Raw genomic sequence first — 66,438 nt, 5'->3', positions numbered from 1 at the left:
CATTTATTGATCCAGCTGTTACTTATGCTATGTGCTCAGGCTCAGTACTGGGCACTGTAATTCAAAGGTGAGCAAGAAAGTCAACTCCTGAGAGCATAGTGAGGATATAGACAAGCAACAGATAGTTGTAATCCAGTGGGATGCTTGCTTGGACAGGTGGTGAAATGTGCTGTGGGAGCACACTGGAGGGGCACCTGGTCCTGAAGTGGAGTGTCTGGGAAGGATGCATAGATGTGAGCCAGAAGAAGTAGGCAAAAGAGTGTCAGTCTGGGAGAGCAGCATATGCAGAGAGTGGGGAGAACTGCAAATTTAGGAAACTGAAAATACATAGTTCATGGAAGGAGCCTATCTTGGGAAGGGGAGAGATCAGAAAATGGTTTTTGAAATCACTCTAAGGAACTTGGAGTGTTATGAGCAGTGAGGAATCATTGAGGGGGAGGGAAGCTGGAGAGTGACATGATCAGATTTACATTTAAAAAGATCACTAGCACTGTCATGGAGGAAGGTGGACAGTTCAGAGCCAGGGTTCTTGACCTGGAATCCTAGGGGGTCATGCCATCTGCAGCAGAGAATTATCCACATTTTATAAAGCAGCTCCTGGTGTGCTTCTGGGCTCTGGTAGAGATGGAGCACCTGACTGGGAACACCAAGTGACCAGCAGCCAGAACTGCCCAAGATGAGGTGGGTGCTGTCAGATGCACCAATTCAGAGAGCCAGGCAGGCCTGGTGGCAATCCCTCATAAGATGAAAGTAGTATATCCAGGATGAAGCACAGGCAGGCGGTGTGACCAGACAGCTTAGACCCCCATGACATTCACGTGCACCAGCACCTCCTCCTGAGCCCCCCTCTGACCCATTCATGGAGAAGCTTCATTCACGGATGGCTCCACTGGGTGCCTGGGGTCAAGCTGAAAATGGCTGGCAGCTCTACTATAGCCCCACTCAGGCTGCTCTAACTACTGTTGCTGACAGAATGTTCAACCAGTCAGCCACAGAGGCCAAAGTCGGGCCCCAGATAAGGCCCCATCCCCCAAGGAGACCAAATAGCCACTTGGCAGTAAGTTGGCTACATTGGACCCTTTCCACCCTGGAAGGGACAGTAAATCAGCAGGAATCGATAACAGGAAAGGTTTTCCTTTACTGTCTGCAAGGCCTCATCCAGCACCATTATTCCAAGGGTTTACAGTGCATTTGATCCACCAGAATGGCATCCCACAGAACAGCACTGCTTCAAAGCAAGGGACCCATTTTACAGCAAAAGAAAAGAGGAGGTCCCTCAGGAAGAGAAGGTCACTGGACTTCTGGAAGGACTTCTCCCCAAACTTATGTGAAGCAGTAGGTCTGAATGGTGTAAGGTGGATGGTGGTGGATACTGTGATGTGTACCACTCAGATTCCCTTTTGGGAATAAAGGACTTACTCCCTCAGCTGTGGAGAGACCCGCTACAGACAGCCTTCAGCTGTTAGCCCTTTTCAGGGATTGCCTGGGCCCAAAGCCACACCCCCTTCCTGGGGTGACCCACAGCCCATGAATGATTGATGTGAGGGCATAAAAGTCCAGGCCTCTCACCCCTACTCAGGACTCCGAATTATCATCCCGGCTCCAGAGCTGAGTTGGTTAAGGCATTTATTGGGTCTGCATCGCACCTCACAGTCTGTGTAGTGGAAGGGGCTGGTTAGTCTCCTTGATGTGCATAGGTTAGGATATTTTACCCAAATTCTAGTTTCCACTAGTAACCCATTATCAGTTTTTCATTTATGAATTTATCTTAACCATTTAAAAAACATGCCTTTCCAGCATGTACTACCTCTTGCAAAAATAGTTCTATGAACTCCCCACTGTTTGAGGTAGTGCCTTATGGAGTAATATGCAATCACCTCAAAATGTCCTGGGCATACGAAGAGGAACAACATCGACCTTGACAGCTAAACTGCCCCACCCCACCCTAGCCCCTCTGGGTCAAAGAAAGGCATGGCCTTCCTCTCCTGCAGTCCCTGCAGTCATGGCCAGTGTGGGGAATAGGAATTACAAACCATACCTTGTCTTTCGGTTGTTGGCAGTGTCAAAAGAATTTATTTCAAATCTTTTTTAGACTGTGGTAAAACTCAGGTTTTCCAAAAGGTGATACACAAAGTTCAACCAACCCCAAAAGACCAGAAAACACAGTGTTTCCAATTCAAAACATACAAACGCTTGTGGATACCAATACAAAAATTAGAAAAAAGTTGCTTTCCTTCCCCCCTGTGTTTCCAGTGAAACATGAACACTAGCAAGATCATGAGCGGCCGCCAAATACCAACAACCAGTGACAGAAAGTGGATGTGATGGGGGAGAGAAAGGGAGAAGAAAAACAAGAGGAAAGGAAGGCAGGAAAATGGAAGTTTTGTCTACAGCCAAAACAAGGACACAAAGCTTTTTGTTAACTTTTTAAATTCCTTTGCCAACGTTTAAACAGACATCTTTCATGCTTAATACAACAGCTTAGTGCAAAGGCAGCAATTCTACGTCATGCATTTAACATTTTCTCCTTTGCTCACTCGCCACTTCCTTTTGGTGCTGAGAAAGCCTGGGGCTTGGGGCATTCAGTCACCAGATGGGAGCAGCTGGAAAGGCCTTCCCCAGGCAAGGGTCTCACCTAGGAAGAGCCTGCCCACTTTCCTGCTTCCACAGCCACACTTTCCCAAACCTGGGTTTTGGAAACTCAGAGTCTCACCTGAGGGCCTGGCCTGGCAAGCAGTGCCCACCTTGCTTACTGATGAGCTCCAAGGTTAGGCAACCTACACCCTCAATGAGCTGTACCCCTTGAGAGAATAGCGTCACCTCAGAAGAGGCTTCCCCACATGCCTCAACTGGCAATTTCTTCTTGTAATAGAAATCAACTTTATTTGCCTTAAAAGCCAGGAACCCCCTTAATAGATTGTGCAAGTGAAGTCCCAGAATTTATCAGTTTATCTGAAAGTGCTGTGAGGACCAACCAGCCCCTTTTGGCCTTTTAGCCCCAATCAGCCTTCTAGACTCCAGTTTGGTTGCATCCATTCATTATACTCTTAGCCACTGGTTTCTACAGCTACTCCCTCTGCAGAAGCCCTTTGGAAATGAAAGAGACACATCATTGATTGATTTCTTAGACACCAGAACTTAATGTAGCCAAGGAGACAGAAAGCCAGGGTAATCTCTTTTCCATGGTTTAGGGGGGCTCCTGCACACACATGCCTTAGGACTAACAATTAGAATGCTGAGATGTAGCGCATTCATAAGCACTTTGTAAAAGGTTACCACTAAAACAGGCCTTGCTGGAAAGGAACATTTGGGGTGTTACTTTCTATGATCATACGAAGCCTGCTTTAAATGTCTTTTACTTCCTCAAGGCCAGGCAGCTGTGTAATAAATACATACTCCTGGTCACAAGGAGGTTGAATGGAAGACACTGTGGTCAGAGAACACTCTGGAAAATCACCACAAAGCCTTGGTTCATGGAATGTGAACCATTGGCCTAGAATTATTCAATGAAAGATGCACTTTTTTCTTTAAAAAGTGTTATTTTATAATCCTCAAAATACACCGGGGGAGGTAGATTAGTTTGACTAGCCCCATTTTCAGGCAGGGATACTGAGGCACAGAAAGATTAAGAGATTTGCTCCCACCCATACTGTGAACCAATATCAAGGCCAGGTTAAAAGAGATGAGTTCCTGAAGCCCAAACTTGGTGTCTGATCAATCCATCTTGCCCCAAAACAACCCTTATCTACTTTACAGTCCATTTACAGGTGATGCTGCTATGATCCCTTTATCTTCAAGGAGGAACTACCAAGTGATATAATCAAGGAAAATTGCTACAGGTTTATTTGAAAAAGAAAAGTCCTGAGATTTCCCAGGATCACCATAGACCTTGAATATCTTCTAACTATATCTGATTAGATTTTTTTTAACCAGTTGAAGGACACAAACCCATTAAGTCCCCATGGTTTCCAGTAAAAAGTGGCCAAGGAAAATGAAGTAAGGAGATTTGCTTTCTAGGAATGGCATTATGAAGGGAGAGGTTGGGGGCATCTTCAGTGAGTAAAAATGTGAGACCTGATAGACTGGCTTCTGCTTGTGGCTCACCCATTTTTCCCTCCCTGCCCCAGCTGGCAGAACATGGAGATACAGAACAACCTGAAAATAATGATCTTGGAGTATTAAGATAAAGCTCCCACAGCCATGTAATACAGGCTTTCTGTGTGACACTGAAGTGGACACACAGCACTTTGCTTGTATTGAAGCACGATGACCCCTTAGCATAACCCAGTGGTTCTAAACCAGGGGCAGTTCTGTCCTCCAAGGGCTATTTAATAATGCTTGGAGACATTTTTGGGTATCAGAACTTGCTACTGTCATCTAGTGAGCAGAGGCCAGGGATGCTGATAAACATCCTACAATGTCCAGGACAGCTTTGCTACCACAAAGAATTACCTGGCCACAAAAGGTCAATAGTGCTGAGGTTGAGAAACCACAGGCCTTGTAAGAGTGTTTTTCAGCATTCATATATTGAGTCCCCACAAGGATTTTATTCACCCTCACTATCTTACAGCCGGCAGTTGGAGCCATGGAACCAGCAGAGCCTCATCTGTGGGGAAGCCACCTGCTCACAGATGCTGAAAAGTACAAAGCCTTTCAACTCCAATTAGAATTAAGGCTTAAAAGCAAATATCCCTGGAGGAAGTACACACAGATCCTGCATCCTAATCCTTTCCTGATTGCTCTGCTAGGGCAGAGGTCAGGGCACCGGGGGGCAGGGCAGTAGCAGGGGGCAGCGAGAGAGAGAGAAAGGGCTCAAAAAGAGAGGATGGGTCTGCCCCCACCACCCTTTGTGAGTGCCACAATTTTGTCCAGGCTCACTCTGGAAAGCATGACCTTTCCTAATCTTGGTAAGCTCTAGGAGAGGTTGCCTGGGGGTGCTTTTGCAACTGCCAAGTACACACAGGGCTGACAGAGTCAATCTAGAATTATATACAGTTTCATAATTTTTAGGTCAGCTACCTTGTGGGTTGGTTAATACGGATGTCCTCCTTAATTATAATCATCATTTTCCCAAACATAACAGGGAAGGAGGAAAAGCTGGGCTGTATGCAATGCCTTTCCTTGCTTTGAATTAGCAGTTGGGGTGCTATGCAATGAGACGCTATTAGATATTTTCAGAAGAGATTAATTTTTAAAGGAAAGGCATACATTTTGACCAAACCTGCTCACTAGCAAAAAACAAACTGCAGAACTACTTTACAAGGGCATTATTTACAACATTAGAACTTCACATTTTAAACTACTTTGAATCTCTTTCTCACTGAAACTGCTTGATAGATTGATGTAAAGTTATTCCTCAGCCAACCCAACAAAAGCATCTTGGTACAATGTTGATGTACAAAAATGTCACCACGTTGTGCAGTAACAGATAATTCGATGGCAGATAAGTAACCCATGATTTGTCAGTTCTATTCTGGATCCCAGGATTCTCCCGGGGTGGGGGTGGGGAGGTGGAGGGGGGCTATGTAAGGCCGCAAGGAGTTGATGAATTCCTTCCTTTCTGATCCTTTGAAAACAAAGGTGGGTGGTACAGGCCTGCCCTTCTCTCTTAGGTCCATTCTCGTCCCTGAAAGGTGTTTTGTGCTGAAGGCAGGAGAGACCGCTGTAGAAGGACGGCCTGAGGGTGTCCCCGGTATCGGTATCAGCGATATTGCTTCTGGTATCTTGGAGGAGTGGGAAAAGGTAGAATTCTCCCCCTGCTCCCAGCACTCACAGGGCCTCCAGCGACTCCTGCAAGGTGGTGGGGAGGGAGTCTGGACAGCTTTTCTCTGAACTTCTGGTTCTTAAAGAGATCATCTGGAATTGCAGGAATTTCCCTTTTCGCTCCATTGTCCCCGTCTTCTGGGCATTCCATTTCTTCCCTGACCTAGATGCTGGCTCTTCCCAGAGTGTTAGTGAGTCCAGGCTGGCTCTGAGCCAGTCACTCTCCAAAGTCAGGCAATTCTCCCGCAAAGCCAGGGCTGCCAGGTGATCCTGCTTCCAGCCTTTCCTTCTAGCTCCACTGTAACAAGCTTCCCCTGTCGGCCAGCCCAGCCTAGCCCAGCCTTCCAAGCCAGACGCTCACCTCGCAGTGAGCTGGCCTCATCATTTCCAGAGAAGAATGAAGCATTTTCCAAAATGGGTGGCACCTGGACCTCTTTATGGCCTCCTCAGCCCACGAAGGTGTGTCTCCCTCTGTCTCCTCCAGTCTTCAGGAATATTCTCTGCAAGCTGTCCAAGCAGAGCTATGGCTAAGGAACAAGGCCAAAGGAAAATGCTAACAGAGAGAGGCACCTGCACAGACCGGGACAACCAACAGCCCAGAGCTTGTGCATGACCTTGCAGCAGGCTCCAGAAGGAGCTCTGGGACAGAAGGCAGAGACCCTCCGTGTTCCCCGGAGTCACTCTGAGTGACAAGAATGACGAGGCAAGACCTTGACTTCCATTAAGCAGATGATCCCCAGGACCTTGTCAGCGGTGGCTTAAACACAGTACCAAGCGGCTCCTGGAGACACTTGTCACATCCGTGGAGTAAGCTGGACAGGGCAGCTTTGCGATCCAAGAGCATGAGCTTTGAGGTAGGATTGTTGGATCCGCTGAATTAAAGGGGTAAAAATCTGCACAGCATTGGCCGGTGGCTACTCAGAAAGCAAGTACAGTATCTAAACAAGAATACAGAACCTAGTAAACACAGTTGGTTTTGGTTTACGGGTCAAATTTTATAAAAAACAAAACAGAACTCACAAAATCCAGTAAATAGACAAGCTACTTCTCAACCTCAAAAATAAACTGCTTGATAAAATATATTCTTTTAAAAAGGAGAGAGAAAAGTTTTATTACCAGATGGAGATGGAGGTGGCCGGTGACAATGTAATGAGGGGTAAGAAAAGAGGAGGGTAGCGAGAACAAATGCTCTGGGAAGAGGGACACAAGTTTCTAGCCTCGAGGCTCCCAGGGGCTCCCACTGAGGTGAGAATAAATCAATATTTATCTCAAGGGCGAAGGTGAGTCCTCCCAGGACAGGAGGGGAGGACTCAGCCCCAGAGTCTCACTCAGGCCACACTGACTCATCATGCTCAGCCTTGTGGGATGCTCTGTCCCACAGTTGGACATAGGGAGACTAGGGATCCCAGAGATCCCCAACCCATCACCATTCTACCTCATTGACAAGAACATGCCATCGCTCATCTAAGTCCTGCCTTCTTCAGAGGCCTGGCCACCTCCATCGCGACAGAACCACCCCTGCCATTTGGGCTACTTGCTCTCATGACAATGGCAGGGCTGGTCTCAGACACCGAAGGAGGTGTCCCCAGGTTCTCCCATCTCATATTCGTACAAGTCTGAGTGTGGCACTGCTCAGAAGAGCTGCTCAAATACATGTTCAGTTAACTTCTCAGGGGCCAGTTCCAGAAAAGAGCCTCTGCCAAGTGAAGACACATCACATTGTCATTACATTTCCAGTGCTTTCATTTGCATTTAAGAATGAAGAGCTGAGTGAATGAATTTTAGCAGATTAAAATGTGTGTGTGTGTGTGTGTGTGTGTGTGTGTAGAGAGAGAAGAGAGAAATTGGTTGATTGATAAAGGACCTAAAAAAGCCATTTTAAAAGGTTCCCAACAGTTCAATGAAGGGGCAGAAATCAAGAATCAGTGTCCCTTTCTATCAATCCTGGATTAGGTCTGCAAATGACAGTTCATACTGAAGACTCCAAGACCAAAAGGTTAAAGATAACTTTTCCTTGCAAAGATGAGAACTTGCCATCTTGGGACTCTAAAGAAGGAACGTTTTCCAGCCAAGGGTTAACACTAGGGGCAAGAAATCGAGTGGTGTGTCCCTGCCTCCTGTTATAAAAATGCCAGCCTCACAGCCTCCTCCACCCACCCCACCCCCAAATCACCTGCCTCCATAAAAGACAAGCTTTGAAAACAGATAACCAGAATCAAAAACATAAAATGCAGAATGCTCTCTGCCCCCTTGAGAAAGGTCCTTCTTCGTGAATCTTTGTCACCTCTGCTGTAATATCTTGGTGGAATGAATATGAAACATACCCCATGTTTTACAACTGACAGCGGAATAAACAAATAAGGCCTGCAGACCCATTCTCTGTCCCTCAAAGAAAATGTGTGTCTAAGCTATTCAGTGGCTGTTAGGTTGTACCACCACTCGGTCCTCCTGCCCTGGTGGGACATCTGAATTGAGTCAGGGGTGGTGAGCACTTCCGTGAATGCCACGGTCCCAGACGCTGGCGGAGAGCTGGCGCTGAAGGTTAGTTGCCTGACAGCTTTGGCCGCCCCAGGTTTGTTGGCACTTCCAATCCTGTGTGCAGGGTGACCTGGAAAAGAACAGTGGAGAGCTGTGGGTGGGAGGAGCTGTGCCTAGGCCCATCCTTGGCAGCCACATGCAACGTCCTCTGCTTGGTTAAGGGTCATCTGTGGGACGGCCGGCGGGCTTCTTTGTGGTTGAGTATGTTGTTTACTCTGTTGCTCAATATCACTTATGTGAAGTCCACGTGTTTCCCCCTGAGGAATTGGTCTGCCCCTGTTTCCTAATAATAAGAATTACACAGCTGATTGTGCGTCCCATTTTGTCCCAGCTGCCAGAAGCTCAGGCAAATTTGATGCTCTAGTCCAGTAGCTGTACTGGTTCTTATAGCTTGTATATTTGTTTCAACTTTCTTTCCATGCCCTTTTTGCATTTGTGTGCCTGTTTTATTAATCTCATAGAATCACAACCTGTATTTCAGGCAGCCTCCCGTTCCTTTTGCAAATGAGAGGAGGTACACATGAATAAAATAAGAGTATTGATAATGACCCATCAATATACTGGGTCATTGGGCACTACCAGTCTGGGTCCCTGCCTGCTCCCAATAGGAAGAAGACCAGAAACAAAGGGCAGCTCTTCCACGTGTCTCTACCTCCCTCCCACCCTCCCTGGGCTCTCATTTTGTCTGTGAGTTTCTGGCCCCTCAATCCATCAGCATTCACTTAGGACTGGGATCTGGCCCTGAGATCTAAAAGGACAAGTTTCCCGCTTGCTACAGTGGGTGCCATAGAAACGACGGGGCAGGGAGGATGAGTGAGAGGAAACAAGAGAGAATTAGCTTCTCTTGAGTCTCCTTTGTGATCGTTCCTCTCAGGGGGCAGCCACCCGAGCCACCTAGTGGTCCCAGCACATACCTGACCGTCAGCATCTGAGGTGGGCAGGGAAGCACTGTCTCTCCTTCCCTTTTGCTGCAGTTTCTCCATTGCAGCTATCCCAGAAAATGAAGTCATCTTAAGATGAATCATTTGTTTCCTCACTCCATCCCCTCTGCCCCCCTCCTTTCCACTGCTTTTCCACAGGCTGCCAGCCTGAGAATTTATCACGGCAGAAGGCACCGACTCCAGGGAATCCCCAAGGGTGGGCTGCTTGGTAAGACCTCTGCCTGGGCCAGTATTTTGAGAGGCTGACCCACGGTCCGCTTTCCCTGCATGCGCCAAAGAGACCCAGGGCAAGCAGCAGCTGAGCACGCAGGGCAGCTGTGGCCTGGAGGGGTTGACTGTACCTGCACATTGCGGTTGAGGCTGAGGGCTGGCATGAAGACCCCGTCCACGTGGCTGAAGGCCGTGGGACCCTGCTGCTGCCCATTGATGAAGAAGGTGAGGGTATGCTTATTCAGGTCCAGCAGCACGCCCACCGTGGCCCCTTTGTACACACCGCCTTCCGTCCTGGGAAGAGAAGCCCAGGGGAGACCCATCACTACACCTGGCCCTGCATGTAGGTGATGGTTAGGGATCGCATCACGTCCCCCCAAAGACATGTTTAAGTCCTAACCCAGCCCTGTGGGTGTGAACCCATTGGCAAATAGGGTCTTTGAAGATGTTATGAGTTGATGAGGCCAAACTGGATTAGGGTGACCCTTAATCCAATATGGCTAGGGTACTTACAAAGAAAGCAAACTTGGACAGAGATATAGATGTCTGATGGAGAGAGAGAAAGAGAGAGAGAGAGAGAGAGAGATGGCCATGTGATGGAAGCAAAGGTTGAGTTATGAATTGCCAGCAAACCACTGCCAGAACCCTGTATAGACTTCAGAGGAAGCATGATTCTGCCAGCCCCTTGATTTTGGACTTCTAGTCTCATGAAACATGAGATAATAAATTTCTGTTCTTTAAGCCAACTGTATTGTGGTATTTTGTTACAGCAGCATTGGCAAACTAAGACAGTGATAATCCAGGAGCATCATTTACAAAGAAAGAAGGCCCCAAGGTGGTGGCAAAGAGCTACCTTTTGGTTTATGAGCCCTTTCCGGAAGTGCACTCACTCCTTTGAAGGGTGATATATGATGACCTTACTCATCATTTGCACTCTGTAGGAATCAGGTTATTCAATCCTCCTTTTCCTGGCAGCTATCTGAGACCTGGACTTCCAGGGAATTAGGGTTTTCATGAGAGGTTCCCATTGGAAAACAAAGAACATTGACTGTGGCTAGGGAAGACTCATTTACCTGCCAAGGAAGAGGATTAATCTGATGCACTTTTCAATTTCACCCAGATGAGGCCAGTGGTGCTAGGAGGATGCTGGGATCATGAAGATATAAACACCCAGGCCTTCAGTAAATTTTGAAAGGGGCCCACCCCCATTCAGCTCATCTTTCCAGAACCATCCTAGAGACCCATGAGAGGCAGCATATGGCAGAGGAGGAATGGAGGGGTGCTGAATTTGAAATCAAATCCTCTGTCTGGGTCATAATTCCACAGGTGATCAACAGTGTAACCTTGGGAAGGTAAATTGCAAAGTACTCAAAAAATGCCAGGTGATATTACATTCTGTGGGTCCTTAACTTGGTAGGAATTCATATGCATTGGGTGGAATGAATCTTTAAATGAGGAACGCTGTCCCAGCAGGGCGTTGGGCTGAACTTGCATGGCCCTTCCCATGAGCCAAGTTCATTAGGCTCTCCCTTCCCTTAACTACAGGGCTGAAGTCTTAGCCTTGACCTTGACTGCTCCTCTCTTATGAGAAAACCATTTTTGTCCTTTCCTGAGTAGGAATGAGTAGATGAGCTGAAGGCTGATGGTGGGGGAGGGAGAAAGTGAGCTCTGGAGTTCACAGTAGGAAAAATGTTGAAAGGAAGACTTTGTGAGATTTTGAGTTCTCCTTGGGGCTGACTCTGGAAGGAGGTGATGATGGGTGTTTTCTTGAGAGAGCAGGTTGGGAAGGCAAAGAAAAGGGCCCACAGTGCTGATCTGACACTGACCACTGGAGGGCAGTAAGTGAACAATCTGAGTGTAAGACTGTGATTTTTCCTCCCAAGCTCGGCACCCGGTGGCTCACACATCCAGCCTTTCCGCTCCCCACAGCACCCAACTTCCAGACCCTGCTCAGGTGTCCTCTGGGACAGAGTTCACCTGCATCTGCTCTACACCTTAGGCATGGGTAGGGGTGTGCAAATAGTGACAGATTCCTCCTGCCCACTCTTTCTTCGCCCCCAATTTCCTTCTGTTTGCCCTGCTTTTTAATGTCCTTCCTGAAGCACCAAGGGGTTGGAAAGGGCAGAGGGAGGCCAAGCAATGCTCGCCAGCCCACTTGGGCTCATGTAGAAGGGGTGTTGTGGCCAACACCCTGAGCCTATGGGAGTCTTCACAGCACAGAACAACCTGAGGGTTGGGAGAGTGGGCTGTGGAGTCAGAGATTCTGAGTTTAATCCTTCCAGAGCCACTAATTAGCTGTGAGACTAGTTATTTAATCTTTCTTCTCACCAGTTTCATAATCTACAGAACAGCAATAATAATATTACCGTGTGAAGATTCAATGAGATAATTAAGAGCTTCTCACAGGGCAGGGCACAAAAGAAGCATTCAATAAATGCTCACTGTTATGATTTCCATCGCTAATTTGGATTTGGCCTATTTGGGTGGCCAATTTGGCTTATGAAGGCAGAGAGGGGTGCTTTCAGGGGCTATGGGTGGGGGCCCTGGGCAGGGCCGGTGCAGACAGAGCTGACTAGCCCCTCCCCCAGGCCTTCGGAGTGAGAGAGCTCTGTCCAGTGAAAAGGCAGGATGAGTGGGGGACAGGCTTTATTCTAGCTCCCCTGGGGGATCCTCAGGCTGCTGTAGTTAAGTCCCTGTCCCAGACCCTGTGTGAGAAGTGGGGTCCTCCTGCCGGCCGGGGTGGGCACCACTGGTGGCCATTTTTTCAGGAGCTGCAAAGCAGAAGCTGGAGACTGACTCAGAGAACCAAGAGCTTCCAGGGCTGACTTTGACCTGAGCTGGGGCCCAGTGAAGCTGGCGCCCGTAATGTACCTCTCTCCTCCTAGCTGAGGAGACCTGCCTCTTAGCAGCCTAGGAAGGCACCCCACAGCGAGAAGGCAGCTCCATGCGGCAACGACTCTCCTTTTCTGGGTTTCTTGGCATGTACTTGGCCTCAAGGATTTTTCATCACCCCCACTATGGCTGGGTGTAAGTACAGAATCCCTATTGGAGGGGGAGACTAAGAAAGCACTGGCGGTTGGGTGAGGGGCAGAAACTGCCTTGTTTGTGCCTAAGGAGAGACCAAAGAACCCACAAGCTCCTGGGGGAGCCCAGGCATCCAGGTGCATCTTCCCAGTGCAACCGTGGGAGGCCCAACCCCTCTGTGTGAATCTGCCCTTCCTGCCCTCAGTAGGCCCCATCAGTGACGGGGCCTGTCGGTCCCAGGACCTGTGCCTTCTGTGTCCGCTCTGGTAACACCACTCCCAGGGCCTGGCCTCAGAGTGAAGTGACAGCTGAGGGCCCTCCACAGAGCCACACACAGTGAAGCCCCCCGAACAATCCTCCCTCCCTCCCAGTCCTGGTCCTGTCGGAGGGCCCTGCCTATACTCACAGCCCTGAGACCCCGGCACTGGGGGGATGGGGTGCAGGGTTCTGGGGTCACTCCAGATAAACAACCCTGTAACGGCAATGATATCTGCCCCTCTGATGGAAACCTGGTCACAGCTGAAAAACAACACCAGCTAATGCTTGGCAATGACCAAAGCTTTGGTTTGGTAGCAGAACCAAGAAGAAAAGCACAGCTTTACTTGAAAAAGGCCTAGTAAAGCATCGGAGCAGAGTTCTCATCATGTGTGTCACTGGCTAGGTGGTCAGATGCTATTGTATTCTCTCTTATATACTCTCATTTGGGCTGACGGCAAATGGCCACTTCTACCTGGTCACAGCCAAAGCCACCTGGAAACTGGAAACCAAAGGGTCTGAAAAGCCCTCCCTCATATGCTCCTGATGCCTCACCCCGGGAAACAGCAGAAGGGACACGGGTCCCATAAGAAACCCCCGTCCCAAAGACCTATATGTCCAAGAAGGGGTAAGGTGGCGCACCTGTTGGTATGGGAGTTGCAGTGCATGAACCAGCTGCGGTTGTTGTCCACATACATGGCCCAGGCCTTGTCATCCTTGCCCAGCATCATGTCCTTGACCACGTTGACCCTGGCGACCCCAAAGGCTGGGTCTGGGTGGTTGTCATACCGGTCCACGTGCAGCTCCCAGTAGTGCACGCCCTTGGAGAAGGCAGCCGTGCCCAGCACCACCCGGTCGTCATAGCTGCTGCAGGTGGCGGTCTGGTTGTCATTGGATAAAATGATGTCCCGGTGCCCAGAGTTGGGGTCAAATGTGAACCAGGCCACTGGAAAGGAAGGGGGCAAGAGGTGGAGGGTGGAGTGATAGAAGTCACCAGCCATCCTCCAAGCTTGGCCCTTACTCCCATCAGACAGTCAGCTCTCAGCATCCAACGTTCTTCCCTGCATGGGACCACAACACATGCACACACATATATACACACATGCACACAAACACACTCACTTTCTTTCTTGCTCTGTGTTCACTCAGGTTCCAGACCCATTAACCCAACCTCACCCACAGAACATGAACATACAGGCCTCAAAGCCTCAAATCAAAATGTTTTTTGTAGAGTCTCAGTTTCTAACAACCTTCCAAATCCTTCACAGACTATCATGAGTTAAGGAGGAAGCAGATATTGTACTGAGGCACCATTTTGTGGGTGGGAGATTTGAGACACAGATAGTGTCTCACAGATAAGCGATGTGATTTGGCCAAGGTCACAAAGCTCAATGCTCTCATTTCACAGCCCATTGGGTTATGCCACCTTCTATTCGTCAAAGCCCTCAGGCCGTGGGCAAGTGAGGCTCTTACTTTAAAATTATAACTCCAGCCCCCAAAGCAAGAACTGTCCATCTTCAGGCCAGGGAGTTCCATTGCAGCAGAAAGCTAGTGATAACTTTGTGGTTTCTAAAATGACTCTGCAGGTTGACTCGATTTTCAGCAAAGCATTTCCTGGCTGGGCCCTTGACAACAGCTTCTGCTTCTGCTCTTACTCCTCCCCTGGTCTGAGAGACAATCCAGGTGTCTCATATTTTTCTCAGGGCAATCAGGGGATTTGCTAGAACAAGTAATGACAATAAATACAGGGCTGACACTGTACTTGGAACCACTGGGGAGTGGGAAGGTCTACTGCTGCACCTGGGCTGGGTCTTGACCCCTTAAACAGGGCAGACAATCTTTGGAACATGGTTCTTTATTGCATCACTGCTCCTCAGGAAGGACTCAGATGATCAAAATCCAACTAAGTATTAATGAGCCCTTGTTGTCTAAAACCTCAAAGAACCCAACTGAAGATCTGAACCATCAGATCGGAGCTCTTGCACTGAGTATCCGAGGCATGTTGCTGCTATGAGAAAGGCTTGAATCTTGGGCCTGGTGCATGTCCACAGCAGGGACATCCCAGGCCATGCCGACAGCAGTGCTACCCCTGCAGAAGTGGGAGACGTCTTGCTTCCCAGGGCCACTCAACTTGGTTTCATTTCTGCATGTCCAGCAAAATGGGGCAAAGGAATGTTTCTTTATTGCATGGCTTGTGAGAAGTGAGGGTGCAGGGTGAGGACCCGTGTGTGTGTGCACAGCAGGGACAGGGCTGGCAACTCATTTCTTCCACATCCCCCCTCTATCAACCTAGGCAGTTGTTTCTTCTCGGTCCATGGTGATGAGATGTGTATCGGGTCTGGGGGTCTTCTTTTCCTCCCTTAGGAAAACAAAGTCACCCACAGTCCCCACGTCTGTTTCTCTGATGAAGTGGGCCACGGTACTCACCGTCAGACGTCTGCAGAACCACCGTTTTGCTGTAAGGCCCGACGCCAGAGGAGTTGAAAGCCTTGACCCTGGCGTTGTAGGTACTGTTGAAATGAAGCCCGTCGATGGTGCACAGGGTCTCCTTGCCAACGTACACTTCCTAAGAGAAAGCCAAGACCATTGGGCTTGTCTATTATTTGGGGAAATTTCTCTTAGGAAATTGTTAGACAACAGTTTGAATTAAAAGTGCTATCACCTCAATTACAAGTATTGAATAATGACAATTTCAAGCAGGCGTGGCCCCCTTCACAGACCATGCCCAAACTGGGCACCAACCCCAGTTGACCTGAGAATTTCAACTAGAAAACAAGAGGTTAGCAACTAAATAAGAAAAATAAACACTGTATATATTTTAAAAGCATCATCACACATGATGGGAAAAAGTAGACGGAAGGTTGTGATCAAGCACACGTTGGCTCGAGGATGATCTGGGTTGGAACCACTTCTGGAGTTAGAGGGGTGCTTCCCTCACCCCGAATCTTCTTCCAGCCCTGAGATGGCATCACCTACTCCTTGGCCCTCCTGGGACTGCTTTTTCCTTGGTCTCCCAAGAGGGAAAGACATTTCTGCTTCAGACCCCAAAGATCCTTTCCTAGGGATTTACTTTGTTGCTCATCTATTGAAAAGTACCTGTCCTAATAAGCTCCCCAAATTCATACCCTTGTATTCTGCTTAATTCGTCTAAAATTTCTTTCCTGCCTGGTTCTTTGGGAGATTTACCGTTCACTTATTATGCTAAGTTACTAATAATAGTAGCTATATGCTGGCATTGTTAAGGTACTTTAACCCGCATGACCTGAAGGCATTGTTATTATTGTTCATATTTTACACTCAAGAACAATGAAACCCTGAAAAGGCAGGAATCTTGCCCAAGATCACGGCAGATCTGTTTAGGAGCCAGGATTCAAACCCACTTCAGTCTGCATTTCAAAGCCCACATTTTTCCCACCATAACACTCTGTTTCTCAAACATTTTAGCCTTTGGATCTGGGTTTCATTTGTGGTCATATCTCCAAGGGGAGAAGCCATCTTTGTTTGAGCTCTATGCCTGTTCCTTTCATTAATTCAAGAACAGGCTTTTCTTTCTTCCCATTTAGAAAGCACAGGCTCTCTTCCTGGGTTGGGTGAGGAGCTCTCTCAGTTCTCAGCTCATTTGCAGTGAAGGAGGTTCTGGACCCCGTGAATGATCACACCTTTCCTGGCTTAAACTACCTCATCTTCTCACTTCCCTAAATTGCCCATATTCATGTGGGACTCACTAATTCTGAAGGGAGCACTGCAATTATACCCCCAACTCCTACATTCTTTTAAGCATGAAATGAAATAAAATATACATAAATCCCATTGAGAGAAGCAAAAGTATTGACCTCTGAAGAAGAAAAGCAAGAACTGTCATGATCGTGGTGTTTTACTAGAATGAGTCTTTATCTAGTCTTCTCTGGGCTATAATGGAGGAGATCTAAGGAAACCCCGAATTTGTGCTCCTTAGTTCGCAGAGGTTATACCAAGGACCCGGGACCTGGAAAAGTGTGGGGGTTTGCCCCAGAATTTGTACCACGGGGGAGTGGAAGATGCATTTGTGGCTCACAAGTAGCCTTTATTGTCCATCACAGTATTCCGTCAATGGGGATATGAATGTAGAAGGCCACCCCAATGCAATGACCATTTATTTAAGTATGTTCTACATACCTGAAACAGTGCTAGGTATCCCAGGCAACGTAAGAGGCTGCTGGATAGTGCTTTCTACTCTACAGAAACTAACACCCTGAGAGAAACAAGACCAACCCAGGGGAGCCAGTGGACTGGGGAGGCAACGTTGGGGGGGGGGGGAGTGGTATTTGCCAAGAGTGTTGACAAATAGATATGATTTGGACCCCTGGAATGAACTGGGGAGCAGGTATGTGCAGATGACACCTTTTCTAAGTCCTGCTCCAACCCTAAGCAGAACCATCCTCAACAATGCACCAGTGGGAAGTCCTCGCAGGACAATCACCCTGAATATTCTCTGTGAGAGGCACCCCTGCCTGCTGGCCAGACCTAGTCCTTGGTAGAGAACCCCCGACATCCCCCGACCAACCAACCCTCTCTGTCCTTGCACCCGATGCAAGGACCCTTTTCTGGGTGGCGTCAGATCTAAGGACAGCCCCCTCCCCCAGATTCGTTGAGAGGCCTCCCCAATCTGGACACCCCAAGACGCGTGCGCAAGGCCTCACCCGAAACTGCCCCCCGTCGCCATCGTCCAGCTCCAGGATGTAACCCTCCACGGGGCTGTGGGTGAAAGGCGGCATCCTCCAGGCCAGCGTGACGCTGTTGTTGCGGGTGCAGCACTTCTCCAGCTGCAGCAGGGGGACGGGCGGCACTGCGACGGGGACGCACACGGGTTAGTGCGCTGCGCCCGCCACCCAGCGCTGTTCCCGTGGGCCCCGCGCCCAGCCCGCGCCTCCTCCCCTCCTCCCTCCCGAGGGCTTCTGGCTCCCAGGGGGAAAACATCCCCCTCTGGTCACCCTGTGGTCACTCCGGGCCTCTCCTCTCGGCTACTCATATGCACAGAGGCACAGTCTCAAGGTGGGGCTGGCGATGGGTCTGCGAACCGCCAGCCTTAGAGAGTGCATTGCGGATGTATGGGAATCCCAGGAATGGGGCGCGGCAGATGCCCTTAAGGGAAGGACACCCTCTTTCCCACACTCCCAATGAGAACCACTGGTTTGACTCTCAGACCCGTGAAGAGCTCATCAGGAATTCCAACAGAGACCATATCCCCTGTACTTCCCAAATCTAACAGAAGCCGCTACGGCCTCCTCTCTGCAGAGCCAGGGACTGAATGGAAACATGTAGCTTACGCCTGGGGCTGGGAGCCGGGGTACCATTGGTAAAGGTGTGTTTAAACCTTGGGCAGAAAGCATGTAAAAGGTCAAGGGAACTAGAACCAGGAAAGGGAAGCAATTTTAGAGTATTGGACACTCAACCCATGAAATTGGGGATTTGGAGCAAATGAATCATAAGTCCTAGTAAGGTGGGATTGGGAAAATATTTTTATTTTTTAACTGTGTTCAGAGTCAAGAGATTTTAGACTATATATTACATATTTTATGTATGTATAGACACACACACATATATGTATGTGTATCCCACTCTGATTTTTATTTGGCAAAATAACAACTTTCTGGCTCCAAAGTTTAAAGCAATATCTTCCAGGTTTTAACCAATGGTTTGGTTCTCTGAAATCCCTTTCCTGAATACAGACTTGGTCTCAGGGATGGCTGAGCATAGCCTGATTCCCTGGGGCCCTCGTTTACAAAATGTGTTAGAATTCTCTCTGCCTCCATGGCTGTGCTGTTCCTTTATTTCCTCTTTTCTGTTCTCCTGCTTTATCTCTTGACTCCACTATCTATCCAGGCAGGAGCAGCATCTGAAGCAGATCCAAATGTCTTCCTTCTGCACCCCACACTGGAAAGTCAGAAAGGCCCTTCCTTTCAGTTACACCCCAACCCCCATTTTGCCAGGCTCCTCCTGCTTCCCGGTGCCACTTCTCACTTACACCTAGAGCAGGTGGCATTTCCAAATATCACCCAAGTTGCAAACTGTGTGTGTGTGTGAGTGGGCATGGAATTATGCAAGAGACTTGTTTTTTCTTTGGGTTAAAAATGGCCACTTATTTTGCAGGGAAGGATTTCCAAGTTAGAGGTTCTACAGAAGAAACAAACAACTTTATTTCTTCTCCTAAATGTGTCTCTGAAGAGGTGCATATAGAACAGGACTCTGGTTCTGGCATTTGCTAGCACTTGCTAACTTTGTGACCCAGGTCAAGTTTTGCAAACTTTACTTCATTCTTATACTATCAGCGCCTTAGCTGTTGGAACTCAGCTCTTAACAACTGATTTTTCAACTTGCACATTCTTCTCTGTCCTCTGACCTTTTTGCTGTTCTTGGAACAGAAAACTTATCCTGCCTCAGGGCCTTTGCACTTGCCATCCATCCACCACCTGGAATATTCTACCCTAGATTGCTTCCCTTTTTCTGCTTCTCTTTCCCTTACTCTCCTCAAAATACCCTTCCCCACCATTACTCCTGCCCCCTTCTCCTGCCCCTCCTTCATAGCACTTGTTACTATTACACATTAAATAACATATTCATTTGTTGGTTGTCTGTTGCATCCACTAGACTCTAAACTCTACTTTGGGAGGGAATTTGTGGACTTGTGCACCACTAAATCCCACGCACCTAAAAGGTTGCCTGGCACAGGGTAGTCATTCAACACGTTCTTCTGAATAACAGAATCACCCTCGTTCTACAAATGGGGAAACTCAGGCTCTGTCTGCAGTGTTACCAGTCCTTGGCATCACCACACCTTCCTCTCTGCCACACCACATGCACCACCAGTCTTCCATGGCACTAAACTGCCCCCGCAGATTGGATGCCTCTTGCGAAAGAAGCAATGAACTGGGGCCAACCACGGCTCACCCCTACATTTCATCTGAATGAAGTCCAGCTGGTGAATGGCCTGCAGCAGTGGCTCACTGTCCAGAGTCAGTTCAAACTCCGCTGACACCTTCGGCTCCAGGGCACCTTTGACCCACTGTTCCTGAGACACCTGGACGCGCTTGATGAGAGCGTCTGAGATCTTAAAGGGGAGCATAGAGGTTAGGGTTTAGATGGCAAACAAAAGACCGTGCAGCAAGTTGTAGGGTTTTCGTCTTTATGGGGCTCAGGGATGTGAAGGGGCTGCACTCTCAAGCCCACTTCAGAGATTAAATGCTCTCCCTCTGTATATGACACTGGGTTTATAAAAGTGCATTGGATTGCTTAAATCACATTTTAAAAACTTAATCAGCTCAAATGGAAAGAAGCACTTGCTATTTAAACAAATTGGGCAGAACCCTTATGTATAGCAAATAATGCTTTAAAAATATACAAAAGCATTCTTCATTATACCTGTTTGTTAGAGCTAGTATTTCGCATAGTGAAAAATAATAATAAGTTGTCCTAGGATCTGAAGAAATCATATATCAATCCCCAGAATTTTGAAGCCCACTCTTCTTGGTATGTTTCCTCCAAGTTGTGCTGGAATCTCTGCTTCTAAACTCCCAGTAGCACAACACCCGTAGCTCTGCTCTCCAGTACCTGTTTATTCAGAAATTTTCACTTGTCCCTGTGGAGCCATGATCCTGATGTAACTTCTTGGGAAATAACAAAGGGGATTCATCATTTTCCTCACAGATGGATGACTGAACTCCCATCTGAATCACTGCCATGTTCCAGAGAGATGCTTAGGACCCGGAGTCAATCTGGAGTGCTGGAGAGATGACCCCGATGAAGCTGCATTGCTTTCTGTAAGCAACTGGTCATCTGCCCAGGCCTGCAGGACACTGTACATTGAGGGATTTTTTCCCCCACAGGAGAGAAAGATCCATAATGGACCAGATGGATTCTGCTAAAACTCATTTCTCCCGTTGCAATCTGTCCAGCTTGTTTGGCAAACACTGTCTGTTCCCATTTGAGCAAAGGAGTTGGAAAAAAATGTTGAATTGGGGTCTCTGGAAATCAAAGCATGAAAGTACTTCGGCCTGCCTTAGACATTATGATATTTAACCTCCTTCTTCAATGAACAAAGCAGAACCAAGGTCATAGCTAGTAAGAGGCAGAACCAAGAGAAGAACCTAGGTCTGGAATCACTGAGCAAAGAGAAGCTGCTCAACTCCAACCCACTGGAAGGAATCTTGCCTGAAACTATGGCTAGTTTAGGGAGTGGTGGTGGAGAGGGAGGAAGGAAGCAAAGTCCACCTAGGGTCCTCCAGAGGGGGCTCACCTGGAGAAACCCAGAGGGGTCATTCTCCTTGATCACCTCCAGGCAGTACTCCATCAGCCCCGTCGACTGGCGCAGCTTCAACGTGCAGTGATTGATCTGGTCCCACACCATCTGCAATGATATGTCCTCTTAGAAATCATCTCTGCAGCCAGGCTGCAGCGAGCCTTCCAGAAATAGCGCAGAAAAGCACATGGAAGAGGAGGTCCTGGTCTGATCTGCCCTGCACCTTCTCCTCTCTCTGCTCCTGAGCTCTGTATGCATTCTTTACAGGGAAAGAAATGTGCCCACTCTTCACACCACAAGGCCACAATAACAGAAAGAGCAAAGTTTCTAAACTCTGGATGGTAGAGGAGAGAAAGTGCATAATCTGAAGCTGTCCACAGGACCTGTGACCAACTTTTTGTCTTGCTTATGACTCATTGGGTAATCACAGACGATTCAGCAGGCTTTAGCTGCTTCAATTGTAGACAATGGACTGTCCCCAACACTCATTCCTTCTTTCCTTGAAAGTAACAATTTCTGATTTGGTTAGGAAATGTCTATAAAATATATTGAGCTCCCTGGACAACGAACCAGGCTCTCGTCAATGCAGATCATTCATGGGGCACTTGATTTGTACCAAGAATTTAGTGCTGTATGAGGGGAAGGCCCTCCCCTTGGTGGAAATTGGCTGTATTGTCATTACTGATTATCGACAGCATGAGACATCAGAAAGAACCTGAAGAAGGGGCAGAGCTTGAGAGCTGAGCAGAGCAAAGCCATCTTATCAGTAGTCACCTCTGCTCTGCAAGATGAGAACAAGAGGTTCTCATTAAACAGAAAAGATGAACTTAGCAGAAGACGGAGAGGATGGATTTCTGACTTTAAAAACAACAGGATATGGGGACTCTGACTCCAGCTTTGGAGGGAAAGCATGGATGTTGACTGGCTTCAGGGAAAGATAGGGTCTGGGTCAGTCACATTAGTGTAACCCGGCCCAGGGGTCAGCTTGCTCACCCCTTCCTTGCTTCACTCATTCCACTATTTACCCAGTGCCTAGTGCATGCTTTACCCCATGCTGGATGCAGAGAATGCATTGGGGATCAAGTGCCCCGGTCACCTAGGTACCCACCTTCACTTTGTGCTCCCTCTCTTTAGTAATCTTGGTAAGCAGTTTGGCTTTCTGCCGAGTTAAAGCATCAACCAGGGCATCGCACTGAGCCACCAGGCAGGCTTCATAGTCGAGTCCATTTTCCTGGGGGAAAGCAGAAGAGCTTTAGGGAGAAGAGATGCTAAAATTTGGTGAGGGCTATAGACAGAGAAGGATTTCAGGGAAGTTCATCCTGGAGTTATTTATAATTTTATTAAATTTTAATCAATTTTATAATATTTTCTTTATATTGTTATAATTTTATGACAATATACACATGAATTAGGAGAGGAGTACTATGAATCATGGCACATAGATATGATAGACTATTCCATAGCCATTCAAACCTTGTTCATAGAGAGTTTTTTTTATTGTGAACTTTAGCATATATACATAATAGTGATAACTTTCAATGTACGATCTCACAAGTAATTAGGGAGAAAATCTCAAGGAATGTCTCAGTGTTCCACAGTGTCAGCCATTTCCATTCCTGTAAAAGATAACATACATACAGAAAGGTGTCATCTCGTAGAGAGGTTTTAATGCCATGGGTGATGCTCGTAAGAGACTGTTTAAGAAAAATGCAGTTTACAGAGTTGTGTATAGCATAATCCCATAGTCTTAGGTATATTGTGTGTGTGTATATGTGTGTGCATGTTTAAAGAATGGAACAATCTGTGAAGATGGGAAGAGTGGTCACCACAATTGGTGGGATATTGGTGAACTTTTTTCTTAGTTCTTTCCATTTTTCTCTACTGCCCGAAAGCTCTGTAACACACAGTTTTGATTTTGTAATCAAAAAGTTAAAAAAAAAAAACAAATAGTGCTCTTGCTGTAGGCTCTTTCTCAGTTCCAAAAAGAATCCTTCTGAGTCTCTAAGAACTGCATGGGATTCACACCTTAAGATCGTGACCTCATAGCTGAATTCTGCACCTTAACTTGTTAAGAATGACAACTTTTTATGGCTGATCAAAGAGTCAGCGGCTTTCAGTCCCTTTTCTCCATCCAGATATGCAAATGCTTTTCGGGATTCATCATCTGTATGAACAGTTCTCTAAGTGTGTACATTTATACAGGAGTATGTGTGTACTTGTAGAAAGAGAGCCCTGAGGCCAGAGACGGGGACCCTTTGCCTTATTGGTCTTTGCATCTTCTGGGTCTGTCTCACTAAATGACACAGCATGGGTGCTCGGCAAAGACCTCTGTTTAGTAAACAATGTATACATATATTTTTTTATTTATTGAGCACCAAATACAGATAGCACATGGGACCTGCATGACCGTGTAGAGTGTTGGATTGCATCTTTCTTGCTCTCTAGTCTATGATTCTAACTGACTTCATGCAAAATTCCTGGGGTACTTTTCAGTGCAAGGGACTTCCTTTCCCTTTTCAAATGTCATATGAGTGTCAGTGGACTGAGTAGGTGATGTCTTAAGCATCCAAGGCTGTCCGATAGTACAGTTAAACTTTCTAATGTTCATCACTGAAAAGCATATTTACTATAGATCTTTTCCTCTTTTCTGTATACTTTTTTCATTTTGCAAACTTTCTACAATCAGTGCCCCTCCCAGCACCTGAGATAAGCTCACCTGGATCTGCTGCAGTATGTTCTTGAGCTGAACCAGAAACTCCTTAGCTTCCTTTGCCTTATCAGAAACTCCATTTAAGGCCTGAGATAGTTGTGCCTTAAAAAAAAAAAAATCACACATTTAAAAGAAAATGGAGTGTTAGTGGCACACAATTTGCACTTAATCATAAGGATTTATATTTTTAAGAGTGGATAGACTGATTCCACACATATGCTGTCCTCGTTTATGAAGATACCGCTACTGATGCATGGTCCCAACATATGCTTATTTTCCCAGCAATTGTTGATGAGTGGTTAATTGGTCCACAGTCTTCTATCTGGACCCTAAGTTTGCACAAAGGTAAGGTGTGCTCTTGTATAATTGGTTCCAGCTGACAGGCCTGCCACTGATGTTTGCAGAATCCAGGACAAGAATACAAACGGAGTCCCCCTCTCTTCCCACTGGCAGCTCTATCCCTCAGCAGTGGGGGTGACACCCCAGACTACAGGCCATGCTCCCTCCATCCCATGCCCCTTGGTACAGTCTGCCCTGGGGTGGTGGATGGAGAGGTGGCAGGTGGGGTCTGGAAGAGAGCTGGAGTCCAGGCCTGGGGAATCTTTAGCTACCACATAGAAGGGGAACACAGGCCACTGGTGGCCCATCCCCTTAGACCTAGGGAAATTTTAGGGAGAGGGCTGGCCAGAGGAGCCTCAGAGGGGACCTCTAAAGCTCAAGGATCAGTTGCTGAGATCCAAGGTTTGAACTGCTAGCTGGAATCAAATCTTCTGGCATTTAGCGTCAGGCTTCTTTATTTTTAACTATAAAAGTTTTAGTTATATGCTTTTATTGCAATTTATGTTTTATCACAGTGTTGCCATCTTTAAATCAGCTCTATTTGTGAATTATTTTGACCATTCCAACATTTGGCATCTTATGAAGAGGTTCAAGTTTTTAAAAAATTCTACTGCGGTAAAATATATGTATGACATAAAATTAGCCATTTTAACCATTTTTAAGTGTGTCATTCAGCAGCATTACTTAAATTCACAATGTTGTACAACCATCACCACTATCTATTTCCAAAATATTATCATCACTTCAAACAAGAAACTCTGTATCCATTAAGCAATAACTCCCCATTCCTCCTAATCCCCAGCCCTTGAAAACCTCTAATTTATTTTCTTACTATGAATTTTCCTATTCTAGATATTTCATGTAAGTGGATTCATACAATATTTATTCCTTTGGGTCCAACTTATTTCAATTGGCTTGTTTTCAAGGTTCATCCATGTTGTACATGTATCAGAACTTTATTTTTTTTTTTTCAGCTGAATAGTGTTCCACTGTATATATAGACCACATTTTGTTTATCCATGCGTCTATAGATGGGCACTTGGATTGTTTACACATTTTGGCTATTGTGAATAATGCTGCTATGCACATCAGTGTCCAAGTATCTGTTGGAGTGTCTGCTTTCAATTCTTTTGAGTATATGCCTGGAGAGGAAATGCCAAATCATATGGTAATTCTATGTTTAACTTTTTGAAGAACCACCAAACTGTTTCCACAGCAGCTACCCCATTTTACATTTCCACCAGCATCATGCTTCTTTTTAACCATCCACATATACATCCAATCTAATTCATCTTCAAACCTTAGCTATTGAGTAGACACATAACCTTGATTTTTTTTTTTTAATCATCATTTTATTGAGATATATTCACATACCACGCAGTCATACAAAACAAATTGTACTTTCGATTGTTTACAGTACCATTACATAGTTGTACATTCATCACCTAAATCAATCCCTGACACCTTCATTAGCACACACACAAAAATAACAAGAATAATAATTAGAGTGAAAAAGAGCAATTGAAGTAAAAAAGAACACTGGGTACCTTTGTCTGTTTGTTTCCTTCCCCTACCTTTCTACACATCCATCCATAAACTAGACAAAGTGGTGTTTGGTCCTTATGGCTTTCCCAATCCCATTGTCACCCCTCATAAGCTACATTTTTATACAACTGTCTTCGAGATTCATGGGTTCTGGGTTGTAGTTTGATAGTTTCAGGTATCCACCACCAGCTACCCCAATTCTTTAGAACCTAAAAAGGGTTGTCTAAAGTGTGCATAAGAGTGCCCACCAGAGTGACCTCTCGGCTCCTTTTGGAATCTCTCTGCCACTGAAGCTTATTTCATTTCCTTTCACATCCCCCTTTTGGTCAAGAAGATGTTCTCCGTCCCACGGTGCCAGGTCTACATTCCTCCCTGGGAGTCATATTCCACGTTGCCAGGGAGATTCACTTCCCTGGGTGTCTGATCCCACGTAGGGGGGAGGGCAGTGATTTCACCTTTCAAGTTGGCTTAGCCAGAGAGAGAGGGCCACATCTGAGCAACAAAGAGGCATTCAGGAGGAGACTCTTAGGCACAAATACAGGGAGGCCTAGCCTCTCCTTTGCAGCAACCGTCTTCCCAAGGGTAAAACTTATGGTAGAGGGCTCAACCCATCAAACCACCAGTCCCCTATGTCTGTGGTCATGTTAGCAACCATGGTGGTGGGGTAGGCGAATACCCCTGCATTCTCCACAGGCTCCTCAAGGGGGCAATAAAACTTTTTTTTTTTTTTTCCCTTGTTTGTCTTTTTTCTTTTTCTTTTTTTTTTTTTTTTAACTTTCCCTTCCTTTTTCAAATCACCTGTATGAAAAAAAAAGTTAAAAAGAAAACAAACATACAATAAAAGAGCATTTCAAAGAGACCATAGCAAGGGAGTAAGAAAAAGACAACTAACCTAAGATAACTGCTTAACTTCCAACATGTTCCTACTTTACCCCAAGAAAGTTACATATTATAGCAACATTTCAGTGAACTTGTTCCTACTACAAACCATCAGAAATTAACAGACCATAGTCATTTCTGGGCATCCCCAGAACGTTAAATAGCTTATCTGTTCTTCTTGGATTATTGTTCCCCCTTCCTTAATTGCTCTCTACTGCTAGTTCCCCTACATTCTACAGTATAAACCATTTGTTTTACATTTTTCAAAGTTCACATTAGTGGTAGCATATAATATTTCTCTTTTTGTGCCTGGCTTATTTCGCTCAGCATTATGTCTTCAAGGTTCATCCATGTTGTCATATGTTTCACCAGATCGTTCCTTCTTACTGCCGCGTAGTATTCCATCGTGTGTATATACCACATTTTATTTATCCACTCATCTGTTGAAGGACATTTGGGTTGTTTCCATCTCTTGGCAATTGTGAATAATGCTGCTATGAACATTGGCGTGCAGATATCTGTTCGTGTCACTGCTTTCCGATCTTCCGGGTATATACCGAGGAGTGCAATCGCTGGATCGAATGGTAGCTCTATATCTAGTTTTCTAAGGAACTGCCAGACTGACTTCCAGAGTGGCTGAACCATTATACAGTCCCACCAACAATGAATAAGAGTTCCAATTTCTCCACATCCCCTCCAGCATTTGTAGTTTCCTGTTTGTTTAATGGCAGCCATTCTAACCGGTGTTAGATGGTATCTCATTGTGGTCTTAATTTGCATCTCTCTAATAGCTAGTGAAGCTGAACATTTTTTCATGTGTTTCTTGGCCATTTGTATTTCCTCTTCAGAGAACTGTCTTTTCATATCTTTTGCCCATTTATAATTGGGCTGTCTGTACTATTGTCATTGAGTTGTAGGATTTCTTTGTATATGCAAGATATCAGTCTTTTGTCAGATACGTGGTTTCCAAAAATTTTTTCCCATTGAGTTGGCTGCCTCTTTACCTTTTTGAGAAATTCCTTTGAGGTGCAGAAACTTCTAAGCTTGAGGAGTTCCCATTTATCTATTTTCTCTTTTGTTGCTTGTGCTTTGGGTGTAAAAGTCTAGGAAGTGGCCTCCTAATACAAGGTCTTGAAGATGTTTTCCTACATTATCTTCTAGGAGTTTTATGGTACTTTCTTTTATATTGAGATCTTTGGTCCATTTTGAGTTAATTTTTGTGTAGGGGGTGAGGTAGGGGTCCTCTTTCATTCTTTTGGATATGGATATCCAACTCTCCCAGCCCCATTTGTTGAAAAGACCATTATGGCTCAGTTCGGTGACTTTGGGGGCCTTATCAAAGATCAGTCGGCCATAGATCTGAGGGTCTATCTCTGAATTCTCAATTCGATTCCATTGATCTATATGTCTATCTTTGTGCCAGTACCATGCTGTTTTGGCAACTGTGGCTTTATAATAAGCTTCAAAGTCAGGGAGTGTAAGTCCTCCCACTTCGTTTTTCTTTTTTAGAGTGTCTTTAGCAATTCGAGGCATCTTCCCTTTCCAAATAAATTTGATAACTAGCTTTTCCAAGTCTGCAAAGTAGGTTGTTGGAATTTTGATTGGGATTGCATTGAATCTGTAGATGAGTTTGGGTAGAATTGACATCTTAATGACATTTAGCCTTCCTATCCATGAACATGGAATATTTTTCCATCTTTTAAGGTCCCCTTCTATTTCTTTTAGTAGAGTTATGTAGTTTTCTTTGTATAGGTCTTTTACATCTTTGGTTAAGTTGATTCCTAGGTACTTGATTTTTTTAGTTGCTATTGAAAATGGTATCTTTTTCTTGAGTGTCTCTTCAGTTTGTTCATTTCTAGCATATAGAAACATTACTGACTTATGTGCATTAATCTTGTATCCCGCTACTTTGCTAAATTTGTTTATTAGCTCTAGTAGGTGTATCGTTGATTTCTCAGGGTTTTCTAGATATAAGATCATATCATCTGCAAACAATGACAGTTTTACTTCTTCTTTTCCAATTTGGATGCCTTTTATTTCTTTGTCTTGCCGGATTGCCCTGGCTAGCACTTCCAGCACAATGTTGAATAACAGTGGTGACAGCGGGCATCCTTGTCTTGTTCCTGATCTTAGAGGGAAGGCTTTCAGTCTCTCACCATTGAGTACTATGCTGGCTGTGGGTTTTTCATATATGCTCTTTATCATGTTGAGGAAGTTTCCTTCAATTCCTACCTTTTGAAGTGTTTTTATCAAAAAGGGATGTTGGATTTTGTCAAATGCTTTTTCAGCATCTATTGAGATGATCAATTGATTTTTCCCTTTCGAGTTTTTAATGTGTTGTAATACATTGATTGTTTTTCTGATGTTGAACCATCCTTGCATGCCTGGAATGAACCCCACTTGGTCATGGTGTATGATTTTTTTAATGTGTCTTTGGATTCGATTTGCAAGTATTTTGTTGAGGATTTTTGCATCTATATTCATTAGGGAGATTGCCCGGTAGTTTTCCTTTTTTGTAGGATCTTTGCCTGGTTTTGGTATTAGATTGATGTTAGCTTCATAAAATGAGTTAGGTAGTGTTCCATTTTCTTCAATGTTTTGAAAGAGTTTGAGTAAGATTGGTGTCAGTTCTTTCTGGAAAGTTTGGTAGAATTCCCCTGTGAAGCCATCTGGCCCTGGGCATTTATTTGTGGGAAGATTTTTGATGACTGATTGGATCTCTTTGCTTGTGATGGGTTGGTTGAGGTCTTCTATTTCTTCTCTGGTCAGTCTAGGTTGTTCATATGTTTCCAGGAAAATGTCCATTTCTTCTACATTATCCAGTTTGTTGCCATACAGTTGTTCATAATATCCTCTTATAATTTTTTTAATTTCTTCAGGATCTGCAGTTATGTCACCTTTTTCATTCATTATTTTGTTTATATGGGTCTTCTCTCTTTTTGATTTTGTCAGTCTAGCTAGGGGCTTGTCAATCTTGTTGATCTTCTCAAAGAACCAACTTTTGGTGATATTTATCCTTTCTATTGTTTTTTTGTTCTCTATGTCATTTATTTCTGCTTTAATCCTTGTGATTTCTTTTCTTCTACTTGGTTTAGGATTGGTTTGCTGTTCATTTTCTAGCTTCTTCAGTTGATCCATTAGTTCTTTGATTTTGGCTCTTTCTTCCTTTTTAATATATGCGTTTAGTGCTATAAATTTCCCCCTTAGCACTGCTTTTGCTGCATCCCATAGGTTTTGGTATGTTGTGTTCTCATTTTCATTCGTCTCTATATATTTAGCAATTTCTCTTGCTATTTCTTCTTTAACCCACTGATTGTTTAGGAGTGTGTTGTTTAACCTCCAGGTATTTGTGAATTTTCTAAGTCTCTGATGGTTATTGACTTCTAATTGTATTCCATTGTGGTCAGAGAATGTGCTTTGAATAATTTCAATCTTTTTAAATTTATTGAGGCTTGTTTTATGTCCCAGCATATGATCTATTCTGGAGAAAGTTCCGTGAGCACTAGAAAAGTATGTGTATCCTGGTGATTTGGGATGTAATGTCCTGTAGATGTCTGTTAAATCTAATTCATTTATCAGATTGTTTAGGTTTTCAATTTCCTTATTGGTCTTCTGTCTGGTTGATCTATCTATAGGAGAGAGTGATGTGTTGAAGTCTCCCACAATTATTGTGGAAACATCAATTGCTTCCTTTAGTTTTGCCAATGTTTCTCTCATGTATTTTGTGGCACCTTGATTGGGTGCATAGACATTTACGATTGTTATTTCTTCTTGCTGAATTGCCCCTTTTATTAGTATGTAGTGGCCTTCTTTGTCTCTCAAAACATCCCTGCATTTGAAGTCTATTTTATCTGAGATTAATATTGCTACACCTGCTTTCTTTTGGCTGTAGCTTGCATGAAATATTTTTTTCCATCCTTTCACTTTCAATTTCTTTGTGTCCCTGTGTCTAAGATGAGTCTCTTGTATGCAACATATTGATGGTTCATTTTTTTGATCCATTCTGCGAATCTATATCTTTTAATTGGGGAGTTTAATCCATTTACATTCAACGTTAAAACCGTGAAGGCATTTCTTGAATCGGCCATCTTATCCTTTGGATTATGTTTGCCATATTTTTCCCTCTCTCTATTAATATCCTTTATTGTACCCATACCGAATCTCTTTAGTACTGAACCTTCTCCAAGTCTCTCTGTCCTGTCTTTGTTTCTCTGTCTGTAGGGCTCCCTTTAGTATCTCCAGTAGGGCAGGTCTCTTGTTAGCAAATTCTCTCAGCATTTCTTTGTCTGTGAAAAATTTAAGCTCTCCCTCAAATTTGAAGGAGAGCTTTGCTGGATAAAGTATTCTTGGCTGGAAATTCCTCTCTCTCAGAATTTTAAATATATCGTGCCACTGCCTTCTCGCCTCCATGGTGGCTGCTGAGTAGTCACTACTTAGTCTTATGCTGTTTCCTTTGTATGTGGTGAATTGCTTTTCTCTTGCTGCTTTCAGAACTTGCTCCTTCTCTTCTGTGTTTGACAGTGTGATCAGTATATGTCTCGGAGTGGGTTTTTTTGGATTTATTCTATTTGGAGTTCGCTGAGCATTTATGATTTGTGTATTTATGTTGTTTAGAAGATTTGGGAAGTTTTCCCCAACAATTTCTTTGAATACTCTTCCTAGACCTTTACCCTTTTCTTCCCCTTCTGGGACACCAATGAGTCTTATATTCGGACGTTTCATATTATCTATCATATCCCTGAGGTCCATTTCGAGTTTTTCAATTTTTTTCCCCATTCTTTCTTTTATGCTTTCATTTTCCATTCTGTCATCTTCCAGGTCACTGATTCGTTGTTCAACTTCCTCTAGTCTTGTACTATGAGTGTCCAGAATCTTTTTAATTTGGTCAACAGTTTCTTTAATTTCCATAAGATCATCCATTTTTTTATTTAGTCTTGCAATGTCTTCTTTATGCTCTTCTAGGGTCTTCTTGATTTCCTTCATATCCCGTACTAGGGTCTCATTGTTCATCTTTAGTTCTTTGAGTAGCTGCTCTAGGTGTGTCTCTTCTGGTCTTTTGATTTGGGTGCTTGGGCTTGGGTTATCCATATCGTCTGGTTTTTTCATATGCTTTATAATTTTCTGTTGTTTTTGGCCTCGTGGCATTTGCTGACCTTGATAGGGTTCTTTTAGGGTTTGTAGACCAGTTGAAGTCCTTATCTCTAATTTATCAGATCTACAGCTTCGTGGAGTACACTTTCTCTAACTAACCAGCAGGTGGCATCCACGAGCCACCTGTTCTCCACAAGCCAGATCTCCCCTGCTTAGCCTTTTTGGTGAGTGGGGGAGTGAGTCTTGTGGGGCCCAATTGGTGTCCCAAGCTTGCGTGTGTAGTTGGTGTTGCCTGCCCTGTATGTGGGGCGTGTTTCTGGGCAGTCGGGGAGGGGGGGTGGCCCTAACAATCAAATCTCCCTGATGATCCTAGAGTTTTAAAGCTGCTGCAATAATCTAATCCTTCAGTTCAGTCCTGCCACAGTTTGTCTCTGCCACTGACCCACAAGTCTTTGGTATTGGCGTATGGCTCCTGAGACTTGCAAGTGGGCCCCTCTTCCGGGCTGTGCACCCCGGGTCCTCTGTTGAGGGATGACTGTGCTATGTCACAGGTGAGTGCCGTCCCCCCAGGGCAGTTCTGGGCTGCTGGGCTGTGTTGGGAGGCTCCCAGTCTGCTCAAATGATGGCTGAATGGGGCTCTGTTAATTCACACTGCTCCCCCTTCCCAGCTCTGGGACATTCAGCTGAGGTTGCAGGGAAGGCTAATGTCCACGCCCAGTTTTGTGGTGTGTGCCTGTTATTTGAAGCACTTCCGTCACACTGGGTTGTCTGGGGCAGCTCTGGGCTATGGGGCTGGCGATGGGCAGGAGTGTTTCCTGTCCACCAGGATGGTGGCTGTGAGCGGACACCCCCCTTTTCTTGGGAAGTTGTGTTGTTTAGTGAATTTTCTCAGCCACTGGATTATTGCCTTTTGTCTCAGAGCTCTCTTAGTTCTGCTCTTGACTTGACGTGCCCAAATTTCAATTCTTTGAAGCTTTCTGTATTGAGCTTCTTAGAGTAATTGTTTTAGAAAAAGCAAAAAGGATTTAAAAAAAAAAAAAAAAAAAAAAAAAAAAAAAAAAAAAACGGCCCTCCACAGAGATCTAATGGGTTATTGAAATGCTAATAGACAAAGCAACCAGGGCCATTAAGGAAAGGTGCCCAGGGCAGAGAGATCAGCCTTGCTTCGGGATTTGCATATGCGCCTCAAGGCCTGATCTCCGCCCTTCCCCTTTCTGTGTTCACCAGAACTCCAAAAATCCTCTGCTTTTACTTTGGAGCTTCTCGTGTTGTTTTCCTTCTATGCCCGTCTCCTCTCTGCTGGGCTGGCTGCTCTCAGAGTCTCTGGTGTCTGGCCTCAGTCTATCTATGGTTGGAGTTTGAATCAGTAGAATGAGTTTCCGATAAGAGCAGCCACTGCAATTCTCCCTTCTCCTTCCTGGAGCTGACAGCCCCTCCTCCCCCGGGACTGAGCCTGGCAGGGAGGGGCGCGGGTCCCCTGGCCGCAAAAACTTACAGATTTCGCTGATCTCAGCAGTTCCACGTTTTCATGAGTGTTGTATGAAGTATGCCCAAAGACAGATTGCTCTGTGGTGTCCAGTCCACGCAGTTCCTGGCTTTTTACCTACTTTCCTGGAGGAGTAACTAAAACATACAGCTCACCAGTCTGCCATCTTGCCTTGATTTTTAATATGACTCTTGCTTTTCAAATTGAGATGCTGAGGATGGAGCAAAACAGGGTCAAAACGGCCTGGGCATAGCCCCCCACACATACACATTGGTCTCTGCTCCAATGTCACCTTGTCAGTGAGGCATTTCCTGATGACCCTGTGTAAAAGAGCCCTCTTCCTTCCACCTGCTTTATTCTTCTTCATAACATTTATCACCAGCTGACATACAAGGCTTAGTTATCGTCTGTCTCCCCTTCCTAGAATGTAAGCTATTTAGGACAGGGACTTTGTCTGGTTTATTCACAGCTGTATCCCAGTGCTAGAACAGTACCTGGCACATGGTAGACACTAAATAAAAATTTGCTGAATGAATGTGGTTCTTTAGACCACCTCAGAGGTTCTCAAAGTGTGATCCCTAGACTAGCAGCATCAGCATCACCTGGGAACTTGCTACACCTGCATATTCTTTGGCCCCACCCCAGGAACTCTGGGGGTTGGAACCAGGTATTGGTTTTAACAAGCCCTCCAGGGAATTCTGATGTAGTTTGAGGTCCACCGGACTGTACCAACCCCGCCTCAGCTGAAAATCTCTGACAGAGAGAGTGAATGAAGCCACGGAATGGACAGGAAGACACAAGGAGATGTGGGGAAAGAGAAGGAAAATGCCTCAGACCCTTTGGAGCACCAACAGCCAAGGCAAACTCAAGGTTTGGGCTCTGTCCTGCTTGGAGAGAGCAGGAGCCTCTCAGCTAAGGTGTGGCTTCCTCAGAAAGCCTTTCCTTACCCCACTCACTTCACCATCCCTACCCCTTGTCAGCTAGTTTTTGGCCCTCCCCTCCATAGCTCACCCGTGGCGTGGCACACTATTGTCTATTATTTACGCAGTAAGACTACCCATTAGAACTTCTGGTGATGACAGATGTGTTCTATAATCTGCGCTGTTCAGAACAGTAGCCACTAGCCACATGTGGTTACTGAGCACTTGAAACGTGGCTAGCATGACAGAGGAAATGAGTTTTAAATTTTATTTAGATTGAATCTAAATCGCCATCTGTGGCTAGTGGCTGCTGTGTTGGACAGCAGAGGTCTAAACACTTGAATGTCTACCCCCAAAGGGGCATCCATAGAGGGGTACAGGACCCAGGACAACTCAACCTAACCCAAAATAATTGCACTTGAAAGGAGACAGATGTCAGCATCATTCATGGGCCCCGTGGGATAGCTTTAATGACAGAGATTTTTTAATTGAAGTTTATCAGTGCTCAGAAAAGAGGAGCAACCCTTCTCTGCCATACCCACCAAGGCATGGAGCCCACTGAGGCTGCACCAGGTTCCCTACCCTAGGGGGGGCCCCCTGCCCACTAGCATATAAAATCCTGGTGGCAAGGACTTGGTCTTTTAGGTTTGTATTTCTATGCAGCAGTGAGGGCATGGAGGAGGGGCTCAGAAAATGTTCACTGATTGAATGAAAACAAAAGATAGCTTGACGAAAGTCTCCTGCTAAGAGTGGGATGGACCACAGCTCATCAATCACATTGCTCAAGACAAAACACCAAGTGCCCTCTGGTGAAGAGAAGCCCAGCAACCCTGCTTCTGCAGGAAAGGCAGTTAAATGAGGAGACCCAGCCCCAGAAGCAGCACAGCCCCTCCCCAGCCAGCTGAAGGCCTCGTAGCAGGCTGGCCTTCCCCAAGGCCCGTTGACCTGCTTCCAGCTTGGCAAAAAGACTAAGCAAAGCAAGGAAGCCTGGAAACAGGGTGATCTTACATGAGACCAGTGACTTCCGGTGAATGCCTGGTTGAGAGAAAGGGGAACAAGCCCGCAGCTCCCCAGACACTGCTTCCAGACCCACCAGACTTGCCACCTGGGGTTGATTTTTCCCTCTGCCTCCTCACAATGCCAGTCTGGAGAGGTGACCAAGTGTGCTCAGCTGTGTGAGGGTCCCTGGGCCTTGGTCATCTGGTCTACCCAGTGGGAGAGCCCCAGCTGGGTGGAGTGAGGGCCTGTCTCTGTAGAGTACTGCCTCCCTGCTCCCCACAAGCACATACACATACTTTTCTTGACCCCAGTTTCTTCATGCATGAAATGACCCCAAGTCACTTCTTCTTGCCCATGTACAGCATAATGAAATTGGAACTGATTTTCCCAGAGGAAAATGAGCAGAGGTTTTGGGGGGTGAAGGTGCAAATCGTTTCTCAAGGCACAAATGATTTCCTTTTGGCAATATATTGCATTTTGTTTCAGTTTTTGAGAACCGGTCTTCTTTTATTACACAGGGACTATTTGGAGGGATAGCAGAGGACACTACAACTGTCCCTTTGGGATCTGAAAGACAAATCTGCAGTCTGAGAAGTGAAATGTATCATTTCGTCTCCAAGCACGTTGATTATACCAAACTCTTGGAAAGAAAGGAAACATCCAGGCAGAAGATGAAATCTTTTTTTATGGTTAAATGGATTTTAACCTGAACCAAAGGCTGCATTTTATGTATTCTGCTTTCTTTAAAGTTAGAATTACATTCCTGTAGAATCTCTGAGTTTAGAAAGACAGCTGAAAAATATGAGAATTTCCATTTCGACAAACCAATTGCCTGACAGGCCCAGTATCATGTCTTCATCAGCTGCCCCAAGGAACATCTTCTAGGTGCATGTAGCAGTTTTCCTTCAAAGACTTATACTCTTATTCTGGATGGTATTACATGATGATAGTGCATTTAGTATGGTTCTGTCACTCCTTAGCTATGCAACTTGGGAAGATGCTTAGTCTCTGTGTTCTATAGTATCCTCCCCTATAAAATGGGAATGATGATAATAATCCCTTACCTCATAGGGGCTCTTACTATAATACTTAGTACTATAACCCAGGTAATATGACCCTGGATTCTATTAATTCCATAGGTTCTTGCATTCTATGGGTTCTCTTAATTCCATGGGTTCTACAGTTGTTCAATCTGGAGCTATCCTAAATGAATTTATCTAAACTACCCAAATAAGATCCATTTATATTTTCAATTCATATAGCCTGGTAGACAATTTTCATATGTTTGTCATGCTTTCTGCAAAGAAGCCCCTTTAGTCATCTCCTTTTAAACCTTGGTCTCTGTTCTCCAACATTAGGATTACCCAGCAGAAGTACAGAATGTTAGAGATAAAAGGACCTTAGAAATGGTCTAGTCCAACTTCTCATTTTACACATGAAGAAACTGAACTTCCAGTAAAATTTGTAAACTGTAAAAGAGAATATAAATATAAGGTATTATTACATTAAATGGCATAACGTAAAAAAGTGCCCTACACATGGTAGACACTCATTAAATGTTTCTTTAGACTTTCTTGCTTTTCACCTAAAGACTTTGTATGCACTTGCTGAGGATCATATACTAATTAGAGGCCATTCTTACTTTGAATGTAGAGGCTTAGAAATTGGATGTCCCTCTCAAGAAAACTATTGTCAATAGGCTTGAAGGGGGCTAGGGAATAGACCCATTTTGCTGCAATTTCTAAATATTTGAATGCAGTTGCTACACCTACGAATGTTTGGGAGAACATTTTTCACATGAACTAGTGAATCCCTCCTTTGGCTCTATAGATCCTGCGGCTGAATGAATAAAGGCAAGGCCCCCAGAAGAATGGTCAGCCATCAGCAACTAGAATGTGTGTCTGAGTCTTTGGGTTCAATGCTATCCACATGCATTGGTGGAGACAATGTCCTTGACAAAGAGCACCACTTAAAGGTCACTCCTGAAACTTAGAATCAGCATATCCAAACAACGTCCTGCCTCTTCTCTCTCTCCTTACTGCTCAGATGCCATGTCCCCCATTCACCAATGCCTCTCTTCTCCCACTGAATCATGTTCCGGACCCTCAGCTTAGTATCCAAGGTTCTCCGTGTTGCCATCCACTCCTGCCTTACCTCCCAACACTTCCCAACATGGATTCTACCCTTCTACCCAGACAAACTGGGTCCATCAGCTCCAATCCTATATTTTCCTCCTCCCCGCCTTAGCTCTTGCAGTCCCCTCTGCCTTGTATGCTCTCCCTCTCTTGCTTTCTCTATTTTTTCCTGTCAAAATCCCACCCATTTGGGGAGTCCCTTCCCAGACACCAAGTCCCTCTGAAGCTTTTGCTACCCTCCCCTAATGGAGTGTGTCCTTTGAACTCCCAGAACAGGACGTGGCTAATGGGAAGTATCTCACTGACTGTTGGATAATTGGCCCGGGAGGTGTCTCAGCTTTCTAGTCCTGCTGCCCTCCACCCCTCACCCCACAGATGCCCCAACTGGCTGAAGGCTTGGGAAAGAGGAATGGGGTCTTGTGCGTCTCTGTGTGCCATGCAGTGGACAGAACAGTGCCTTACACATGGAATGTGCTCGAAATATATCTGTGTCAGTGAATTGATTTTGCTCTAGATTTTGTCTGGCTAGCTCCCCTGAGCTATTCAAATCTCAGTTCTCTCACATGCTGGGCATAATTAAAATGTCCATGTGGTTGGTTGGAATCCAACATTTCTAGGGCACGGAGCTCCATATGGTACTGAGCACTGGGTGATCTGATCTACCCTGCACACTGAGAGGCTTTTCATGACTTCTGGGCATTACCTTTTTCTAGGTTAACCACCACCACTGATTTGGCCCAGATTTAGTCACACTAGATGGAACTTCTGATGCCCACTCACTCTCTGTTTCTGCTTGAGGACCACAGGACTCCCCGCCCTACCCAGCCCCACCCTCAGCTAAGAGAAGCCTCTCTCTTTCCTGAACAACCTGCTCACAGCTGGGAAATCCCTGACCCCACAGCAGCCTCCTTTCCCTACCAACACGGAGCAGCTTTGTTTTCTAGTCTTCTCTGAACTGCCAGCCAGAGACTCCAAGAACCCAGTAACCAAAATAAATGTGACTGTTTTAGTGAGCAGCCTAAATTTAGGTTCAGAAATATGGCAATGAGCCTTCGGTTGCCTTACTATTGAAGCAGATGTTAGCAACAGACCTGGAGGCTGAAAAACAAAGTAGTACTCCACGGCACCGTGGGAGAGACACGGGAGAAGGACGAGGCAGGTTCATGGGGGAAGGACAGAACCCGAGCAAGGGTCCCAGAGGGGGAACCTGGGACCCGCCCCCCCATGAAGTAGTAGCAGCCAGATCTCCCCGATTCCCCAACTCCTTGGGATTCCCCCCTCCCAGTCCCTGCCCCCAAGCATCCAGGTAGTGGATGGTTTATGGGGTAGAAGAGCTTGGATGCTAGGAGGAAGTGGGAGAGGAGTGCTGCTTGGATGGAAGTCTACCTAAAGGAAATACATGACCGGCTTTGCTATAAAGGGAGCAAGGTTGCTAGGCTGGGGGTTGCAAACCCAGAGGACTCCCCAGAAGCAGAGCTGACTTTGGCAGAAGAACTAAGAGGAGCAGAGGGTGACTCAGGCAGCTTTGCCCTCCACTGGATATGGCCCAGAGTTGGGGGTTCCCCTGAAGCAAAGCTGCTCAGAGCATCAGCTCCCACCCCACTGACTGCCTGTGTTTCTGGTTAAGACACGTCCCCAGGCCTGGAGCCAGTGAGGAGAAGAGGTGGGGTCTGAGTACTCTCACCAGTGCTCTTCTCGGGGCTGCCTCCAACTCCCAGAATCTCTGTCAAGACAGGAGAATTAGTTATCTTTGAGACCCCACCCCCACCCCCATCTGGGGCAAATGCAAAATGGAAAATTACTCAGGGGGGTGGGAGACGTCCTTAAACTCCAGATTCGTTCAGGTCCCCCGGTATGGGCTACTGTGCTGTATTAGTTTCCTATCGGCTGCTGTAACAAATAACCACAAATTTAGTGGCTTAACACAAATTTATTATCCAACAGTTCTGGAGGTCAGAAGTCTAAAATCAGTCTTGCTGGGCTAAGGTCAAGATGTCAGCAGCTCTAGGAGGCCTCCTCTCTAGGGGGGAATCGGTTCCTTTGCCTTTTCCAGCTTCTAGGAGCCACCTGCATTCCCTGGCTTGTGACCCCTTCCTCACAATACTCTAAGCTCTTGCTTCACCCCCACATCTCCTACTTCTACTCTGACCCTCCTGCCTCCCTCTTATAAGGACCCTTGTAGTTACATTGGGCCTACCCACCCTGACAATCCAGGAGACTCTCCCCATTTCAAGGCCCTCCACTTAATCACAGCTGTAAAGTCCCTTTCACCATGAAAGGTCACAAATTCACAGGTTCCAGGGATCAGGATGTGAATACCTGTGGGTGGTCATTAATCAGCCAGCAACAGCTGGCAACTGAACATATCCTTCCTACCCCCTCATTTCACATGTAGCGGCTTAAACATCAGGACAGGAGATATGTCTGGTTTATTCAGCATTACACTCCCAGCTCTGAGCACAGAGTAGTCACCATAAACAATGTCCAACTGAAGGTCTGTTTCTATCTGGATCGTCAGCTCCTTTCTGAGGGCACAGGGCAGTTATCGAGCAAGACCCAGCCTCGTCACCAACGTCTGCCCCACAAATATCCACTTGAGGCCAGAATGGTGGTACTTGCTTAGCTTGGGGCAATTCTTGTGCCACAGGGAAAAACTCTGGCCGCCTGACCCCAGCCATCACTCGGTTGTTCTCTACCATCCTGCAGGGGGGCTGCTCTCTGAAGCTGCTGACGTCCAATCAAGGAGAGAAACAACAATCACCATAGACAGCCTATGCCGGTTTGAATGTATTATGCCCCCCCAAATGCCATTATCTTTGAAGTAATCTTGTGTGGGCAGATGAATTGGTGTTGATTAGATTGTAATTCTTTGAGTGTTTCCATGGAGATGTGCCCCATCCAACTGTGGGTGATGACTCTGATTGGATAATTTCCATGGAGGTGTTACCCCACCCATTCAGGGTGCATCTAAATAAAATCACTGGAGCCATATAAATGAGCTGACAAACAGAAGGAACTCAGTGCAGCTGTGAGTGACATTTTGAAGAGGAGCTACAGCCAAGAGGGACACTTTGAAGAATGCACAGGAGCTGAGAGAGTAGCTGCAGATGAGAGATGGTCTGAAAACAGCCATTGAAAGCAGACTTTTGCTCCTGAGAAGCTAAGAGGACAAATGCCCCAAGAGCAACTGAAAGTGACATTTTTGAGGAACTGTGGCCTAGAGAGGAACATCCTGGGAGAAAGTCATTTTGAAACCAGAACCCTGGAGCAGACGCCAGCCACGTGCCTTCCCAGCTAACAGAGGTTTTCTGGATGCACTGGCCATCCTCCAGTGAAGGTACCTGATTGTTAATGTATTACCTTGGTCACTTTCTGGCCTTAAAACTGTAACTGTGTAACCAAATAAACCCCTTTATAAAAGCCGATCCATTTCTGGTGTTTTGCATTCCGGCAGCATTAGCAAACTAGAACACAACACTTACCAAGTGGTTGGCTCTTTACATGCAAAATTTAATTGAATGCTCACAGCTTCTCAGGAAGATACTATTATTATCCCCATGTTACAGAAGAGGGTGCCGAGGATCAGAGAGGTGGAGTAATTTGCTCAAGATCACACAGCTAGTAAGCAGGGCCTGGACTTGGTCTCAGGTTTTTCTGACTCCAAAGGTCATGCTTTCCACTACATCCTACTGCCTTTTGGATACTCAGTCAAGAAGGAAAATGAAAAAGAACTGATTTTTCCACCCAAATGACTCAGAGGCAGAGCTGATGGGCTGGGACAGTCTACCCATGCCCTGGCTGAATTTCTTCTCTGGACCAGATCCCCGTGTCCGTGCTCAGCCAGGGCTCCCTACCTGTCTGCAGCTACTTCTTCAGAACTGAGTCCCATTCCCTTCCCTTCATTAACGTCTCAAATGTCCAGCTGCCAAGGGAACTTCCATGGCAACTCCCAAAATGTTTTCAAAGCAACTTTTCCTTCAGCCTGGGATATGTGCCTGCACAGCGGGAAAACCTAGCGGGCCCAGCCACTGCCCAGTGGGGGAAAGAAATGGCACAGAGACTTCCTTCCCACTCCAGGCGTGCACAGAGGTGGCACCTACCAGGGGAGGTAGGAGAAACAAGAATGCATCAGATGGGAATTTAAGAGAGGAGTTTGCACCATCTCTCACCTTCCTAATTAAGGTCAGTCCAAATGCAACTGAAGGGTGGCAGTGATTATGTGGAACTCAGTAACAAATTATGGCTCCCAGAAAAGGCTTTTCTCTTAGACCAGCAGCGGGGGGGTGGTGGTGGTGGTGTTGAGAGGCATGAGGGCCAGAATGGAGAGCCGAGAGGAACAGGTAGGTGGCTATACTCTAGCAGAAATAAAACAAAAAAGGACTTGTTTTTATCTATGAAGGGCACAGCTAACTGTGCCCTCTGCCATCACTACAAAACCAGGCTCCCTGCCTCACAGCCTCCAAGTCTCCACCTCCACCGGGTTTCAGTCACCTCTGCACACATCAGAGGGGGGTGGAATATTCCTTGAACATTTCGTACACTCATTAGGCAAAGCGGAGTAGGTTGTTGAAGGGGGTTATCTGGGCCTCAGGGGATTTCTCTCACTTTTCCACCTGCTGTGCCCTGTGATTTTTAAAATTGTGCCCTGTGATAATCTCTAAAAGAGTTAAAAGGCTCTGGTCTGCTGGCAGACCTGGAGGAACAAAAGAAAAATGTGGAGGGTGTGTTCTTTTAAAAATGAAAAGGCAGCGGCTCCAGATTAAGCAGAGAAACTGCTTCCTGGCACCTGCCTGAGACGGGCATGGGCATGACTGAGGTGTGCCCGCCGTCCACCTGACCAGGCGTCCTCCTCCTCCTCCTCCCATCGTAAAAACCCCCCCAGCCCAGCGCAAAGGGCTCCTCCTTCACAAGCCTGGGTCAGGGGAGGCGGTTATTTCCCCGCATCTTCGTCAACGCTTCCTTTCACCAGGTGAGAGGTGAGGACCCTGCTGTGGTCTCCTTGCCACGCCGTTTGTCCAGACGACTTCTGAGCTTTTTGTTCATAGATTTACCCTCTGTTCTGGTTTGCTAATGCTGCCAGAATGCAAAACACCAGGAATGCATTGGCTTTTATAAAGGGGGTTTATTTGGTTACACAGTTAGTCTTAAGGACATAAAGTGTCCAAGGTACAGCATCAATCATAGGGTTCCGTCACTGGAGAAAAGCCATTGGCATCTGGAAAACCTCTGTTAGCAGGGAAGGCACGTGGCTGGTGTCTGCTTTCTCCCGGGTTGCGTTTCAAAATGGCATTCTCCAAAATGTCTGCATCAGCTTCCAACGGCTGTCTTCAAAATGTGTCTCTCAGCGGCAGCTAGATGAGAGCTCCTTCTGTCTGAGCTTGTATAAGGCTCTGGTAAACTAATCAAGGCCCGCACTGAATGGGCATGACCACACTTCCATGGAAATACTGAACCAATAGGTTCCAACCTAATCCACAGTAATATGTCTGCCCCTACAAGATTGCATTAAAGAATATGGCTTTTTCTGGGGGACATAATATACACAAACCAGCACACCTTTTCTTTAAGATTTTTATTCCTGTTAATATCAGCATCCTCATCAGCCTTACTGCTTCAGCAGACATGGGCGTGATGGAAATATGTTGATAAAATAGGCCTTCTTGTAGGAGGATGGAAGCAATTTGGAGAGTCTCAGCAATTACTTTGCATCATCCATGCTTTCATTTATGCTTCTGGTGCACTGAGCTGGGAAAGGCTGTTCGAAATTTACTTACAGTCAGAGATGCTTCTCAGCTCAAGCCTGCACTGCAACCAGCCTCAAGGGGAGGGCTTAAGGTGGGAGATTCACAGATGTTTTGCTTAAACCAGAAAACCAGGGTGGATCCCGATCTGTTCTCTTCTGCCTGGAAATGGGTTCTTCTTCATTAAGAAATTCTGTTTCTGCCTGAATGCACTCCTGCCTCGCTCTCCCTCCTCCCCTTGGGGCTCAAGGTCTTCCCCGTACAGCTCATACAATACAAACTTTGCACTCTTCAGCCTAGCTGTCAAGACCTTCATCCTTTCACTTATTTCTTCATTCAATATAACATCTGTTGGATGCCTGCAGATGCGGGAGGAATGTATTATGCTTAGGAGGATGGGCACTTTCTCCCTTCTAAGGGTAATTTGCAACCCAGGCACCTATCTTCCAGCAGACCTGCTACCCCCTCTTCTCCTCCTCCCAGGTTATAAGCCTTTACCCAAACTGTCACTTCTACTTATAATGTCCATCTTGGGTCCTATCTTAGCTTGCCCAAATCCAACCCATTCTTTTAGAGCTGGCTCAAATTTATCCTTTCCATGATGACTTCCCAGACCCCATGAGTTTGTGAGATCCTTTCTGCTCAGTTCTCCCATGATTTCTTGCTCACCTCCCACTCAAAGCCCTTATCACAGTCTGTCTTATGTTCTAGTTACTTATCTACTCATCTGTGTCACTTGCTAAACTGAGACTCTAGAGGGTGAAAAATTAATTCATATCTGTGCCCCACCCCCCACCTCCAACAGTGGGACTGAATTTAGTGCCGTGCTGCTCTGGGGGCAGCAGAAAAGCAGCAGCAGCCACCAAAGGCAAGAGGCTTGGCTCCCTGTGGGCAAGGATCCCGGCCACCACAGACCTAATGACTTCTAGTTCTGCTTCCTAGGCCTGCCGACCGCCCCACCCTGTAGTTGCCTCACCTCGCTGGCCAGCCCTCCCTGGCTCCATCCCAGCTCGCTCCCTCTACCTTGCGTTGCTAGAACTGGCTAGTCCCGCCTGTGCAGGAACTTCTGAACTCCACTCGTTCTGAGCTCCTCCTGCCCACTTCAGATAAGGAAAGATAGAGCCAGACCCCCTTCCGACTTCCCTTCATTTTCTTTCTTCAGACCCTTCCAAAGTAGGTGGATAGAATGAAGGGGTGGTTCTGGGGGAAAGAGGAGGCTCCTCGTTCACAGAAAGGTTCAAGATAAAGGATATGTGAAATTCCATGAACAACGAAGGATGGCCAGGAACGGACACAATGAAACTCAAAACCTGGCTGATTTGACCCAGAATTTCCTGCAGGTAGACATTTTCCACTGAACCAGCAACTGAGGCTTGGGTAGACAGAGGAGACCAAAACTGAAGCGGTCCATTTCCTGGAAGCCCCCAAGATACTGGCAGCTTCTGCTTCACACTAACTCAGGCCCTGGTTGCAGAATAAGCCTTCTCTCCCCTGACCGACCCCCATGTGTCAGAAGCCCTGCAGGGTTTTCACCCAGTGACCCTTAGAACTGGGTTTCTGGGTGGGAAGCGCCTAATCATATGTGAACTTGGGCATGTTTCTTAACCTCTCTGAGCCTTCATGTCCTCATCTGTGAATTGGGGGTAACAATATGCACCCCCAAAGGGTTGTTTCCAGGTTTAAATGAGAGAGTGTGTGTAAGGCCCTCAGTGCAGGCTGGTCTATCTATTAAGAGAGGGTAGGAGTGCAGTGAGTCCACAGAGAGGCCTCTCCGTGCAGGGTGGTGACCACTGGTTTCTGCTATTGACTATCCAGCTAGTCTTCATAACAGCACGTCAATTTTGATTTTGAGAAATTGCCTTTTCCCGGAGGGTACAGTCCGGTGGGGCTGTAATCAGGGCTCCAATACCATCGCCTTCACTGAAACAAGGGGCAGACACATGAGGTAATGTAGGCCAGTAGGATGCCACCTCCTTGGAATTCAAAACTGAGTGAAGGGACCAGGAGACCTGCAAAGCAGGCGTTCACTCCATAGCTCCCTGACCAGACTCCCACTCTTAGAACATTCCTGGAGATCCCGCTTCTTTGCACCTGGGGAAAGCTGGTGGCGCCAGTCTGAATTCAGTCCTGTTTCATATACTTACTGTCTTTGCAACTTCCAGTGTAGCATGTAATCTCTCCCCGCCTCATTTTCCGCAACCATAGAAAAGGGACAAATAACAGAATGCATCTTACAGGGCTGTTGTGAGGATTGAGTTAATATGTAGAAAGTGCTGGGAGCAGAGTCTGGGTCATACTCAAGGCTTCATATGTGTCTGCTGGTGTTGTGATTTCAAACCTGGCTTTCAAAGTTTCTACTGATTCAGCAAGTACTTAGGAAAAAGTATTATTTTTCCAACAAATTCTTTTTGGTTCAAGATAACCAGAGTTGGCTTCTATTACTTGCAACAAAGAACTCTAACTCATTTAGCAGTTAGGAGGCTAAACAAACACAAAGATTTCTATGTTATAATTAGTGATTCATGCTAATCCTTAATGAATTCAATCCCTGTGGAGGTATGATGGGGAGAGGCCTCTTTTCCTTCCCAACCACCACTCAGCTTCAGACCCTGATTCCCAAAACGCTGCCTGCTTAGGAGTTCCCAATGAGCTCCTGCCCCAGGCTTTCAGGGGAGAGCAGATCAGCTTGTCAACAGTGATTTTCAGGCTGCCAATATTGATATGCCGGAACCTCCAACCAAATGTCCTTGGATAAGACTTAATGCTGAGGTCAAAAATAAGAAGAGGCAGGGCTAATGGGCGATATCACTAGCAACCAGCTTCCTGTCATTAGATACAACTGGGGGCACTCAATTGCTTCTCATTCTGACAATGGGGGCCAGGGAGCACCAAAGGACTATTCAGAGCTCACATGTACAGATACCAGGCCCAGAGTAATCGGGCAGTTCATGATCCCGCTGGGGCTTGGGCTTGTCAGTTCCTGTCGAAGTTACCAGGTGAGGGCAGCAGCTGGAACTTACCATCAAAATGCAAACCACTTTAGCACAACCTGTCGGGCTGCCCCATACCTCTCTGTCTTCCCACTTGCAGTCATCTGCCTGATGTGCCCACCCCTCATTGCTTTGCTAGTCCCCTACAGTCACCACCCACAACTCAGCTCAATTGTCCCTCCCTGAGTCTGGTGGAGATGTTCCTTTTCTGGGCTCTAATAACACCCCACACCTCATTACATTCTACCACCATTGGGCATTTACCTTTTCTTTCACTAAATTGCATGGCCTTAGAGAATGGAGACCCAGTTTGCTTCATCTTTGTATTAGCTTCTAGAATATGGCCAATAAATATTTGTGAAATAAATGAGTTAGATTTTTATTTATTGGACAATAGGACAGGGAAGTGTTTAAAATGAACCCTGGATCAGAAATAAGGACTAGAGGTCTATTTCAGGCTTTGCACCTGATATGCAATATAGTATTAGAACTGTCATTCGATTTCTCTTCTTAAACTGAGGGGTAGCTTACTATAAAAAAGAGATTATATGGCCCTCATCTGTCACCAACCACTTGGAGATATTATAAGGAAAACATGCTTGTGAGATCTACTCAGTATCTCAAACCTTCACTTTTAAACTTGCTCAAGAACTGCTAGCTTTTCTTCTACCATTTTGATTATAGCAGAAGAAATGGATTTCAAGCAAAATCAAACTACCCAGAAAGAAGTTTGAGATAGAGAAAATAAGTTCAAAGGAAACCGAGGTCATCAAAAAAGTCTTTATTTACCTCTGGACAGGATGCCCTTATCCCAGGAGTTATATATGTGACAGGGAACATCGATCTCTCTACCCTTCAGAGGGTCATGGAAATAAAAAGCAAAAAAAAAAAATTGAAATCTAAAAAGAACTCTAAATATGGGCCAGTCAACATTTTAATTTTAATGTTTTAAATTTTAAACACAATTTTAAAAATATGTTCCCTCATTCCTCTGTAACAAAGCAAAAGAGAAACACACTTTGACCAGATAACCAGGGTAAGGTATAGAAGAGAGAGGTAAAATTGTGGGAAAAAGTACACTTGTATCAAAGAGCTTAAGCCTGTTATGCTTCAATAACAAATAAACCCCAAACTCAGAAGCTTCCAACAACACATGCTCACATTGCATGTCCACTGCAGGTCACCTGCAGCTCTGTTTCGTGTCCTCATCATTTTAGGATCCAGTCTGAAGGCACAACCCACATCTGAGACATCCTGACCTCACAGCAAAAGGAAATGGAGCTACAGTCAAATCACACACTGGCTCTTAAAGCATATCCTGCAAGAGCACATACCACTCACTCACATCTCACTGGCTCAAGCAGGTTATCAGTCCAGTCTTAAATAAATGAGGCAAGAAGCACAATTCTCCCACAGAGAGAACAGAAAATACTTTTGAACAATAATACAACCTAGCACAGTGATTTCTGGAGTTAGGCAGGCTTTGCTTTAGAATTTGGCTTTACTCGCTAGCCATATGCTCTTGGGAAAGTTCATTAATCTCCTGTGGAATCTTTACATTGGGGATAATACTGACAAAGTGCTTCATCCCTTACTTGTTCCAGATAAACATTAAGTGACTTCTACATCCCAGGCTCTATGTGAAAGGCCTGGGGAAAAAGTTCTCTCTTCAAAGAACTTATTGTAAATCTTGTTGAAGAGACACATATAAAACAGATAATTTCAACAGCACATGGTAAGTTAAAGAGCGAAAGACTTTCCTTCCTTGACATTACAGAGTTGAAGGACTCCTACACCCTTCCTGGCCATTTGTTCTGCCACTAATAGAATGGTGAGAATGAATGTCATGAGGATGGGGTATCTCAGGAAGGTCTTGGGATTCGGGAGAGCTGAGATCTTCAGGGATGACTTTTAGAGCATGTGCAGTTAGCGAATCCACCATTTCTTTGGGCAGGAAAGAGTGGGAATAAGGGACGAGGGGCTACCTTGTGAAGGAATGACCCATCTAATTATTCCTCTGGAAAGCTGGAGCAACACACAGATGAGTCCCCCCTTCCAGAGTTCCCCTGAGATGTGCAATGCCACTTGATCCTTGCACCAGAGAACTCAGCCCTATTACTCCATGCAATCTGACATAAGCTTCGTAGACATTGGTGGCTGGAAAGAAGGAAAAGAGTTGAGGGAGAGGCAGTGAGAGAAGAGAGACAAGAGTCGTCTTAGTTTTCCAGGAGTACTATGACAGATACCACACAATTTGTTGGCTTAAACAAACAGTCTTATAGTTTTTGGAGGCTAGACGTCCAACATCAAGGTATTGGCAGGTCATGTTTTCTCTGCCTTCTGCTGGTGGCTCAATCTCTGCCTCCGTCACCTGGCGATCTATCTCTTTCTATCTCCTTCTCTGGTTTCACTTCTGGCTTGTACTTCTTGTCCAATTTCCTTTGCTTATAAGGACTTCAGCCATATTGGGTTAAGGCCCACCCTCATTCAGTTTGGCCACACCCTGACTGGTAACATCTCCAAAGTTCCTATTTACAAATGGATTCATACTCACAGGACCAAGGATTAGGACTTGAACGTGTCTTTTGTGTGGGGGACATGATTCAATCCCCAACAAGAGTAGATAACTCCTTAATCTTAAGGGGAAGGAGCCAGGGTAATGGATGAACATTTTCAGGAATCAAAGAATGAAAACAAGAGTAGATTCTAGTTCTTGACCGTCCGAAAAAGAAAGTCAGTTGCTACAGACAGGGGACAACAATAAAGAGAACATTGTAGTATTTCTGGAGCCTACAGAACTTTTCTAACAGTTAGTACCCTGACATATTATTGCCTTAATGGTTAATGATATGTCTGAAAAAGAAAAGGTCAATACATATATGGGGGATCGAGACAGAAGGAAAGAGATTTATTGGAAATCTCCAACACATTTCAGAGTCAGTTCCTACAGAGAGGACTCCAGATCATAAAAACGAGTATTGGATTCTCTGGAGAAGAGGGGAAGCAGGCCAAGTTCTTGGCAACTTCAAAAAAGAAGTCAGGGACTACAGTGAACTGAGTACCTCAAGTACATGATAGGTACTTTGACTTAACTTCACCCTCACAACAGCTTTATGAAGTGGGTTTTAATATTTGCCTTCTACAAGTGAGGGAACTGAGACTTGAAGAGATTAAGAAACTTTATCCAAAGACACCTAGCTCAAAATTGAACTCAGACCTCCTTATTTCAATTCAAATACTCTTTCCACTATATGAGTCAATGATAGACCAGAAAGTTGACCCAGGCAATCCTGGGAGAGATCTCTCTGGGCACCCATTCAGTGTAACATGGTGACGTGGCCACACCAAAGTTACGGTGATTATGGAAAATGCTGTTTCTCAGCCCTAGCAGAGAGAGCACAGGGATTCATAGTCGAGGTGCACACCTTTGGAACCTGAAACAATTTCCTCTCCTGTGACCCCATTCTCAGCCTTGACACTGGCAATAATAACCATGATAATGATGATAATTGTGGCTTCCTTTTGTTGAGCACTTAACATAATGATACACTGTGTTAAGTCCTTAGAATGCATTATGTCATCTAATACAATGTCATGTGATTGTGAGTGGTAGAGTTTTAGGATTGAAGGCAGAGCTCTAAAATCAACTTGCCTCTGTAGTACTAAATACTGCAGTAGTGTCAGTCTAATAGACTCATAATGCATATATTCTCTGGACAAGGTGTTGGATTGCTAATATCCAGGAAAAGTCACACCAACATTTCCTGGCTAGCTTCTAACCTCCTCTGAGATCAGCTGATGGTTTCTGATACCCCTACCCTAGAGTGAGTGAGGGGAGGGCTGTGTTAATGAATATGGATGGCTCTTTTCAATATGGGGCCCAGAAAAATGCATGGTTTGCCCTTCTCTCAGTTTCCCTAGAATGTCCCTTCTTTATGAAACACTGTTCATGGTTCACCATGAAGTTAATAGGGACTACACTAGAATAATAATTTATGGCATTGATATTAGAATACATCTTGGTGTCCAATCTTTTATTCATTTATTAAGTAAATATCTCCTGTGGCCTACTGGATGCTGGCTGCTCTACTTGGTCCTGGGAACACAAAGATAAAAAAGACTCCGTCCTTGCTCTGAAGACCTTCCAAGTACAGTGTTATGCGTGGGATGTACAAAATTGGTTAAAATAAGAAAGAGATCCTGCAAGTACCTGTTAGCTAAGAGACACCATTGATGGGTGTAAATAAGAAAAATCTAATCAAGATGAGAATTTATTTTTAAAGCTGTCTGGAGATTAGAATGAGTGCTCATGGAGACCCAGAGAATACCCAGGTGGCAGAAAAGTAAAATTGGGCACAGCAAGATTATCCTTGCCTGAAAAACAGCTAGAGACACTCAGAGTAATGCATATTACTCTGATAGTACCAAGAGCAAGCCTGGCATAGGCTGTCTGGTGCACAACCAGAACCCTGACTTTGCCAATGTACAAAGTCCACCCACGGCAAAGCCAGATGAGGCTTTTCATCACCCAGGAACCAAATCTATTTTTTCTTCAGGATCAGGTCAACTCTAGGCACTGGTTCCATTAATTGTTTTTGTGAAAATCATGTCTGATGAGAATTCATTTTTAGAGTTTTCTTTTCCTGGTCAAATTTTTAAAAAATGAATGAATGAATAAATAAATAAACAGCATTTGCCATGTTATTCGGATACCTCCTTCTTCCTTCCCCTTCACCTGTCCAAATCCTTCCAATTCTTTGAAACCTGACTCAACTCTTACCTCTTCTATGAAGCCTTCCCTAATATCTATTGTTGGCATCACTCTCTCCTCTGTACTCATTTATACTTAAGGGTGCTTCCATATACTTTTAGCTCTGGTACTGTTCTTTATTTCTTGTGTGTAAGTGGCGGGCAAGCCCTCCTATCCATCTAAAGTTCTAGAGCTAGTCACCAGCCCAAAATCTGCTTCTTAATCAACCTTCTTTAAGATGCTTTCACTGCAACTGCTTCCTAAGAGTCTCTTTTCTCATCCAGTTTCCTCACTTCTTTTTTGTTCCATCTCTCCCAGACCTCTATCCCCTTAAGTTAGCAAAGCAAATTGAGATACTCGAAGGATTTTTGCTGCCAAGTTTTACTGGCAAACACGGTCAATATAACAACATGGGAAAATGATAAAAATTTATAGGAATCTTCAAATGAATTTTAGCCAGGCTATTTCTGTTCTTCATTAAAATTTAAATGAGGCTAATGTCTCATCTTTCTTAGCAGCTCAAGCTAGGTTTCCCCTTAAATGTGGCTTCTGGAATCCATTTATCCAATCATCCTTTCACTGTTGTCTCTAGATCCAGCAGTTTTTCTCTAAGTTTCAGATGCTAAAGGATGGTAATTCAAGTTCCCTCATTTTTATTAATGTCATTTCCAATAATGCCGTCAACATTTTATCCAGTTTCCCAGAGATCTAAGAGTTATCTCAGACTCCTCTCACCCACCATATTAAATAAGTGATTTAATCTGACCTCTTTGCCCTTAATATCCCTTATAACTGCCCTCCCTTCCCCCTTCCTTCAATCACTGCATGGTTCTGAGCTTCATATTTCATTTCGTCTGTCCTCTGATTAGTTTCCCCACCTCCAGTCTGGACTCCTCAATCTATGTTCCACATGGTAACTGCTCTGATCTTTCTAAAAACAATATTGACCTTGTGTCTCCTCTGTTTAAAAATCCATCAGCGACTCTATCTTGCCTATTATTTAAGATTCAAGTGACATGAGGAGTCATATGACACCTTCGTGATCTGGCCTCTGCTCTCTCTCCACCCTCATCCACCACCTCACATGCACCATCCACACCAGCCAGGCCTGAGAACCTGCAAGTCTCCCCATGCAGTTTCTCTTTCTAGCCTCTTTCTTTTGAAAATGCTGTTCCCTCTGCCTAGAATTCCCCTTTCCCCTTGTCTCCCTGGGAGCATCTATTTCCTCTGGAAATTTTTCTTTGATTTTTTATAAGCGATTAAGCCCTTCCTTCTCTGTACTCTTGTACAGCCTGACCCACGTCACCATTAAACAGCACTTATAACACGGCTGTGATATATACCTACACATCTGATTCCTCTAGTTGACTAAGGTCCAGATGAGCAAGTTCCATGTTCTATTCATCTTTGTATCCACAGGGTCTGGAACTCATTAAAAGATCAATATAAATCTGTTGTACGAAGCATGACAGCCATTGTTGACTCTGTTCATGCCCTTCCCCTCCCATATTCCCTCCTCCCACTAGAGTTCACCTGAGTTGCAGTTCCTTTGTACTTAACAGTGTCCCAGCTCATGAGCCTCTCTTTTCTGTGCCTCAGGGCTCTCTCTGGCATAATGGGGGGCTCACACTGCCTCAGGCGGGTTCTCCGCCAGTGCTGAGTAGTTAACACTGGGGACACCTTCAACCTGTGGGGGATGACAGTCCGGAGATAAATGCCCCAGCCTCTAAAATGTGTTAAACTTGGTCTCTCAGTTGGTTCGCCTGTCATTTCTGTCTCACTTTCCTGCTTTGCCTTCTGAGATCACTTCCTAAATACACGATCTTCCTCTAAGTCCTTGTTCTGCTCTTGGGGAATCCCAAGTGTTGGGGATTGAGTCACGTCCTCCACAAAACAGATGCTCAAGTCCTAATCCCTGGTCCTGTGGGTGTGACCCCATTTGTAAATAGGACCTTTGAAGATGCTATTATTAGTTAAGGTGTGGGCTAATTTGTGAATAGGATCCTCAATTTGTGAGGCCAAATTTAATCAAGTTAAGCCTTAACCCATATGACTGGAGTCCTTATAAGCAAAGAAAATTTGGACACAGTCAGTTAGGAGAAGCCAGAAGTCAGTAGAAATTGGAGGGGGAGACACAAGACGAGGGGTATTGTTATATGACACAGGATTGCAGGGAAGCTGCAGGCTCCAGGAGAAAACAAGACTTGCCAATACCTTGATGTTGGCCTTTAGCCTCCAAAACCATGAAACAATAAATTCCAGTTGTTTAAGCCAATCCATTGTATGGCATTTGTCATAGCAACCTTAGCAAACTAGTACCCCAACCAAAGACAAAGCTTTAACACAATTCACTTAATGTGTTCATGGAAATGGTGTCATGTTTCTCAGTGTCCCTCTACTTCATGCAAAGTGAAGCTCAAACAGCATCTTCTCTTCAAACTCCTCACTACTGTTTTCCCCTTTGTCCTTCCAGATCTCTGGGCAAAATTAACTGTCTGGTTTTCTGTCTGTTCCCCTAACAGTTTAATCATACTACAAATATGGCACTTTTTCTACTTATTTATATTGGTTGTACACATATTAGGTTGGTTGTAAAATTATCCCTCTCCTCCAGTGGCCTCTACTGTGGCCTGTTTTATTTGTATCCACAGCACTTAGCGCAGCCCTTAGATTACACTAGGTGCCCAAAAAATGTTTATTCATTTATTCAATTGAATATTTCGATTGAATAATACAGAAATTTATGAGATGACTTATCTCCATCAAATGCCAGAGGAGACACAATATGACTCGAGTGAAAGCCACAATAATTGTACAGCTTTTAATTGTAAAGTCTTACTTGAGACCCACCGCAGACATCCCATCATCTCATGACACCCAACAAACTTCAAAGGAGCAAAAAACCTACAAACAGTGCAAATCCTGCCTGCTTTACCCAGGTGGCCCTAAGGCCTGTGGTACCCCAACTGAAACAAGATGTTTTGAGAAGTAGAGTTACCCCAATAAATTACCTATCGTGTACACAAGGCTCAAATCACAGAAATCACTTGAGCAACTGTTAGAACTTTGTTTTAATCCCTTTGTTGGAAGATAATTCTCCATGGGTTTCTTGCATTTCTGCATGTCTTGCAAGTGAGGAACTGATTGCTCTTTGTTCTGGACTCTTTCCAAGAATGTTTGAATAGACAACTACCTTGGATATAGAAATGGTGCCTCCTTCTGGAGCAAAGGGCTCCATGCTTACTATCCCATACAATAAAGACAATGTCTCCCTCCAGAGCAAAGGGAAGGCATGTCTTTTACACAATATTTGGATTCCCTAAGCTCAGGGTTCCTCTCCTGTAATGCAATCTACTGCATGTACAGGTGCCATCTGGTCCTTTTCACATTACCCTGTGGGGATTGGAACTCCTAGAACTAGAAGAGACATGCCAATGCTCGGCTACTGCTATTGCTGAGAGTAATACTCTGCCCTTCATCTTTGACCCATTAGTTTCATGTCTTTTTTCAGCATTCATGAAAGTGTCAGGCTAAGTTGATAACTTATAAGTAGGATAAAATCTTAGTTCCCTCACAATTCCTGAAGCCCCCCAGCAGGTTCTTCTTGCCTTCATTGTGTCTTGACTGCCTCCTTTGTGATTCTCCATATTGCAAATAAGCTACTGGTGTAAAACCCTGCTGGGTAGGTAGGCTAAGTAGAGGGCAAACGGCCATCAGTGGTATATGCAAATGGTTCAGTAAAGGAAACCAGTTTGAGAGGGAATAATTATAGCCTCCAAACAAGCCGATGTTTGCATGAAAAATACGAAATAGAAATAGGTCAAATGATTCTGCTGTCCAGAGCATGTCACATTAGAGTCTCTTTATTGTGTGGACTGGCAGGTAGCAGTAGCACGTCCCAATAACTGGGAAGGTCCTTATACCTTGATCTGAACATTTCCAAGTACCATTCTTTTTTTTTTTTTTTTTTTGTAACTATGACTGGGGTACTGCTCAGAAGAAGGGAATATTTTAATGCAATTTTCCACAGGATTTTAGTTCTTTGGTTTCATTCATGCAGAACATTTGTTTGCTTGTTCATTCTTCTATTTATTTCAAAAGGGATTTAAGGCAGCTTGCAAGAGTCTATAAAATTCAAGACAGCATAACTTAAAGAAAGAAAAACAAGGGTGGGGCATAAATGTTATTATTTATAACGTCTACTATAATTGGATCAAATATTTGGTTCTAAACATTTTAGCAGCCAAAGTGAAAAGTGAAACCTGATCGGTTACACAATCTAAAGTGTCCGTTAGCTTAAAAAGGAAAATATTTGCACCTCAGATATTGGTTTTGTTGAGGGAAGTGGCAGGAAAGCAGAAAATCCTACTGGGATACTTCTCCCTGACAGAACAAAAGCCTTATGGTGCTGGGGACAAGCAGCAAATCCTGTCACAGCAGAGTGGGATGAAGACCCCTTGTGTCTGGGGGAAGGAAAAGAAAAAAAATTCTCTCCCTGGAGTAGATGCCAAAAGCAGTTCCATTAGAGGTTTCCTACTGTTGGGAGAGGGACAAGACAATGAGAAAATTCTGAGGAAAGATGAAGAGGGCCTCCTTAATAGATTTGACACGACTGAGGAAAGAATCAGTGAACTTGAAGAAAAGTCAAGAGACATTACCCAATGTATAACACAAAGAAACAAAAAGAGCGATTAAAAACAAAACAAAGCAAAATAAAACAAAAGAAGAAGAAGAACAGAGCACTCAAGAACTATGAGACAATATAAAATAATCTAACATGAATAATTGGAATCTCAGAGGATGGTGAGAGAACAGAGCATAATAATCTGGAGAAATAAAATATAAGAATTTTCCAAAAATAATAAAAGCCATCATACCACAAGTCCAAAAAGCTCAGAGAACCTCAGTCAGGATATGAAGACACAATTTTCTCTCCATTTCTACTGCCTCTCTCCCAGTTCAATTTCCCATATTTCTAGCCCAGGCTCCTACAACAGCCTCTACTTGGACTTTCTGCCTCCACTCTTGTCCCCCTACCATCCATTTTCTAAACAGCAGTCAAAGTGATCTTTTAAAAATAAATTCCACTCCCCCGTTTAAAGCTCTCCAATGGTTTCCCCTTGTGTTTACTATAAAATCCAATCTGTTCACTGTGGTCTGCCAAGTCCCAAGTCCTCTGATCCTTGCCAGTGTCTCTGCTCTCATCTCATGTCACTCTTTCATTACCTTACCAAAACACTGGTCTATTTCTGTCCCTCCAACACATCAAGCTTCTCTGTACCTCTGGTTCTTGGTTCTTGCTTTCCCTTTGAAATACACTGCCTTCAGAACTGTGCAAGGCTGGCTCCTTCTCAGCCAGTCTGTAAGACCTACCTCAAATATGTGCTCCTCAGAAAGGCTTTCTTCCAACCTTCCCATCCCAATAAGTCCATGCAGGTATCTTTATCATATTATTTTTACTCCCTTCTTAGCACCTATCATGATTAGAAAACACCCACTTTGTTTGTTTGCTTGCTTATTTTCTTTGTCTTGTGACTAGATTGATGCTCTTTGAGGACAGAGAACGTGCCCATCTGAGGCCTTAATACTAGAATGTTGCACAATGTACTATAGGCATTCAAGACTTAATTGTGGATTGATGAAATAATTATGTGAATTGAAGAATAAATACTCATTAGAGATGCAAGCTTAGGAAAAGGTCAAGACTGGTCAAGAGGCATCTTCAGCTTTTAAATTGTCTATAGTAAGTGCTAAAATTTACTTTTAGTTTTATGTGTACACAGCTCAGCTGATAAGCAAAGCCAACCACATAGCAACAAATAATTTGTTGAGTGATGGTAAGCCACAATTGTGTATTTTAGGATTGTCCTTTTTGATTTTTTCATGTTTCAATGGTTTCCTGGTTTTATAGTTACCATCCAGAATCAAGTACAAGTATTTACCTAGATTTCCTAACACAACCTTGACCTTTTTTTTTTTTTTTTTTTTAAACTGTGCAACTGTCTGGACAGACTTTTTTAGATGATGAGTAGCCAAGGTCCAATCCCTCCTCTGGAGCAACTGCTGACAGGTGTCAACATTCCTGTCTGATACACCTGTCACTTAGATCCCATCCATATTCCTGAATTCCATGGCCCCACTTCACTTGCCCTGTCTTTTTTTTTTTAATATTCATTTTATTGAGATATATTCACATACCACAGTCATAAAAAACAAATCGTACATTCGATTGTTCACAGTACCAGTACATAGTTGTACATTCATCACCAAAATCAATCCCCAACACCCTCATTACCACACACACAAAAATAACCAGAATAATAATTAAAGTGAAAAAGAGCAACTAAAGTAAAAAAGAACACTGGGCACCCTTGTCTGTTTGTTTGTTTCTTTGCCCCACCTTTCCACTCATCCATCCACAAACTAGACAAAGGGGAATGTGATCCCCATGGCCCCCCCAATCCCACTGTCTCCCCTCATAAGCCACATTTTTATACAATTGTCTTCAAGATTCATGGATTCTGGGTTGTAGTTTCATAGTTTCGGGTATCTACCACCAGCTACCCCAATTCTTTAGAACCTAAAAAGGGTTGTCTATATTGTGCATAAGAGTGCCCACCAGAGTGACCTCTCAGCTCCTTTTGGAATCTCTCTTCCACTGAAGCTTATTTCATTTCCTTTCACATCCCCCTTTTGGTCAAGAAGATGTTCTCCATCCCACGATGCCGGGTCTACATTCCTCCCCGGGAATCATATTCCACGTTGCCAGGGAGATTCACTACCCTGGGTGTCTGATCCCACGTAGTGGGGAGGACTTGCCCTGTCTTTGCAGATCCTTCCTTATTCTCTTTTCCCTTCAAACTACTTCATCTGTCTGTAGCTCTCACGTTAAATAAAGAGGCAGTGCTCTCTGGTCTCTTAGATCCCCTTCAGCCCTCAAAGTCTTTTGAACTATTCATTGTAGTGTGATTTATTTTCCCTCCTTTTATTTCCTTTTCTTGCTGCCTCATTCCAGCTGGATGAGAGAGAGGTTGTGCCTCTTATTCATTCCCATTTTTTAGACTAGGTGGTGGCTAACACTTTATTTCTTCAATTCATTAGTCCTCTTCAGGTGATGCTGTATGCATCTGTTTTTCTACAGATACACACCTAGAACTCTGTTACTTTTTTTTTGGTTAATCAACACGCACACTGAGGGAAGATAAAGGGTCATGTGTTATGAAATCATGTCACAACCTTCTGTGTAACTTTAGCCAGCCCCTGTACCTCAAGTTTTTCCCATCTGCAAAATAAGGAGGTTGGAATTTATAATCTCTGTTAGGCAACAGCCTACCTCAGTAAATAAAAATAAAATGTCCCTCACTGTTTTTGCTGTAAAGCGCTCTTCAAAAGGAAATTCCAGATAAGGAGGGGTAGACATTCAAGAGCCATTTCCCTCTGTTTCTGCCTGGATTTTCTCTTACCCCTTTAGGTTCTCAGGGTTTGATTGTCTCAACCTCTAACAAGACCTGAATGGGACCTTTAAAACCAACTACAGAGTGGATAAAGCAGTCTCCCTGTTTCTTCATAGAACAAACTAAGACCCAAAGTAAAAGGAAATCCAGTGATACAAGTAGCAAATATATTTCTTTTTACTTCCAGGAGAGCTGCAAAGAGTTTTTTGTCTGAAATTCCCTTGTCCTGAGTTCTCCAGGCTCTGAGGCTCTGGCCTCAATGGATCGGTAGAGCTTTGTAGACATTTCCTCCCTTTAGAGACTCCTGCCAATCTCTGGACCAGGAATGTGAGCACTATTCTGTCTCCCAGTGCCTCGAGTTTGCTTGATCTAAAGGTTAAGCCCAGAGCAATTGCATAAGACTGTCCGGTTTGAACCCCTCTGACCCCCTTGAGTCCACTTACTCAGTATCAGTTTCAGAGCTGAGGGGACATGCCTATTTCGCAGATGATTTGTACAGTGAGAGTGATGGGCACACAAGCCTGGGGCCCAAAAAACAGTCTCAGCAGGGTTCCTCAGACTTTAACGTGCATACAAGTCACCTAAGGATCTTGCCAAAATATAATTCCTGATTTAGTAGGACAGTCGTGGGTCTGAGTCTACTATTTTGACAACCTCCCAGGTGCTGCTGTTGCTACTGGTCAGCAGACCACATTTTCAGTAGCAAGGTCTTAGTCTAGAGGTCAGCAATTTTTTTTTTTTTCTGTAAAAAGCCACATAGTAAATATTTTTGGCTATGTGGGCAATGCAATCTCAGTTGCAGGTATTCAACTCTTCTGAGAGTGGTTGTAGCTGACAACAGCACTGGCAATATGTAAAGGAAGGTGTTCCAATAAAACTTTACTTATGAAAACACATGGTGGGCCATAGTTTGCTTACCTTTGTCCTAGTCTATCTCAGAGATTAAGAGTTCCTTTCCATCTAGGATGCTCTATGTTGCTGACATCCAGAGGTAAGACCCCATCACCGTGAATGTCTAACAACATAAAAGCCTTCACACTGTAGGCTAAACATATAACAATACCTTAGCCATATAGTGACTACCACAGCATACATTATGAAACAAATTCATAAATAATAAGAGGAAGGTTGTTCTTTCACAATCTTTACTGTCTTCTTCAATTCTAAACCCCTATGTCTCTATAAACAGTCTTCAAAGAGAAAGATAAATGAAATTCAAGCACATAGATCCTTGACTTCTCTTCCCAAACCAACTTTTTGTTTTCCAGAAGGGTAGACTGATAAAGAAAGCATGTATTTCAGAGGTTATAGTATAAGGGTTCTAATTGTTATTACTGAATTACTGTTGTACTTGGATATAGATCCAAGCATGGAGCAGGGCTATAGGCAAGTTGGCTTGGGAGAACGTGGTAGTGTTGATATAGAGGGTGGTTTGGGAATGCTTCAGAGCCTCTTACTATCAGAGGTGACTCATCTTCCCAGGAATCTAAGCAGATTTCCCATCGGTTCTTAGCCAGTCTGGAGAAGATGGAACAGAAGTCAGTCTGGGCACTCTGCTTCCCAGAACTTCAGTGTAGATGAAAGATTTATCTCCTCAAATATCCAGGCGTTCACTCAGCGTATGAATATTTCCATGCCACAAGCTCTGAGGGTCCTGACAGATTTCTGTTCAGCAATACTCTGCTTAGCATTGGCAGGGAGTGTACAGCAATCAGCCGTAGACTAGATCAAGATTTTTGTCAAGCACTTCTCTCTCTACCCTAACTCTCTTTTTCCTCACTCAGCCCCACCCAAAAATTCCTTAGGTAGGCACTGAAGGCTTTGTCTTTTCAAGGTCCTAAATTAAAATCCAAGAGGGATATTCGGGAAATAGCTGGGCATGTGAAACTAATACTTGAGGGAAGGCAGATCCCTAACTAGTAGTTGAAAATATGAAAGTCCTGTGATCCTCTTTTTAAAATTTGCCCTAACAATAATATAATGAAAGTAGTGAAAAAAATACTAGAAATAAAATGAGTCACCTTATTATTTCTCCCAGTAGTTCCTGTCCACATGAATTTTTATTATTTATGTAATTTTACTGTTGGAGAATAGATAGATGTAAACTTTATGTAAGGAAATCTAGCAATATTAATCAGATGTCTTAAAGTCAAGTCTCCTTTGACACAGCAATTCCATGTCTAGAAATTTGTTCATGTCTAGATATAACTTCAGTATGGGCATAGATTTAACTAGAAAAATGTTTATAACAGCTAAAGATTGATAACAACATAAATTCCACCCTCAGGGTGTTGATTAAATAAAATAATAAATAATAATAAATACTACAATGGAATGACATGCAGCCATCAAAAATGATAAGAAAGATAGTTATACTGTTATACTGTTAAAGAAAAAAAGACTGTTGCAAAATAAATGTAAAATATAATCTAGAAGATAAAACTACTTAAAAATATTAAAAATGTTTTTCTTTGTAAATTAGAGGATATTTAATTTCTACATCTGTAATTTATAATTTTCAACAATTAATATTTATTATGACTGTAATAAAGAACCACAAATATTAAAATAGGTGTATTTATGACCATAGTAAAGCTATGATGACATGTCCTACCTTTATCCCTTATGTTTTATCTCTTTTAGTGGAGGAGATCTTTTTTCTGAGGCTTTAAGGGCTAAAAAACTTTCCTGATTCCATTTCAAAATACATAGGAAGAATGCCAGGTCAAGAGCCCTTGGCAAAGCCTCCAGATAAGGGAGAGAGCTGAAGTTCTGCCTTTCCTGAGTCTTCCGAGCCACACTATCTCCTTTGCTCCTGTGAGGTACTTGACTCATTGGGAACAGTAATCTTGGGGTACCAAGGAGATTTTTTTCCTTAATACTCTTTAATGCTGAGTGACTATCAATGAACTTCTGGAGAAGGGCTTATCCAGCCTTCCATAACCTCAGTTCAGGAATCATCATGTACTCATTTTAATACAAGGTCAATCATCTGCGTTGACCAGGATTTATAGGAGATCGTTGACATTCATGACCTGGACCAGGATTTATAGGAGATTGTTGACATTCATGACATGTCACACTAGAAAAGAGGTAGGACACCCAGTGACCCTTTCCCTTTGATTTAAAGGAAAATGGCACTTCATAATCATTAGGCAAAAAACCCAAAAGCTCTCATGGAAAGTTGCCCTGTTCCTCCCCGGTCCTATCTTTTACAACATTTAGTTTCTTCACATGAGAAGTTCTTTGAAATGGTTAACCCTCTCTCAGGAGAATCTTATAAGAAAATGCTTTAGCCAAGCCCTAAAGGTTTTTACACTGTTTTTAAAAGGTAATAATCAATCTTGTTTTAAAATAGATTTAAGTGTCATACATAAGCCTCTTTATATAAGAATCACGAATCAGATGACAAACTCCAGTCACACCAGAAAGGAATTAAAGCAAGTCTTTGATGAAGGCTTCTCTAGTCAGGGGGATGTTAGGAATATGTTCATGTCCCATTTCTAGTTCTGGGAGCACAATGAGGCTTTGTCATGGCTTCTTCTGGGATTGTTAGATGATTAAAAAAAAAAAAAAATCCAGAAACTTTCAAGTTTTACTAAAGAACTTAAACTGCCACAGTGGGAATCTGAAATTCAGTGTTCTCATTGTTTTTTCAAAAGTAGCCATCCTCAGAGCACACAGTGGTGGTCTAGTCCTCTGCCCACAAAGCAAGACCATGTGTTTCACCAGGGGTCCTGTGTTTGCCTTTTTCTTTTGATCCCCATGCCCTAGTTGAGATGCTCCTAATAAGCACCTCAATAATTTCCCTTCCTATAGAAAAACAACAGCACTTGCTGAAAGAGAACAGCAGAGCTTTCTGCTCATTCTCAAAAAAATACAGGTTTTCATGAAAGTGTCTTTAACATTCCTTCTGGATTAGGGGGATGCCTTAGTTCCTTGAAGCAGTGATTCTAGACATAAAACTGAGACACTAGATTCCGCATAGCCATGTTTCACACAAGTTGTAATAGGTTACAGTGCTCTGCTCTATTGAACAGATATGAGTTCATAGCTCTGCAATTTTGTTTCAGGGAAGAAATTTTGTCAGACTGTTGTTGATACCAAACCAATGATGATCGGTGATTTCCCCTCATTGAAACCATGGCCTATTATCCAATTCACTTTTCCATATAAGAGGCTTAATGTCTCTGAAGCTTGCAAACTCTCATCTCAACTCATTTTGGTTTCCAGTCTTCAATAATGATGAAGATTTGAATGGCAAAACCCAGAAGTAATTCTAGCCTTTTAACAGCTCATGAAATCTGAATGTTATATTTAGAACCTATACTTTTTTTTGTCTCTGTAACTGATCATAGCCTCTTTGCAAATGATTTCTTTGTTTGTAAAATGATGCCTCTTCACTTGACAGATGAAACAAGTAAGGCAGTTATTATTACTATGAGGCAATAGGCAACAAAATATCACATGAATGATAACTATTTCAAGGCAAATATTCACATTCAACTCAAAGCTATTTTAGGACTCTGGCATAAACAATATCAAAAGTTACCAGCTTATAGTTTCTCTAGATAACCAAGTCAATGAACTAAAAAAGCACTCTTTACTACTACCCTGTAGCCATCTGCATGTCTAGCAGTTTCAAGTATTAGGACTCTAAAAATAATAACATTTATTGGTCACTATAGGTCAGGTACTGTGCTAAAGGCCACACATATAGTAGTATCATACTTAGTCCTTATAACAGGGTCTGAGTTAGATACTACTACTCATGGATTTAAAATCTGTGCCTAAACACATACAGCTAGTAAATTGCAAACCCTGAGGTGTAGATCTGGGTCTGTGTAACTGTAGGGCAGGGCTTCTCATGAGGCTCTATTGGCATTTGGGGCTGGATAATTCTTTTGGGGGGCTTTCCTGTGCACTGTAGGATGTTTAGCAGCATCCCTGGCCTCTATCCATTAGATGCCAGTAGCTCCCCCAATTAGAGATTGACAGATGCCAGTAGCACCCCAAACTAGGGTATGACAACCAAAAATGTCTTCAGACACTACCAAATGCACTATCCCTCCCCCTCCCCTGCCCTGGAGAGGGATGACAAAATCATGTCCAGTTGAGAACCACAGCTGTAGACCTAGGGATGAGACTCAAGCTGGGCCTTCTTTGGATTCCTAAAGTGTTTCTCGTGTGTTTTATTTTCTAGTGTTTATTTTAAAATGTTAAATTGCAACAATCACATATTCTCATTGTAGCTGCCAAAACTATATATAGGTAAATATATGCTCCCTTTTTTGCCCATTTCCAGTTGGATGATATAGGATTGCCTTGGCCAAAATGCTTCATTTTTCTGAGTCTTTTGTTCTCAATCACAAATACATATTTCTGGTTGGGCAATTTGGAAAACTTTTGCCTCTTTGGAGAGTGAGAGTTTACAAGAAAGAGGCCACTGAATGATAGGTGTCCAAATTCATAAATGCAGTTTGAACAAGGGACACTTAACTCTTTCAGGCCTGGCTCATTGATCTCTGGTGGCAGTGAGGTCTGTTGCTCAGCTTAGGCTTTTGGATGGGAAATCAAAGGTGAATGTTAGAAGAACTGATCCTATTTTTGCCAAGGGGCCCAAGCATGGATGACTTCTTTCTTTCTCCCAGTTTCAGATACTGAGCACAACATTGTCAGCCACAATTTCTTGAGACTTGCCTTTAGAGACTGTTCCATCCCACATCAGGAGGTGGCACACGCCACCCCATCCCCACCTCGGGAAGGTCCCTAGGAGGAACACATGTGAGCAGCCTGCTGATGTAGGTGTGTGTGATTGTCTTACTAAGTGCTTACTCTGCACATGCCATCACACTCTCACTGCCCCAGAGTGGCAAAGTCACTGGGTAGGAAGTCTCTGGGGAAAATGAAGCATCCTTCTTAAAAGGACACAAACCCAAATTCTCAACAGGACTTCCTTTCTCTGAGAGGGTTAACCAAGAGCAGGAAGGGCAGGCAGGTGTTAACACTTTATTTATTTATTTATTTATTTATTTATTTATTTATTATTTATTTATTTATCTTAATCTTTTCAGAGGGAAGAAGGAGGTCCTGAATGCTTTGAGTCAGGAGAGGCTATCAGGGTAACTTATTAGTCAGAGTTTAGGACCTGAATGAGTCCAGCTTCTGCATTTTGGGGGCCCTTTGTGTAAATTCTTAAAATCTCAGGTGGGAGGAGACATAAGTTATCTTTCCATCCTCCTACTATCCCATCACCCAGCTCAGAGTAACTGGCATTCATTAAGTGTTTGTCAAACGACTGACATGAATGATTGAATGAATGAATGAAGTAATTACTGCTCAATCCTCTGGTCTTTCCTCTTTCAACTATCCAAATAGGAGACCAAGAACCCTTTTCCCTTGCACCCTCTTCCTTTGCATGCCACACTTTCCACACCCTGCCAGCCCGGCTCTCACCTTGTGCAGTTTCCACATAGCTCCCAGAGGCTTCACCTCGTGCTTGCCGTGCCGAGCCTCATCCAGGCACTGGTAGCAAACAGGAGTTCGGCAGCTCACACAGTACATGCTATAGTTCTCCATTTCGTGTTCCGGGCATGTAGGGAACTTGCGTGCGGCACTGCCCCCTGTGGCTCCCGCCCCAGCACCTCCCGGGCTTTTGCTGCCGCCACCGCCGCTGGAGGCGCTCTGGGCTGCGCCGGGGGGCACAGAAGCAGCCTCTGCGGACGCCGGCGGCGGCGGCGGCTGCACCAGACGATGCTTAGCGAAGGGTCCCCGGGATGGATGGCACTTGAGCTGGCAGGCAGCGCAGTACAGCACGTCGCACTGCTCGCAGAGCGTGGCGGCCGGCTCCGGCGGGGTGCGGTCGCACAACTGGCATATGGCCACTGCCGCAGCTGAGAACGCCCCCGCCGAGGCTCCGCGACCCTGCTGGTACCGCTGCACGATGGCCTCGAGCAGCCGGTTGCGCTGGAAGCCGCGCAGGCCGCGGTGGTCCAGGGAGGCGCTGCGGTGGCACTGCGGGCACGTGATGGAGCTTGAGGACGAGGACAGAGAAGAGCAGGCGGCGCCCCGGGCAGCGGCGGCTGAAGAGCCGGGTGGCGCGGGCACCATGGGCAGCACGCGAACCCCGTTGGGGGACTTGAGGCTTGGGGTGTAAGAGCCATAGCCGCTGTCTGTCTCGCTGTACAAGCTCAGCTTGTCCGCGTGGTCCCCGCCGCCTCCTGCACCGCCGCCAGGGCCACTGCCGCTAAGGCCGCCAGCAGCGCTCGCGACTCCACCGCTGCATGCAGAGCCAGCCGCCGCATCGTAGTCCGAAGGGGGCGCGGCGGCGGCTCCAGCGGCCAGCCCCGAGCCCCGGGAGTGCAGAAGCGGCTGGGGCAGGTGCTGCTCGCCGTCTGGGGTCTGAACCGCTATGGTGCGAGCACAAGGCAGGCAGACGTTGTGAGAACAGGGCAGGATGATGGGTTCCCGAAACAGGGAGCCACACACTGGGCACTTCAGCTCCTCCTCCATCGCGACGCTGGCAGCCCGAGCTGCTCAGGAGCGGGTGGGAATGGCCGAAGCTCCGGAGACGGTCGGAGGAGGACAAGCGTGGTTAGCACCGGTGAGCCAGAAGACGGTGGGCATCACATAGGCATGACTGCTTTACTACCGGAGGGCACGCCCCTCTCTCTCTGTCGTGTGGCCACCGCCCTAAGATGACTGGGGGCAAGGAAGGGAGGGGGCTCCTCACCTCCTGCCCGAGAGGTTTCTGCACCCCCAGGCTTCAACCTGAGGCCAGAGTCCGGAGCGGGTCCCACCTCACTGCCCTCGCGGTGGCTTGGCGATGCGCTGTATGTGATGAATCAGCACTAGCGCCGCCGCCGACTGCAGCGCGCTCCTCCTCTCCACATCAGGACCAGCGGCCGGGCTGCCGTTTTCTAGCTCTCTTGTTTCAATCCCTTGCCTCCAGTGGGCAGCTACCCAGGAGCTCCCTTCCTCCTCCTTCCCTCCTCCCCCTGCCAGCCCCCAATCGGGGCGATCTGTAGGTGAGCAGGCAGGTGATCAAGCTGCTCGACCGTGGGGCTGTATTAAGCACCACGAGGCACTGGACAGCGCCCGGTTGCGAAAGGTGGAACCCCAAGTTCCAGGCGGTGCAGAACCAGGCGGCCGCTATCTGCCCAGATGCTGAGGCCTCTGGCACATCGGCGTGGTACCGGCAGGTCCAGAGAGTGCGGCTGGCTTCTCTCCACCGCTGCTGCGGACGCGGAGACGACGGCGCTGGGGCTTTCTCCCGGTGGCGGGAATTGACTTGTTCCCCTGGTTCGCAGCTGCTGTTTCTGCAGCGCCTCTGACCTTGGTCTTGCGACGATGCGGCCAGCGGGCGGAGGGCGAGAGCCTGGCTGGTTCGGGAA

At 45.0% G+C, this 66,438-nt stretch overlaps 1 protein-coding gene across 2 annotated transcripts; it reads right to left on the bottom strand.

The window, feature by feature from the left end:
• Window positions 1–8,273: 8,273 nt before the first annotated feature.
• Window positions 8,274–65,557, bottom strand: TRIM67 (tripartite motif containing 67). 2 transcript variants are annotated; one of them, XM_037811077.1, is made up of 12 exons: window positions 65,430–65,557; window positions 64,793–65,309; window positions 64,502–64,729; window positions 23,723–23,818; window positions 22,115–22,237; window positions 21,004–21,114; window positions 19,659–19,818; window positions 17,411–17,556; window positions 15,159–15,297; window positions 13,374–13,677; window positions 9,584–9,746; window positions 8,274–8,371 (listed from the first exon to the last, which is right to left on the bottom strand). In XM_037811077.1, exons 1-12 carry the CDS (start codon window positions 65,555–65,557, stop codon window positions 8,306–8,308), a joined length of 2,181 nt encoding a protein of 726 aa, XP_037667005.1. In that variant the 3' UTR covers window positions 8,274–8,305. The 2 variants fall into 2 exon arrangements, with proteins under 2 accessions (XP_037667005.1, XP_037666998.1); XM_037811070.1 differs by having other exon boundaries at window positions 64,502–65,557.
• Between the last annotated feature and the right edge of the window lie 881 nt (window positions 65,558–66,438).

Source organism: Choloepus didactylus, chromosome 2 (assembly GCF_015220235.1).
Source record: "Choloepus didactylus isolate mChoDid1 chromosome 2, mChoDid1.pri, whole genome shotgun sequence".
Lineage (NCBI taxonomy): Eukaryota > Metazoa > Chordata > Mammalia > Pilosa > Megalonychidae > Choloepus > Choloepus didactylus.
Note: the sequence above shows the minus strand (reverse complement) of the source record. Positions and strands in the feature narration are given on the sequence as shown.

Coding starts and splice junctions, on each gene's coding strand:
- TRIM67 (XM_037811070.1), bottom strand. CDS start 65,557: ATGGAGGAGGAGCTGAAGTGCCCAGTGTGTGGCTCCCTGTTTCGGGAA. Junction 17,557..19,658: donor CATTCAGATGAAATGTAGGG/GTGAGCCGTGGT, acceptor TCCCCGTCGCAG/TGCCGCCCGTCCCCCTGCTG. Junction 13,678..15,158: donor GGTTCTGCAGACGTCTGACG/GTGAGTACCGTG, acceptor CTTCCTTTCCAG/TGGCCTGGTTCACATTTGAC.